The 72,089-nt window shown below is 39.0% G+C and overlaps 1 protein-coding gene across 2 annotated transcripts; it reads left to right on the top strand.

Moving 5' to 3' along the window:
* Positions 1–21,250: 21,250 nt before the first annotated feature.
* On the top strand, positions 21,251–70,057 carry THBS2 (thrombospondin 2). 2 transcript variants are annotated; one of them, XM_007432945.3, is made up of 22 exons: positions 21,251–21,621; positions 23,737–23,811; positions 25,606–26,162; positions 29,594–29,678; positions 35,473–35,669; positions 37,265–37,408; positions 39,732–39,828; positions 41,846–42,016; positions 42,489–42,665; positions 43,541–43,714; positions 44,803–44,930; positions 45,062–45,214; positions 46,550–46,768; positions 48,392–48,499; positions 49,252–49,411; positions 52,186–52,304; positions 55,409–55,643; positions 59,448–59,675; positions 60,946–61,217; positions 62,788–62,885; positions 64,810–64,949; positions 67,385–70,057. In XM_007432945.3, the coding sequence occupies exons 2-22, from the start codon at positions 23,739–23,741 to the stop codon at positions 67,390–67,392; spliced, it is 3,543 nt and encodes a 1,180-aa protein (XP_007433007.1). In that variant the 5' UTR covers positions 21,251–21,621; positions 23,737–23,738; the 3' UTR covers positions 67,393–70,057. The 2 variants fall into 2 exon arrangements, with proteins under 2 accessions (XP_007433007.1, XP_087999327.1); XM_088143201.1 differs by lacking the exon at positions 21,251–21,621 and adding an exon at positions 22,236–22,328.
* Positions 70,058–72,089: the final 2,032 nt, after the last annotated feature.

The following is a 72,089-nucleotide window of genomic DNA, read 5'->3' as shown; positions in this document are numbered from 1 at the left end:
AGACTTGGCTTTGCCTCCTCTCCCCATACAATTCTTCAAATATGACATCCATACTTACTGTCATTATGATAAACATCTGTCTGAGTTACACTCAGCACTGTATTATGCCTGGTGTAACTCAGTCTAGAGTACTGCTGGTTGAGGAATTCTGGGAGTTGAAGTCCATACATCTTAAAGTTGTTGAAGTTGAGAAATACTGGTCTAGAGACTCACTCTTCCACAATTAGAGAAACTGAACACTTGTTGTTGTTGTTTAGTCGTTAAGTCATGTCCGACTCTTCGTGACCCCATGAACCATACTGCGCCAGGCCTTCCTGTCCTTCACTGCCTCCCTGAGTTTGCTCAGTTTCATGCTCATTGCTTCAGTGATGCTATCTAACCATCTCATCCTCTGCCGTCCTCTTCTCCTTTTGCCTTCAATCTTTCCCAGCATCAGGGTCTTCTCCAAAGAGATCTCTCTTCGCATTAGGTGACCAAAGTATCTGAGCTTGAGCTTCATTATCGATCCTTCCAACGAGCAATCAGGGTTGATTTCCTTTAAGACTGACTGGTTTGACCTCCTAGCAGTCCAGGGGACTCTCAAGAGTCTTCTCCAGCACCACAGTTCAAAGGCATCAATTCTTCGGCGCTCAGCCTTCTTTATGGTCCAGCTCTCACAGCCATTCATTACTACTGGAAAAACCATAGCTTTGACTATGTGGATCTTTGTCGGCAAGGTGACATCTCTGCTTTTTCATATGCTATCTAGGCTTGCCATAGCTTTCCTCCCAAGGAGCAAGCGTCTTTTAATTTCATGGCTGCAGTCTCCATCTGCGGTGATCTTGGAGCCCAAATAAATGAAGTCTGTTACTGCTTCCATTTCTACCCCTTCTATTTGCCAGGAATTGATGGGTCCAGATGCCATGATCTTAGTTTTTTTAATGTTGAGTTTCAAGCCAGCTTTTGCACTCTTCTCCTTCACCCTCATCAAGAGGCTCTTTAGTTCTTCTTCACTTTCTGCCATGAGGGTGGTATCGTCCGCATATCTGAGGTTGTTGAAGATTCTCCCTGCAATCTTAATTCCGGCTTGTGATTCTTCCAGCCTGGCATTTCTCATGAAAACTGAACACTAGGACAATGGGAATCCCAACATACGTGCACTCCTACATATTGTAAAGCCCCTTCCAAAGGATTTGCACCACTACTGATTACACACCTTTTCTCAAGGTGCGTGTGAACATCCTCTCTCCCTTGAGAAGATCCCTTCTTTGAGGCTGGAGGTTTCATTTCAAGCCTGAGAGACTGTGGACTCATTCTCACTGTGCCACTAAATTCAAAGAGATTTATAAAAAGGCTGACATACTTATGTCAGTTTCCAGGATGTAGGAATTTTCCATCCTCTTTTTTAGAGACTAAGCCTTCCATTAAGGATATAAGTGCTCAAGGGCAAAGTTGGCAGCTTTCTCCTCTCCACAGCTGGTGCTAATGTTGGAAGAAGTCACAATTCTGTATACATTTTCCTACAATTTGGTTGAGAAGAGGAAGCCATTTCTCATGACATTTTATGTGTAAGATAATAATAGCAGTTTTCCTTCTCTCTTGCAAGTCTTAGAGAGATATTTTTACCTGCTTGAAGAGTTTCTCACTCCAAGAGTCCTTTCCAATCACAATATTGACAAAAAGGCAGACATTTTCTGAATTGGGGAGAAAATCCAGAGGGTTGACCTGGAGCCTAAATTGGCCAAAAGAGTATCAGGTGCTATAAACTAGAAGAGTGGAAAAGAAGGACTGGATGGAAATGATGATTTACACTTAGAGAGAGGCTGCACACTTTTTTCCAAATGTAGGAATGCAAAGCAATAAACGTCTGAGTGGGAAAGTGTGGGCTTTTTAGAACATTTTCTCTGAAATCCACTGTACTAAAGAAAATGAAAAACCAATTGTCTATTTTGGCACTTGATTTTTTTTCCCTTAGCAAGCTAAAAGTATTTGTGTCAGGATCACTCATTTCCACATTTTCATTTTACCAATTACCTTAAATGGTATTTCTGCTTGCTTGTTGAAGAGTTTTTGTTGTAACTGTTTTTCCACCCACAGGGAATGAACAGCTAAAATCAAACAGGCAGTAGCTAGCGAATATGGTACCCTATGCCATCCCATGATTATTTAGTTATGCTCCATAGAAAATTGTTTAAATCTTTCCTTCAAACACATTGGTTTAATCTGTCAAATAAAAATAATTATTAATTAAACAATTATTTAATAAATAGATAAGAAAGCACTTTTGAGTTCCTTGGCAGATTAGGAAAATTAGGAATTTCAGTGCTTTTGAGCTCCACAACCCAGACCGTCAGAATATAGAAGACTGTCCTGGTTCTTGCCATTTTTTTTCACTGACACAAAAAATTTATCTCATTGAGGATCAATGAGCTAAATTAAGCATGAAAGTATCTCACAGGAAAAGTGTCCTCAGGTTACTCCCCAAATTCTGAGAGGAAGTTTAGCATCCAACCAGAAGTTAATTAGCATCCCTCTTGCTTCTGCATAACATATTGATCATTTCAGCTCTGTCATCAGATGGACTCCACTTGGATGCCAGTACAGAGACTTTTGGAAAAGGTCAAACTATAGCCCCAGGACCACATACATGGACCATAGAATCATAGAATTGTGGAATCGTAGAATTGGAAGGATCATCTGGCCCAGGAAAACCAATCCAATGAGAGGTGGCTGTCCATCCCTTTCTTAAAATCCTCCCATGATGAACCCACAACCTCCAAAGGTAAACTGTTCCACTGTTGTACAGATCTAACTGTCAAGAAGGTTTTCCTTATATTTAAATGAAATCTAAATTGGTTCAATTTATATACATTATTTCTGGCCCTAGTCCTAGTTTCTATGGCTGTGGAAAATAGTCCTTGACCATCTTCCTTGTGGTTTCTCTAAAACCCTTCTCTGACCCCTGAAGCCTTCTTGAGTTGCCTTACAGAATTTTGGTTTTACCATTTTGAGGTAGGAAATATATGCCAACTATTGCTAGGGTTAACACAGTTCAATAAAAACAATGCCCTTCCTAAATTCTGTCTTTAGTTACATGTGCGACCTAGCCCTACCCACTTTGCATCATTCACCCCCAACTGACTGAGCTTTCAGCCTTCACCAAAGCAATGCAATCTGCCTACACATATTTTGGAAAATCTGAATGTAGCTTGCACATCATTTCACCTGGGAAACTACTGTATGCTTACCTTGACCATGAGTTACTAGGTTTGCTAAACAGAACTGAGGGGAAAAAGAAATGTGCCTCAAAAGTTTACTTCTTCTTCTAGAGTTCAGCTCTTATCAGCTAGTCAGATCCAAAAGGGCACAGGAGAAAAGCTGTATGTGGGGAAAAGAGGAGGAAGGATATTTAAGGAATGGTTCTCTATTTCTCTCTCAAAAGAAGCTTCTCTCCCTCTTCAAGGTGAGGTTTGTTAGGCCTGGTCACTTCTTTTAATCCTTTGCTCTCTACATATTGTCTCATTTTATGACACCATGAAAAGTTAGCTATAATATAGTTCCTACTATTTCTGGTAGCATAATGGCATGTGGGAATGACCTTGGGAGATAGGAGGAAGAGCCGCATACTGGACAACCATGATGTAAAAGGTATCTCAGTCCACAGAAGGAGAGGGGAGGTGTGGGAAGCATCTCAGAATAGACCCTCCCTAGTTTTCCGGAGAGTAAAAGGAGAAGAAGGGGAGAAATACTTCCAGTCTTGCAAGATTCTGTTAATGTAACCTAACAATAGACATAGAGTTAGTACTCATGATTGTGCTTCTTCTCTGGACTACCTCGAAGGACTAACATCAATCTTACAGGTCTGAAAGTATTTCTCCCCTCCTTTCCTCTTACTCTCTGAAGAACTAGGGAGGGTCCCTTCTGAGACGCTTCCCGCACCTCCCCTCTCCTTCTGTGGACTGAGATACCTTTAACATCATGGTTGTCCAGTATGCGGCTCTTCCTCCTATCTCCCAAGGTCATTCCCACATGCCATCACAGGATGCTTCAAGGTAGATGCCATGATCTGAAAAATCACCTTAAAAGGAAAGAGGAGGGCAGGCAAATCCATGATGGATGTGACTAGTCAATTAAGTTGCTTTATTTCTTCAGTCTTCTCTTAGTGCTAAAGGGAAGGGGCTGTAAGAGAAAACACAGGCTCAATAAACATGAGATTATATTTACAATCTCTGGAATTCCCAATTTAGAGGTCTTCAAATAAAGAACAGGAAGAAAAAATAGGAACATGCCCAGTAGTTGAAGTAGACAGAAATAGGCTAGAGTTCAGCTGCCAATCTCAGCATATAGTTCATTTATTAGAAAGGATGTAATGCTCTATCATTTTTCACACTGGTGTTTTCATTCTCCTTGTGTGTGAAATATGCTTCAACAGACATCTAGTAAGTGAGAACAAGTACTACAGCTAAACTCATTCTACTCTGGGGTGTGATAGGTAAAACCTCTGAGTAACAAGAAGAAAATACCTTCATCCAATTAGTATTCTTCCATACTAATATGGGAAAGAAACTCAGCAGTCACTTTCAGCGTCAATGGAAAGAACAATGTGCAACATTTCCAAGTCCGCACAAATGAAGCCTTTGAGCTTTGATATATTGCACCGGATATTACTCCAAAACTTTAAGAAATATTTGTTGGGATTATAGTACATACCAAATAGGATGAGGTGGACTATCAGAATCATCCAAAAAATTATATTGCTTTTTTCCATGAGCCAGAAAGTTATCTTCCATGGATAGTACATGACAGAAGCAAATGAAATAAAAAGAAATGAAAAATCAAATCAAATTTAATCAAATCTGGCAACAGTAATTTATTTCCTTGCAGCAAGCTGCTTATTTTTTAAATCTGTTTTCTTTCCTTCTCTTTCCTTTTACAATATTAATTTCAGAGCAGCAATGTCCTTTTGGAACTAATTGCCCAGTTCGCTGCTTTCTGAATAATCTGATGCTCCTGAAAGATTAGCTCTTTTAGAAGTGGGCATAGGATAGGGTAACATCTTCATACAGAGAACCTTCAAAAGAAAGAATTTAAAAGAATTAAGGTGAATACATATCATTCTTTTAAATGGGTGCACATATCAGCCATTCTATATTCTCTAGAACTGAGGATGATCTAGCTCATGCTTTCATGTAAACTAACCATATGTTCCTAGAAATTAGCATTATAACATGACTACAGACTTATGGCTAGTGAGATGTTGGTGATGTTGAGAATTAGAGTTGCCACCCTTTTTTCTTCTTTTTCTTAAATCAGGATGAGGCTTTTTTGGGGAGGAGGCAAGGACAGGTCAGTGACCAGAGGTCAGTGTGGGCAGGTCTAGAGCCTAATCTGGGCAAAAGCACACCTTTCAGTTTCAGTTTCAGTTTCAGTTTTATTGACCCCTAAAAGGCCCAAAAGACCTTTCTCTTTCTTGTAGCGGGAGAAAGACAGAGTGCTTGTGCCAAGGGGTTCTTCCCAACATTCCCAGCAATGTTCTTTCCTCCCATCCTTGAAGCAGGAGAAGAGTGTGTTGCTTGGAAAACTGATGCCTCCATGGTGTTCCTGTTGCCACATCTCAAAAACAAGGATAGCAGAGAGGCAGTGCTCCATTGCTGGTGCCAGAGAAGCAAGGAGCAGGGAACAGGAAGGGGACTTCCCTTCTCTGACCCCTTCCTCTCTTTCCTCATAGCCAAGCATGGACCCTCTGTCTTCACTGCTCCTCTCCTATTTTCTACCCCTTCTCTTTCCTCCATATTGCTAGAGAGTCCTATACCAGTCCCAGGCCAAGGGCAGAGCCTTTCAAGAGTGCTGGTAGCCATGGCTACTCCTGTTCTGGGTAGTGGCAGGGCTCTCAGTGTACAGGGAAGGGAGGAACAGCAAAGGGGAGAAGAGCAAGAATCCATACTTTGTGAGGGGGCAAGTGGGGAGGGGTTGGGGAGAGAAGCAAGTGGGTAGGCAAGGAAAGGAGGTTGGCAAAGGAGGTTACCAGTGAGAAGACTGCTATGATGGAGGCAGAAGTGATCGCTGTGGGGGTTATCATAGGGAAGGTATTCCACAAGGTCAGTACTTGTCAGCCTTGTGGGGTAGTCCCGACAAGAAGCGCACCCAGAAGCACTAGCTCTAACTTTATTGTAAGGTTACATTAACAGAATCTTGCAAGTCTACAAGTACATCTCTCCCCCCTCACCTTTAACAGTCCAAGAAGCTGAGGAGAGTCTCTTCTGAGATGTTTGCCACGTCCCCATTTCTTCTGCAGGATCAGCTGCCATTTGACTGTTGTCTAGTATCTCTTCCACCTGTTTCCCAAGATAATTCCCATATACCATTACAGTATTCCCCTGATCCTGGAGGGGGGAGGGGGACCACAACTTGGTAGCCAAAGTTGTTCTCTCTCTCTAGCATCCAAAGGAGAAATGGCCACGGAGACATAGCTGTGGCCGGAAGGGAGGAGTTGGTTCTGCAGAGGGCCAACTGAGCCCTGCAGGTCACTGGCTTTCCTCTGTCTCCTTCTCCATGCAATGTGGAACATTCTCATGGAGTAGGGTTTCTTGTGTTTTCCAGTGAAGAAGATGTGTTTCCTGCCACATTATTGTGACGCAGTTCAGCCTGCCTTAGCTGAAGACTGGCCTCAAGATGGAGGCTCCATGTGAAGAAATGTCCTTAAAATGATAAGGAGACCAACTGTGTGTCAAGGACAGTTTGCTTATGAGCCCCGGTTTGAAAAGAATGCTTGCAAAATGATTTTCAACTGAGTTACGATCCATAGGTTGTTCACCTAATAAAATACGATAGACTAGCCTACAATAACTGATGACTTAAGACGTGTGATACCTCTCATTTGTGGCACACCCTGTCAAGAACATGCTGTCATAGCCTATCCCATGTTCACTGTTTCTACTGCAGAGACTCCATAAAACAAAAGGAAACCAAAGCTCCATCAAGACATGTGGGCTATAATGATTCTGACTTCTAAATGGTTCTTGTCAAGAAGAACAATTATCCACCATTGTCACTGAAGAAACAAAGATAAGGTGGTTACTGCTGAAGACCAGACTGCTTCGTGCCTCCAGAGGACAGCAAGACATGAGCTGGCCTAAGATTTTTTTTGCTTTCTAAAGAAGCACACAGAGCAATCTAGTAAGTGCCAGACAAATTTTAAAAACAAAGCTCTGGCTACTTTTTGTGTTGTGGAAGCTCTGGAAAGCATTTTTGGCTCAACAGTACACTTACACAAGCTTCTGTAATGCGTGAGTTGGATGAGGCATTACAATAAAATTTCCAAGAAAAGAGGTCTTCTAAGCCATCCAAAGGTCTGAAACCCCCCTGTTTAATTCCACAAATCAAGTGAGACATCCTTCTTTTTTGTGACTATGATTTCATGACAATGATTTGTGCATACCAAATATCTGAATTATCAGTAAGCTACTGGCTTTCTTGAAAACAGCTACTGTGGATGATATTTTGGTCACCATAAATACAGATGAGATCTAGCTTTTACACGCAAAAGAGAAGGGGCGTTAATAACACACCATAGATCTGGCAGCCAATCTAACTCAGAGTGACTCAAAAAATACTTCTGACTTCTGTTTTACTACTGTGGATCTTTCCATAGTTCCCCCAGGTTGAACTGTGTTTATGCCCCAGTACCAATTGATTCAAAATGAGTGTATGGTATGGTAAATATCACTTGGGTATTGTTTCAGCTCCACAGAGTGCCTGTCTGTTCCTGACATCACTTGAGAGTGCATCCACACAGCCTCCCAGCATGAAGATACCCCACTGTGAGAGATTGTGGGAAAGCCTGGAGTGAGTCAGTTGAATGTTTATCTCAGAAAAGGCAACTCAGACCAGGTGGGGAGAAATCTAGGAAAAAATACTTCAAAGCAACTTCTCCTTAATTTCCTCACTATAATTAGGGCTGAGAAATTACTATTACAGTTTTCAAGATTCTGTATTTACTGTAGACTAGCATGAAAATTGGTGCTTTTCTTGTTTCCTTGGTCTTGCTAGCTTTGTGGGGCTTGACACCAAGTTACCATCTGCTGAGGACTTGTCCTCATGGCATCCCCTCTGTATCATTGCCAGCCTACTGCTAAGGCACCTTGAAGATGGATTTAGGTGTTTTGGTATAGAAATGGTATTTTCCATGTTATCCCAGCACCAGATGTTCCATGCAGTTGGAATAGAAGGGTTGAAATGACACAGTGGGGTTGGCAATCTTCTCAACTTCAATGGTCTGGCGGGTCTCCTATGGGATCACCCCCTTTCATCTGGTTACCAGGCTCTGTGTGTCTTCAGCAGTGCTATTTTAGCTACAAGGGAGACCAGAATCCCAACTTCTGCAGCCCTTTTTTGTTTCTCTCATAGGTAGGCCACCTGATTAACCAAAAACTGTTGCTTTGACAGACAGACTGTCCAATCCAAAGTAAAAACAGATGGACACTGCCAACCCACCACTTCTCTAAAATACCCATTTCAGCAGTGCTGTGTTGTTGAGTCTGAGGGGATTTCTGCATGTCTTGGGAGATGAGGTTGGACATTAGCTTCTGCATTTACCATTGTTCTGCATTCACTATTCTTAGGAAGACTGGAACACCATCTCTGCAGCCATTTTATTTCCTGAACTTTGAAGAGTAGGTTGATTCAGCAAAAATGCCTTCTCAACAACAGTTTTAATAAACTTATCTAGAAATCTTTATTGTCATTGTACAACTTGTACAACGAAATTAATGCCATCCCAGTGCAGCTTTAAAAATATAAAAACCATAAAACACATAAAACACATAACACACATAAAACACATATAACACAACCTTCACATTCCATATTGCACAACCCCTGATGCTGCATTAATACTGCACTATACGATAGAATTCAGTATAGTTGCAGCTCTAAGATAGAAGCTATTCTTCAGCCTATTGGTCCTTGTTTTCATTATCCTGTACCGTCTGCCAGATGGTAATAGTTCAAAAAATGAATGTCCCGGGTGGGATGGATCCTGAAGAATATTTTGAGCCTTCTTAAGGCAGCGGGAACTATAAAGTTCTTCCAAAGAGGGGAGAGGGCAACCAATGATCCTCTGGGCAGTGGTGGTAACCCTCTGGAGCACTTTCCTATCTGCCACTGTGCAGTTAGCAAACCATACACAGGTGCAGTAGGTTAAAATGCTCTCAAAGGTACAGCGGTAGAAGGTCACCAGCAGTTTTTCATTCAGCTGGGGTTTCCTGAGAAGTCTCAGGTAGTATAATCTCTGCTGGGCCCTCTTAACCAAGGCTGCAATATGAGTGCCCCAGGTCAAGTCCTCCTTTATAATAACACCCAGAAACTTAAAACTGGCCACCCGCTCCACTCGGTCTCCATTAATAACCAGGGGCTGGACATCTAATCTATTCCTCCTATAGTCCACTATAAGCTCCTTGGTCTTATTGATATTAAGAGCCAAATTATTGTCTCTGCACCACGAAAGCAGCCAGTCCACCTCATCCCGGTAGGCAGACTCATCTCCTTTGGAGATAAGCCCCACCACTGTTGTATCATCTGCGAATTTAATGATAATATTGCTGAAGTGAGTGGGGGTACCTAATCTAGCAGGTCCATTTAGTTGCATACATTCAAACAACCACTGGATGGCAGCCAAGAGATGCAAATCTTCTAACTCTTTGCAGCCACCTAGTGATCAACATGTTTTTAATTTTTTGTTTATTTATTTTTCCCAGTAATTGTTTTATTGCATTATAAGTTGTGAATAATACATTATAAAATACAGGTATTAGCTGGGCACAGTAGTATTTGTGTAACATGTTAATAATCATTTTGGAAAACATATGGGGATGTCCCTGAGCAGACCCCATAGTTTCTCATATTGTGAGAGATGCTGGGAAGTTTGGGAGAGTAATGGAAGGAATGTTAGACATTCTAAACCAAGAGATAGGTTTAGTACTTTATCTCATAAATGGCAACTAAGTCCAGGTGGCAAGAGATCTGGGAAAAAGCGATTCACAACGTTCTAAGACTCTCTGCCCTAATGAGCTCACTAATAAATGAAGGTTGGAAATTCCACATGCAGCTTCCAAGATGCTGTATTTACCCCTAATACTAGCATTAAAGACACCTTAGTGAAGCCCATGTGATGCTTGCTTCCTTGGTCTTGTCCAGCTTATGAGGCTTGACACAACTCTCTTACACACACCAAACCCTCAATACAGTGGTGATATCTAGATAGCGCAAATGAGGGTGGCCACTACATTGCAATCAAGGGAGATGAACTCCTTGCTGCCATCTACTGGTCACTAGTTTGATAGATTGATAGCTCTTTGGCCCTTAGGAAAACTTTTGATTGGATGAAGGGCCCAGACTGTACAAGCCCCATTCCAGCATGCGGTCTGTATGGTGATTATGGTAGTTTTTCCCCTGATTGGTGATGGCAGAAGTTCATCCTGGGGGAACTATCATCACAGCCCTTACTTTCTCACCAACAATATCTTCCTGTCCTTCAGCCTCGGAATCTGCAGTTCACAAACAGCACTTTCTTCCATTCATTGCAAAGCCCGAGTTAGCCAGCTGCTGAGTGCAGAGGATGCAAGCCAGCACTTCCAGTGTGAAATAGCAAGCAGCCCTTCCTAAAAAACAGAAAAGCAAACAAGGAGAATCATCTCCAGCATCTCCCTCCTCTCCCCAGCAGCCGTTTGTGTGCCTCTCCTGGTGTGCATTAGTGTGATGCTTTGTTAAACAATGGCAAGTGTTGTGCAGCCATTCACCACTATGGGATGCTTTCAAGGAAGAATCCATTGTGAAGCAATTAGCAAATCGGTTGAAAAGCCAACAAAGGTTCTTCTCAACCCAATGCCAGATTAACTTTGCTGGCAGGGTTTGTTTCCCATAAGCGAAAGCCCAGGGCCAGTCCCGTGTTAGCAAAGCAGCATTCCTGCTGTAGATGTTCAGAACAGAGCAAGGAGGTAGGGAACCCAACAGACACACCATCCAGTAAGAAAATACAGACGCAGCCCCAGAATAGGCCTGCTTGCATGTGATTTGCTTCCTTCAATGAGGTGACGGGGAACTGAAAGCGGTGGATTTTGCAAGGTCGAGAAACAAGTGTGTCACATCATCTGCCACCGGGGCCATATGATGGGTGGGGCGTCCTGTCACAGATATTGAATGCTGTGCATATACGATCAGATGTTTTCAGGCAGGGGAAAAAGATGCCTTTCATTTAGTTAGGTTGATTATTCAGTTTTTCCCCCTAAATCCTCTCTCTTTGTGTGATTGTTTCCTGTCCTGTTTTCTCACTTTCCCAATAAATTCCTATTCACATCTTGAGATTTTTGACATCATTGGTTGAAAAAGGCAATTTCTCATTAAAACCATCACTAGTTGCAAGACTGCATAATTGCATAGCTACCTCTCAGGCTATCAAGAAGTTAAGATTTTACATACAGACTGGCATATTTCTCTTTCTTCTGCAGCTAGAAGAAAACCCTGATCTAAGGGATAAAAACTCCAAAGCAGGATAGACTCGAGTGTGTCAGGATGTTCAGCCTGACTGAGGGTAGCCCACTGTAATTATCTTTCACTGGAAACCCTTGGAGGAAGGAATCCACCAATAAGATTTCAGTTATTGCCCTCCTAACTCATAAGAAGTGGATAGTGAGTTGGACTTAGTTCTGGACAGTGTATCAGAGCCCCAATAGAAGTGGCCTTGGATGGAACTTATGAAAGTCCCAGCTTCAGTTCTCCGCTCAACCTCATAGGTGGTTTTCAGACTGGAGAAAATGGAAGGCAGGAGCATTATGTATGCTGCCTGGAGATGTACAAAAATAAAGGTGGGATATAAATCAAGTATTAAACATAATAAGCAATAATTATGCTTCTTTATTCTTTTATTAAAATTATGAAACTTTTAGTCTAGGGGTTTTTAATCTGGGGTTGCTTTTTTAGGATGTGATACACTAATATAGATAGTGATATTTTTTGACATTAGCATACTTTTTTGGAGTTTACAGGCCATAAATTATTTTGTTGCCTACATTCATTATTGAATGAAAAGTCAAATTTCAGTTAGTGGAAAATAAAGTAGTAATTGTTTTCCCATACAAGTTCATGGACCCTCTGAAACATATTCCCCCCATGCTCCATCCCCATTAAGAATTTCTGTCTTGAACTAACTTGTTGTTGTTTCTCAACCTTAACTTATGTGGACTTCAACTCCCAGAATTCCCCAGCTAGCCAGAGTTGAAGTTCACACATCTTAAAGTTGCTAAATTTGGGAAACACTGCTATAAAGCATCACAAGCTTATTGACCTCCTTGTTGGAGTTTCCAGTCCTTGTCTAACAGTTCACCTGCTATGATTTAATTCCAGGAGAAAGGAATGAAAACATTTAGCCCCTATCCATAGGCCTGGTGTGGCTCTGATCCATTGGCAATGTCACCTCGCCCACTACAGTTCTTGACTCTCCTGAAAACAGCCTATGATCATTACATTTACCCATCCTTGCTATAGAAGTGAACTTGACCTGGCACCCCTCTCCCCTTCCCAGATTGTCATTTTTATAATGTGTCTTGGATCCATCATTCCAGTTAAAAGATTAACTTTTGTAAACATGACAGATAGGGCAGAATTTGTATCCCCTGAGCTTGGAAAATGATGTGGCTGTAGAAAAATTGAAGCTACTTTCTGCTAAATTATGGTGGAAGAAGGTATCAATTATTGTAATTGAATGCAGCCTGTTGTCAACTTAGCAAAGGAAAAATCACGTAACAAAGGCGTCATAAACATATGGCCCTGAATGATGAAAATCCTCCAGATGAAACTTAAAATATAGCTTGAAACCTTCAGTTACAATATAGATTCCATTCCAGCATTTTCCATGCTCAGATGCAGTGCAAGATTTCATAGCAGGGGAGCATTATTTATGATTTTCTAAATGTTTTGAAATACTTAGTTTTGATCAATTCAGTGGAACATACTTGGGAATTTGGGATGCTGACAGATCCCCAGATATGCTAAGCAGGTGCTCAAGAAAATGGGGTTTGATAATGGAAAACATCTTACTTTTTGAGGCCCAAGCCAAATTCAGTTATCTCACAACATTTCACTTGGAGTGTAAAATTAGGCTTTCTGGGAGGCGTGTGTTTGTGTGTGTGTGTGTGTGTGTGTCTGATAGAGTTACACTTGTTGAAATGCAACCTTTAAATTTTCCACACTATAATATTCAAGCAACATCACTGAACATCTTTATGCTTTAATCAATAATTTAGCTGTGCTATCTTCCATGACCGTTGCCATGGCAGTCTTCCTCATTGCCTTATCTCCAGGCTTTGACTGATCACAGATATGGAATGGAATGGTCTTCCTCCAGCTTCTTTCCACTAGGGCTGTGGTAGCCACTTTCAGATACTTCTGTCTCCTTCTCTCTCTCTCTTTCTGTCAGGTCCAATGATTCCTTGATATTTCAGTTGGGTTTAAAATCACATCCGGCAGCATTACAGATATTGATGCTATTCCAATGAGGAATACATACCATATATGGCCATTTCTATCCTCAAGCCTTGGTCAACAGATGCTAGGGATGTAGCAAAGGCAGGCTTATTCTAGATCTCTCTGGCTGTTTCCTCTGCTGAAATGCAGAATCATAGATGCCTCACAATCTGGTTAATATCCTTCTGGACCAGATCACAGAACATTCAGGGAGAAGAGACCTAGTAATAATGGGAAACTAACTCTCTGGACATCTGTTAGAAAAACAACTCAGCTAAGACTATGAAGTCCAAAAGATTTTTCACTGTCTTGCTGACTGTTTCATTTTCCAAAGGGGTGACAAAAAGACAAGGGAATTAGCTTTCCTAGAAGAAATAGATCTGATCCTAATTAATAGGGAAGAGCTGGTTGAAGAGGACAAAGCAGTGGGAACTTTGAGAGGAAGTGACCATATCATCTTGGGACTCAAGATATTGCAGAAGGAGAAAACTGGACCATAGTTTTTTATTATGCATTAGATGCATTAGATCTCAGAACAACCAATTTCAACAAATTTAGAAAAGTACTCAGATCCATGGACAGAAATCTTCATGTCAAATGGAGTGCAGGAGGATTGGGAACTTCTGAAAAATAAGATACTGGAAGTGTAATCATATACCATTCTGATAATTGGGGTCAGCTTAGGAAACCATTGTGCATGCATAGCTAGCTTTTGACTGTGCTAAAAGGTACCTGTATAAGAAATGATAGACAGGTGTAATCATCAAGAAGACATACCAGCAAGTAGCTGATATTTGTAGAAAGAGAATTAGAAAGGCTAAAGCACAAAAGACATTTAGGTTGCAAGGGGAGCTAAAATAAGGAAAAAGGTGAGAGAGAAGAACTTATCTTCTTTGCTTTGGTCTTGTGCCCAAAGGAGAACCATTCAAAAGAATTTTAACATAACAATCAACAAAGAAGGGAATAGCAGTTCAAGGTAAGTAAAGAGATAGGAAGCATCTGGCTGCCACAAATAAGCTTAAGTCTCCAGAACCAAGCCAGTCACACCTGAGAATCTTGATGAAGCTTGAGGATGTCATCTCAGAGCCCCTTTCTTTGAGTTTTGAAAAATCTTGAAGGATTAGTGCTAGAATTCTGAGGCAGAGCAAATGTTCCTATCTTTAAAAATGGGGAAAAAAGAGGGCCCTGTTAATTACAGAGCAGTCAGCTTGACATTGATACCAGGCAAAACTCTGGAACAGATTATCATGCAGTCAGTTTGTGAGCATACCGAAAAAAATGCATTGCTTGGCAGGAGTCAGCATGGATTTATCAAGCATAAATTATGCCAAACCAAAGTAATCTCCTTTTTTGATTGAGTGACCAGTTTAGTGACCACAGGAATGTGGCAGACATAGCGTACCTTGACTTCAGCAAAGCATTTTGGTAGAGAAGATGACAAAATGTGGCCTGGACTATGCTATCATTAGATAGATAGATAGATAGATAGATAGATAGATAGATAGATAGATAGATAGATAGATAGATGCTAGTTGAATAATTGCTGGTTGAATAATTGCATATTCTATAATAACTATAAAGCTACTTAAATAATTGCATCCAAGAAGTGTACATCAGTGGCTTCACATGAAACTGGAAAGAAGTGTTGAGTGGCATACTGCATGGTTCTACTCTACGCCCATCTTATAAATGAATTGGATGAAAGGTAAAACAATGTGGCTGTTAAAGACTGAGTGCATGTAAACACATTAGAGAACACTGCAGATGTTCAGGAAGAACTTAAGAAACTGGAACAACAGGAAAAAATGTAATGTCCAACAGTTGGATAGGAAAAAATCAGTCATGAATAAAAGGTTGGGGGACTATATTTGGAGCAGTACATACAAAAAGGATCTGGATGTCTTGGTGGATCATAAGCTGAACATGAGCCAACTGTATGACATAACTGGAAAAAAAAAGCAAATGCAATCCTAGGCTGCATCCAGAAGTAGAGTATCAATATAAAGAGAAGTAATCACTCTTCTCTATTCTGCATTGATCCGGCTGCACCTGGAATATTGTGTCCATCATTTTAGGATGGGCATTGACAGCATGTCCAGAGGAGTATGTTGACAGGAAAGCAACCAAGATGACTAACTGACCTGGAAAGAAAGTTTATGGGAAAAGATTGGAGATGTTGGGTATATTTAGCCTGGAGAAGGGAAGACTACAGGTAGGCCTGACAGATGTATTCAAGTATCCAAAGGGTTGTTTTGTAGAAGGTGGAGCAGAATTATTCAGAGTCGTTCCAGAAGACAGGGCAATAAACAATGGATTTAAATTACAAGAAAGTAGATTGTGGTTAGACATCAGGAACAATTTTCTAATGGTAGGAGCTGTTCAAAAGTGGAAAACCCTGCATCAGGAAGGAGTTCACCAGAGGTGCATAAACAGAGGCTGGGCATCAATCTGTCAGGGATGCTGTAGTAATGGATTCCTGTCTTGGACAGCAGTTCAACTAAATGATCTCCAGAGTCCCTTCCAACCCATATTTTCCATGATTCTAAGGGAAAAAATATCCAGAAGAGGAAAATGAAAAATTCTTGCCTCACCCTGCCCTCTTGGCATTTTGATTATGTCACTACAACCCTCCTGAAAATATTAAGTATGTCCCTTGGCCATTAAAAGTTTTCCCAATCTGTTACAGAAACTAACTTAATATGGTAAAGGTCATTTTTGCTAATATCTCTGGTTTCCAGAATTCCACTAGAGAGTCGTTCCTTCAATGCTTTATCAAGTGGAAATAGCAGAAGGTATTCATTTTTATGTTACTGATACTGGGTGATGAGGTAACTTTTTGTAAACTATGTTGAGATTCAGGAATCGGAGGCCTTGCAAGAATTCAGATTACTGTTTGTTTTTGTGACAAATTACATGAAACTCATGAGGATGTTAAAAATAGAATACTACATTCCCTGTGTCAGAAAAAGGAAAAAAATTATAAGCTTGTGATAGTTGCATTTTCCTTTTCTCTCCATCATAAGAGAAACTCATTGTTCATAGCATTGTAGCAAACCCACTTTCACACTTCTCCATGACCAAGTCAACATTTAATATATTTTGCTTATTTGAAATGTATCTATTCCAGGCCTTTCCACATATGTGTCTGAGGCTGCTCATATCATTTCTTGGGAAATAATGTGAAATAGTACCATCAAACAAAACTCAGAGAATCAAAGCATCATTGATAGGCAGCTGGAAAAGTTTTAAAAAGATCCAGCATGATACAGAAATGGACTGGAATAACAGCAGGACGTGCCTGAAGCACAGAATGCCATGGGACAGTACTGAACTACACTGTCTTCCCTATATCCTTTAAGTCAGCCTCTTGCTCTCATTTGTAGACAAAGTATAGTTGACTTTTTTGCCTACCCTTGGGCTGCAAGATCTTGACTGGCACCTATAAGAAAAAGCCATGTGGGAAAATGAACTCTGGCCTCTGAAAACAGGAGCCCTGAAAGATACAGTGAGAATAAGGTTAGCTTTAAAGATCAAAACTAGTCCTTTGAACTGGGCTCAGAAACCAATGTAAAGGATAATCAGTGTAGAACTATTATTACTGATTAGCTTGAGTGTTACATGCACTTATTTATTAAATTTGTTAATGTTCCATCAACTTCTCTGCCATATTCAATCCAATGGAAAACTTAGATTCCAATTCATCATCTCCATTCTAAACTAGCACAGCACAACAACATATTCTTTACAGAATTTCAAAATCACTTTTAGGTTCAAGAATTTTAAAAACTCACAGGAAATGAGATAGGTGGCTGTAAATTAGTACAAATATTCAAACACATAAAATACCTAGTTGAAGTCTGTCTAGTACTGAAAGCTTCCTTAGAGGGAAGGCAAATTTCTTGAGGGAGACACTTCAAAGCAGAATAGTATAACCCCCAAATGCCATTAATCTTGTTATCACTGTCTAAACTTCACAATTCTTCACTGAAAGAGGATTTGGGTTGACCTTTTAGACTCTGTCAAGCTCCTGATTACGTCACTGGAAATATGATATCATCCATACTTGCTAAACCCAATCTGAAATCCAGATGACAGTAATAATAATTCCCTCTTGGTTCCTAAGGTCCAGCTGAAATGATTTCTTGAATGTGCCATTTCAGATTGCAATGGTCTGTGCATTGATGTGTATAGGTGTTTGTGGAACTCCTAACAGGCCATTTCTCATCTACTGACCTATAGTGTCTTTGTAGTCACCCAAACGTTGTTGAAGCCTGGCCTCGTTGCTGTTATTTTGGCACAACCATGATTGGATAACTCTACAAAATCCTACAGGCTGCTAGTGGAGACATGAGCAGAGGCAGAATGAAGTGGCTGTGCTACATAGTGGAGAATAACAGTGAGTCATAGCAGTGGACATTTTGGGACAGAGAATGACAACAAAATGTTTAACAGATGACCTGTCTTGCACCCCTAAATTAATCTCCTCTTCTTAAGAGGGTAGAAAATGTGGTCCTAACACCAGTGCTGAAATAAGACTCTGCCGCTGGCTGGCAACTGCTGGTGGGAGGGAGACAGCATCGTTCTTCTCAAGCATCCTAATGCCTTGGTCCTGTTCCACTTCTCATCCGTTAGAAGACAAACAAGCAGCTCCCTGCACATTACAACGAAAAAGTGTTGCAGAGAATACTATTCTATAATCCTAAACCTCACCATTATATTTTAGTTTTATGTTCGGGGATAGTATGTTTTAAATAGAAAAGATTAGGCAACATCTTGATTCATCAACCACTGTTCGGGCTTCGCTCCACTTTGGCGGCCTCCTGCTGGGTGTCCTCCTGATCTTCAGGTTGGAGAAGGTTGCTGTACTTCATAAAAATTAATCTCTACCGCAAGATCTGGAGCCAAACAAGGTGAGGAATTCCATGTCTGGAGCTCCAAGGTTATCATGCTGGCACAAAGTTATGTGCAGAAGGGATTCTTTTTCTTGTACTTTTTGCTTGGCAGCTGGATCCCCCCTGAATGCTTAGCCAGACTTTCTCCTCCTGTTGCTGTGCAGGTTGTCCCAACCTTCTTGCATCTTCCAGTCCTTGACTTTCATGCTGTCTTCCAAAATTTGTTATTCTGTGCTCTCTGTTTCTTGTCCCCAAAAGGCAGCATCACCAGAAGGAAAATATGCAGCCCTCTTCTCCAATTCTTTTCCTGCACCTCCCATTTCTGATGCTGGAGCTGGAGAGGCAGAGACGGCGGCGGTTGCTGCTGCTGCTGCTGCTATCTGGCCTCAAGCCTTGAGCCGACCCACTAATGAGGGCCAGGTTTATTTCCAAGGCTACAGCAGTTGCCAAGAAGACATCCTTGCTACAAGACGGGAGAAGCAATCCACGTCAGGCACGACTTCCCACTGCCTTTTAAGTTCAGCAAATAGTGGTAGGGATGTTTGTGAATCACGTTCATTTGCATCTTCATCTGCTATCTTTTAAAAATAGATCTTCAAGATTGGTCATAATTTGCCGTGAAACCACGTTTTAGGCTTAATGACACTTGTCTGACTGTAGGGGCCATTCAAAAGTTTGCCAGTCTTAGTCAGTGTTAGAAAGGGGTAGGCTGTTTAGAAGACAGAATGTTGTGCTGGAGTCAATGAAGCAGCCCAAGGATTTCTCTCTTTCACATGAAATACTTGAATTTCCCCAGTTTAGGAAACGTTGAGGCATTGGGAGCACTTTTATGAAAATCCTTCCAAAAGGAATAACAACAGTAAGAAAGGGTCTTGGGCACTTTAAGAATAGATTTCTTACTGCATAAACTTTGGATGATGAAGACCAACATCTGGTAGAAAGACATTTAGAGAGAAGGAAACTGCTCAGCCTCGGTCGGAGATAACAGATGAGCCAATTATGTGACAGCAAGCCAATAGTGGGTTGTTGACAAGCTTTGGGATTTAGAAAACTTAGAGATCCTGGGTTTAAAGAATTGCAGTAGAGAATTCTCAAGTGGCCTTTGCAGCTCACCAATTCCCAGCTTACTTCCCTCATGGAGTTATTCTTCAAGGCTAAATGAGAATAATTCCACACACAATATGAACTCCATCAAACAAGGATGGGTTGCCATATGATTGATGGAAAGTTTAGATAATTGACCAGGTGATTTTGTTTCTATTTTCCTTAGCAAACTTCCAACTGCAGGTCCCTAAGTTCCTTTGGTTAAGAAGAAGCAGCTGCTTCAATTCAAACCCAAGAGATGCATCTGGAGGGAATTCAGGGGTAGAAGATTATGGGCCTTTCAACCTCTCATTTAAGCATTCCTTCTTTGAAATGAATATTGATCAGAGGTTTCATTTTCATTTATACTTCCTTGATCATGTTGTAGGGTTTCCTTGGTGGAAAGTTATGAATGCCTTGTGGCACCAAAATACCTGTGAGAGGAAAAAAAAAATCAGGTCAGGATTAGGGAGGCCCAGGTTCAAAACTTTGCTCAGTTTAATACTTCTTAGCCTAACTAATTTAACCTACCGGGTTGTTGGGAAGATTAATGGGCAAACAGAGCCATATTATTCAAGCAGAGTTCCTTCAAAGAAGACTAGTATATAAATATAAACCATGATGTGTACTGGGGCTTTTTCAAGGTGTACGAAGTCCTCAAGGAGTACAGCCAAAATGTCTACTTTGGGTTTCCTCCAGTACACATGGCATTACTTCTGAGGCAACATGAGATCTTTTCACTTTGAACGTGGGATGCCTCCCACATTAAAAGCATGTCTGTTTGCTAGGGTTTTCACTATGGTGTATGAGTATAGCTGTCAGTTGGTGTTGGCGCACTTTTCTCTTTTAGCTTTCTATGGGTAGTTTTTAATTGTTATTCAGAACTGAGATCTGTCTGTCTATCTATCCTGTGGACCACTTTGGATTTTTTTCTAGTAGAAAGCAGAAAATAAATAGTAGTGATGACAATAATGTCTCCTCTATCTTTCTCCCTTTCATTTGTAGAAGGGTTTGTGGAACTGCTGCACAAGCCAAGGACGTGGAGACCATGCTGAAGTTCACTGAGTTTTCCTGGGAACTTCTTTTACTAGGGATCAGAGTTCCTCAGCAAGTGATGGCACCTAGTTCAAAGCTAAGCAGAGGTAAACCTGGTCAGTACCTGGATAGCAGACATCAAGAAATCCAAGGGCTGAAGATTAAATGGGGAATTCAAATAAACATCTTGAAAAAAATGGCCATGGCAAAGGTCTTCCCTATTGTTGCCAAGAATCAAAATGGTCCCATCAGTGTGGTCATCAGAATGAGTCACAGCCTCTGGCAGACTTAGCAGCAGCCTCCTCTGATAAACTAAGCAGGGTCAATTCTAGTTCATACTTGGATGGGAGACCACCAGCAAATCCAAGGGCCATAGATTAAACTGGGAAGTTGAATGAACATCTGGAACCGCACTCTCACTGTGGCAAGAACACTAATGGACAGCCCCAGTTGGAACGGAGAGGTGCTTTATCCTTTAATGCAGGATTCAAATGCACACCATGCACCTCTCTACCCATTGCTGGGTGCAGCTTTGGGGCCCAAGGCCAGGCCAACCGCCCCTTTCTTTCCTTTCCACCCACATCGGGGTAGCTTCATTCCGATTCAGCGGACTCAACCTTTGGAAGCCAACCGGCTCCCTCGCTTCCCAGAATTAAGGAGCGGGAAGTCTAATGCAAGCCGCGTGCGGCGGGGGGAGCGGCTGGGAACGGGTCTCTCCTTTTCCCGCCTGGCTCCGCCCCTCTCCTGAACGAAGAGCTGCCAATGCGCGGGGAGGGGGCTCGGAGGAGGCGTGCTGCGGTTCGGCATGTGGCTGGGCTGGGGATCGCCTTCCAGGTAGACGGCAACAAATTGTCTGCTTGGAATTGGAGGTCACTGCCGCGTTTCCTCTGTTGGCTGATTGACAGCCCGCGCCCGGCTATATAAAGCGGGCGAGCGAAAGGCTGGGGAGCGACTTCAAAGGCATCCGAGCGCCCGCGTGTGCCTGCGCGCCCCGCCGAGGACAGCGCTTGGAAGGAGTGGGCTTCGCGCTCCCGGGCGACGGGCGGACCCTCTAGTCTTCTGGGCTTGGATTTGGCAGCTACAACCCGGAGTTTCGTGGGACCGCTCCAGGCAGGTAGGACTTTGAGACGATGCTTCTCCGAGAGGCGCCGAGGAGGGAGGAGAAAACCTTTAGTCAGTTTCCTCGTACGGAAGCCCCGACTCATGGCTTAGAGGAAACTCCGTGAGTGGAAGTGAGGTGCTGATGTGGGACAGAGTCCTCGATTCCGACGGGTACCCCGTGCATCACTGGGACCCGCTCCCAGCGATATTTGGCCAGAATTGAAATTTCAGTCTGCGTCCAGACCCCTCTCCCCAACGCCCATCCCAGCCCCAGCATGCCGACTTTCTAATTTTATTAGCCCATACACTTGGCTTGTTGGTAAGAATTCATTCTTTTCCTAATTCCCTCTTGTAAAAAAAAAAAGAGTGAGCTTTTCAATGGAGATCTAAAAAGAAAATCTTTCTTTAGGGGTCATAGAAAGCCCAACCCAGCGCTGGGGTGTTTTTCTTGCTGCAAGCCCCTTTAGGTGGGGGGAAATGGGAGCTATATGCAAGTGGCTGCCACCCAAATCTGAGGCTCTGAGTCTTTGGGATGAACTGCCCAATATCTAGAGTGGTCTGTGTAGAAGTATGCAAGGTTATACGTGTCTCCCGAGTCCCGAGAATGTTTATGAAGCTCGCAATGGAAGAAAGATGTGTCCTCCACCCAGCGCACAAGCCACAAGAGCATCTTTGGGTCAGAGCCTCTGAAAAAAATTCTTCACAAGTTCTGTAAAATGAGTAAGATCTGCATAAGAACTTCCATGTGTTTGATTGAGCTTAGTGCTGGGGCCCTTCGTTTCTATTGGGGGCCCTTGATAGCATTCAGATGCACCTTCAGTATCTTCCTTTTTACATACTGTTGGTTTCCTAAGGACAAACCCATGCTCCATAAAGTATAATCCAAGTAAAATGTAAAGTGTAGCTGTTGCAAAAAATAATGTATATGTATATTGCATATTCTAATAGAGGTAAAAAAATTCTTAAATCTCTCAGTGGGCTGAAATAGGGCTTAACTTTATCTTGCTTGGGGGTCATACTCATATTGTGTGTGTGTGTGTGTTAATATATAGTTGTGTAGCTTTCCATGTTTGTTAATGACTAGGTCCTATCAACATTTTTGACTAGTGGAAATTTTGACTGAGTATGAATTTTCCTGCTTTGATGTGGAATAAATGCACAGTTCTGAGATTCACAGTGCAATCTTAAATAGATGCAGCAAATTTATGTTCTACTTTTTCACTGCAAGCCATATTAAATTTTCAATATTATAATTAACATTTCAATAGTGAAACATTCAATTAACAATTAGTTATTCAATGAAACTTCCAAGAACTCCACACGGGACTGCAGTTGGAAACTTATATTTCTGGCTAAGATCATGAAATCTAAACTTTTTTATTAGTAAAGAAGGCTGTGAGCATAGAATTGATCAAAATGAAGAGTCATTTTATGCTGATACAACAGTAGATACAGAGAAATAGACTGCTATTTTTCCAATGGTCAGTGTATATGTTTATTTATTTTATTTATTTTATTCATCATGTATACACATATGCTGCCCATCTCATTGTATAAGTGATTCTAGGGTGACTCATATATGTGTGTATATGCATTGGGTGTATGTGAGAGAAATGGAGATTTGCTGCTGAAGCATTAGCACAAGTTATATATGTGAAACCCTGCTGGAAATACCATTATCTTCTAAGAATGTAGCTCTGTAGCTGGCCAAAAATGAATTTAAGAGATTCAATAGCTAATAGACTATCCAGCACTCAGACGTCTCACAGAAAGCTTTTGAAGAAATTCTGTCCATATCATATATCTATTTCCTTGAATGTATTAGGAAGGCTATTACAGACTGGGGTCCTTCCCTGCATTTCAAATGAACATTTTCACTAATGTCATCAGAATCAACCCCAGATCAAGCTACACAGAGAAGCAGAAGCATGGCCAAAGTAAAACATACTGATCCTGTGCAGTAGTAGAATATTATATATTCCCTGTATACAACAAATAATCAATTTTATATACTGCTATACAAAGCAATTTTCTTAGCTGGTTTCCTTTTATGCTTATTGGAGATGAGTTAAATGTTTAAAACAGGCAAAGGAGCCTCAATAATGGATACATCTTGGTTTGTTCCTAGGCATGATGTTACACAGGAGTTGGTTACTGGGGCTAATGATCTGTCTAGCTTTGTGGATTTCATCACAGGCTCAAGGTAGGTCTTTGAATTTCAGTATTGTCTGAGCAGTTTCAGGAAGGCAGAAACTTTAGTAACTGTGACATAATTGCTAACACAAGTGAGGCTGCAGTTGTATGCACATGAATTTGGCTCGCACTTAAGAATACTTGCTCAAGTATTTCTTTCCACTGCGTGCCTAAAATATGACATTGGAATAGACAATAGGCCTATCTCAAAAGCTGTGGAGGCAGGGAAGGGGCCCAAGAGATAGAGATACTGTATGCAGATAAAGAACCTTTCTCCACTCTTGCTGAGCCACAGCACAGATATTAAAAAAAAATCAGCCCTGTCCCCATGACATTGCCTTCGTCTCATCACTAGCCCATGAATGAGGCAGGGTAACAATAGTAATAATAATTCATTAAACTTGTATACTGCCTGCTGCCTTAGCTAAACTGGTGTTGAAGTTGTGTTTTCCCCCTTCTTCCAACCCCATCCATAGGCAGCCTCAAAGTCTATAAAATCTGCCCGGCTTCTCTTCCTAACTTTGCAGGGAGACCAGGTAACTGCAGTAGCTTGAAGGAGCCAATAGAGGCAGGATAGAGACTGATCGATGTCATGCCAATGGATGTAGTTTTCTGCCAGCTCAGGGACTGGTGGAGGGCACTTCCTACGGGCAAAGGTCCAGTATTTAAAATGGGCAGCAATGCAGGGTCAAACAGCTACCTCAATGTGAGGGTCTAGGCATCAAATTAATTTGTGATTTAAAGACCGCACCTCTTCCTCTTCCTCCTGAATTACTTGGCTAGTAAACATATTTTTAATCTGGTTGTCTCTGAGAAGGAGAACTTAGCTGATTGTTTAAAAAACAGCTTTAAATCCACTGAGGTTACTAGATTTTGCTTATGTGCTGCTTTTCTTTGAGAAAATTCCCAGTGGTATCCTTGGCTTCAGCAGATGCTGCAGTGTTGGATCTTTCCTGGAAAGCCAGTAGATTTGGCTTGAACTTTTATTCAGCTTCAGCAAGCACATCTCTTTCATATAGTTCAACAAGAGACAGTAGCAGCTAGACAAATTTGTTTCATGCCAGAGAGTAGCAATTATTCGTACTAAGTATGTAAGCATCCAATGCAATGATGTCATGCTTGTCTTGATGCTATCATGCAGATGGTGGAAATGATAGCATGATATGATATGACTGATGTATTTAAATCGTTCCATTCCCATGAGAACATCATGAAATATGTGTTGTCATTTCCATGGAAAAACCCTGGAGGTAAATCCCACTGAAACCATGCAAAGTTACTTTTTAACATGCTGGGTAGGTGCACGCAATGTTTTAAGCCATATGTTGATCTATCTAATTGTGGATTATTCGGTAGACGAACTATGGTTTAGCATGTGTTTTCATGTGTTTTGAGTTCAGAGCTTGAGGAATACCTGATTATGAGACTAACTTAAATGATATCCACTGATTAATTCCCTAATTATTTATCCAATGTGGATCATTGATAAGAGTAGTAGGTTTGGATCAGAAAGCCTTAATGAACATTTTTTGTTTAAGTGGCTGTGGTTGCAAACAAATAAAACTTTCAGCCTATATTTCCCAGTCTGAAAAGTTGAGATACATATGTCCTACTTTATAAGTTTGTTGTGAGGATGAATGAGAAAACAGCTGCAAATTGCAGTATAATTTTTAAGAGCAATAATAAATAGTCATGCTAAAACTGTGCCAGAGAGAGAGAGAGAGACTTATTGGACAAATGATGGTCAATCACACTGGACATTCCTTTGTTGTAACCATGTCACTGTTTGGCGATGGCTTTACAGATGGTGATAGAGATGATGGGACCACTTTTGACTTACTGAAAATCAGCAACATAAACAGAAAGACAATTGGAGCAAAACTATTTCGAGGCAACATTTCTAATGTCCCAGCATATCGCTTCGTCCGGTTTGATCGCATCCCACCAGTTAATTCAGAGAAATTAAGACAGATTATTAAACTGATGCAGCAAAATGAGGGCTTCATACTTACAGCCACCTTGAGGCAGGATAGGAGTTCCAAAGGGACCATCCTTGCACTGGAAGGTCCTGGCATCTTTCAACGACAGTTTGAAATTGTTTCCAATGGTCAAGACAATACACTTGAACTTTCCTATTGGGTTGATGGTGCCTGGAAGCAGCATTCTTTGGAAGACGTGGAATTAGCTGATGTACAATGGAAGAATATCACGGTACAAGTTACAGGAGAAAACTACAGTATCTATGTTGGTTGTGACCTTATTGACAGCTTGAGCCTGGAAGAACCTTTCTATGAATACCTGAAAGCAGAGAAAAGTAACATGTATGTGATCAAGGGAGCTACAAGAGAGAGTCATTTTCGGGTAGGTAACCTGCAAGACAGATGGTCTATGAAGTAAAGGACCTGCAGTGGAATGTTATTTATGTCTACTACTACTGAATTCAGTGAGTCTTTCTCCCAGGGGAGGTGGCATAGAATGTTTACTTGGAAACTGAAAGGTGTGGTAAGTATGCTGCAGGTTGTAATCATTTAGATCAGTTCGTGGCATGGTGGTCACTGAAAATTGCAACCTGATGTCTAGTTCTCCTTTTTCTCCTCCTCCTCCTCCTCACAAAATGGCTCAGAGCCACAGCACTTGATCTGTATGCAAGCTAGAAGCCCCTGACTGTTCCAAGATTACTAGTGAGTTAGCACTTTGGGGAGGAAAGGCTAGAGGAGGAGGAGGAGAGTCGTCTCCATAGTTCAGTGCTTTAATTCAACCTTCTCCAGCCTAGTGTCCTCCAAATATGTTGGGACTAAACTTCCAGAATTCACAGCTTGCATGGCTGGAGAAGACAATTCAAAGTACTGTGTTACACTTTCTGAAGTAATGTATAAGACAGGAAATGACATATCTAGCATTTCTAAACTATACATTATGGGGTGAGGGAGGAAAATAAGGTATCAGTAGCCAGTTTGGCCAACAGTTTCCTGGTTTGTATGACATCTTGTTCCAGTCCTCCATGTCTAACCTATTGAAGCATGATCAGCTATAAGTTAACCATTTATAGGTAGCCCTCGCTTACCAACCACAATTGGGACTGGCAATTCTGTTGCTAAGTGCCACAGTCACTAAGTGAAAAATCACATGACCACGCTGGACTTACGATGTCATTTACATTTCCGTGGTTAAGCAAATCCCCGTAGTCATTAAACAAGACATCACATGACCGTGGCTTGCAATTTCTCTGTGTTCTCCATTAATTCTACTTGTCTGAAGCTGGTTGTGAAGCTTGCAAATGGTGATCACATGGCCATGGGATGCTGCGATGGACTATGCAAGGATTTGTTGCAAAGCTGGTTTTTTTTTCAACCATCATAACTTCAGATAGTCACTAAACAAGTCAGCTGGTAAGCAAGGACTACTTCTGGTACGTTTAGAAAGCACTAGAGCTGTCTTTCCTTCTCTGTGCTAAGATCAGATAAGTAATGTCCCTCCAAATATAATTAGACTTCCATTCTCATCTTCTCATGCTTACTCATGCTAAGGGGAGTTGATGTAGCAACATCTCAAGGGTCTTAAATTCCTTAAGTAGCCCTAGGTTAGACATTACCCAGCATGGAGAACTTAATAATGAGTTCCATTTCCTGAAAGCTTATGTTTTAACTGCATAATACTCTTGAAATACTCCTCATGGAATTAATAAAAATGTCACCCAGGTGAATTTTTGAAAGTCCATTGGGGTGTGTAGAATGTGATTAGTGAACATAAAATAGCTATTCAAAAGTCATTGAGGGCTGCTAATCACATGTTGCATGACATCAGGAAGGGAAAAAGAGGCAGTTTTGGAATGTGGGTGCTTTATTAGGATCCATTCAAACAATATCTTGCAAGGATTGCTTTGATTCTTTGGATTATGGTCTTGTCTTAAGGAAGGACTGCTCAACTAAGAGTGCTCTTTTGCAAAACTGAAATACATGAGACAAGTACATCCAGCTGTTATTTATTTATTTCTGACTTATTATCTTTGCTTATCAAGAACTCAGGGCAGTATAAACAAAGAAATCAAGCAATACACACAAGGATTTAGCAGCACAGATCCACATCCAAGACACTATTGTACAAAAATTAAGATGAAACTCTTTTTGTTACCTGCCTCAGAAAGAGCAGTTAAGTGACTGAGTAGGCATTTCTGATGGGGCAGACGCTGTTCCAGACTGTGGTATTTCTTTGGCCTAGCTTTTATTGTCAATAATTGAGCACACTAGTTTGATTTTAAATAAAAAATAGTTACATATTACAGAATGGACAAAAGTAGGCTTGTTTATTTATTTAGTAAATTTATAGGCCACTCATCTCATATACATGACTCTGGGCAGCTATTTACATTCCAGTGGCTCATGCTTTTCAGAAGTAAGTCCCAGCGAGTTCAACAGAACTTCTCAGAAAAGTTTACATAAAGGATTGTAACCTTCGTCATTCATAGCATTTCTAGACTGGGGAACGTGTCTATACAGGTATCTTTCCCTGGGGTGTGCTAATTGATGGATTACATGCTAACAGCTGTATTTGTTCCCAACTACATCTATCCAATCTTTTGAAAAGTGCTGAAGTACATATTGTACATATTAAGTGCATATTAAATTGGTTTAATAAAATGGATTAATAAATATTCATGTCATGCTAGTCACAGTGAGGAGGACTCAAGTATATCTTTTTTTCTTCAATCTGCACCTGAAAGGGGAAAAAGTAAAATTAGAAATTGCTTTCTTATGTATTTGAGCAATATTTTTATCATAGTAAAGGTTGCATTTTTTAATTTATGCATAGTTAAATTCATCACTCTCTAGAACAGGAGTGATGAATGTGTAGCCTTCCAAATGTCCTTGGATTTAAACCTTTATCACTCAGACAACTGGTTGGGCTCTAGATACCTTACTCTGCTAATGACACGATGGTGGTGGAAATTGGAGTGAGTTTTCCATTTCTAATTTCTGCTCTTTTCTCAGCTCTACAACTGATTATGATGGAAAAGTGGTTAACTTTCTTTTCAGCCCCTAGATCTCAACTGTTCACCAGGAATAAAATGTAATTGGTACATTACTAATTTACAACATAGACTATAAATCTATCTGGGAGAAAACATGACTAAACTCATCAGAGATTATTTCTTACTAACCTCTTCCCAAGGAATGTTGGAAACTATAATTTCATGAGATTGGTAAAGACTGTTATCAGACTGTTATCAGGAAATATTCAGCTTCACTCCAGGATTTGGGTGATAAAAGCCAATATGAGCTAACTCCTATGCTATGAATTATGTTGTTGTTGTTGTTATATTACTCTACAGTATAGAGTTATTGCACTTTTTTACACCCTTCCTCCATGGGATTCACAATAGTATGCATTATTTCCCCCCTTATTATGATTTTTTTGTGATCCAGTGATATAGATTAGGCTGAGAAATTATCAGTTGACTAAGATCATCTGATGAAGTCCATATTAAGAAGAGCTTTAAATTATGGTCTTCTAATTCTTTGTTATTACTCCTTTATTGTTGTGTTTGTGTACCACTGCATCGAATATTAGAACTTTCAAAAATGTGTTATCAAGACATCTGGTGGAATATTAACTCCCATGCCAAAGAAATGCTTCTATATGCATGAACCAATGTATTTGAGCAATATTTTTATCATAGTAAAGGTTGCATTTTTTTATGTATGCATAGTTAAATTCAGTTTAAAAAAACAGGCAAAAATCAGACCAACAGCATATCCCTAAAATGTATGAGAAATACTTCTGTCTGTTTTCAGGGTCTCCTACAAAATCTTTATCTGGTTTTTGGAACTTCAATAGAGGATATTTTGCATGAAAAAGGATGCCAGAGAAGTCAATCAGGTAAGAAGATGTAGCATTGTTAATTCTGGACTTATGTACACCATTTTCCTTCTCTGATAGGCTAAGTCTAAGGGGGGTGGGGTGGGGAAGAAGAGAATGGAAACTGTGAATGAATTGAATGAAAGTTTAGTATAGTTGGTAATTAATAAAATTGGGCGTGAGCTGTTTTGCTTGCTGTACTTCTGACTCTCTGTTGGGCACCTTCCTGAAGCACTGAACAACTCCTAGACAACATGGACCTTTGCATATGCTGCCTGGGAATCCCTAGACTTTCCCCAGGAAAATGCCCTCCTGGGGAAGGCTGCTATTCAGAGTTGAATAGGCATACAGCAGTGACAAATAATTTCCATTCCTTGCAGGGATGAAATTCTAGCAAAATTATTTATTTGGAGACCTTTCCTTTCCTTTCCTTTCCTTTCCTTTCCTTTCCTTTCCTTTCCTTTCCTTTCCTTTCCTTTCCTTTCCTTTCCTTTCCTTTCCTTTCCTTTCCTTTCCTTTCCTTTCCTTTCCTTTCCTTTCCTTCCCTTCCCTTCCCTTCCCTTCCCTTCCCTTCCCTTCCCTTCCCTTCCCTTCCCTGCTTTTGACTAAGTATAAAATACCTATTAGCTCAAATATTGCTGACCTTTTCTTCTTATTTTAGAAGTGTTCTTGACATTATGCATCTTAGGGTGTCTTGGAGAGATATTAAGAGGAAAGCTACTGTAATCAGAAGTTTAAAATGAGACATGCTCCAGTCTACCTTCATTCCTATTACCCTCTTTTCCTATATAGAAACACATTTATTATGTGCACAGGGTCAGAGGATGTTGAAAACAGAGGCCTGAGTCCCACATTAGGCTAAGCCAAAACATATTTTGATTATTTTTAGTTTCATGTATAATGCATAGTTAGCTAACTGTGGTTTATTCAACATGCCATGATTAAACAAATCATGAGCCCAGTCATAGACTACAAGGCCCACACAATGTCTTCATCAGGTGTGGGGGGGAGCAGTTTCTGAGCTAGATAAACCTTTCTGGAAAGAACATTTGGGTGCAATAATAACAACAATAACGTTGGCCCATCAGAGCTCATTGTTCATGTAGGCAGCAGGGAAACTTAAAGAAGGCTTTTGAAAAACCAATTTGCAATTGGGTTGGTTTCTAGAGACAAAGGCAGTCCAAACAATGTAGGAATAGCTTTAACAGCTTTTCAGTGCTTTTATGAAAAAGGAGAACTGTTCCCTGTATTCTGTGCTATAACCATTTAATTAACTATGTAAGTAGTGAAGTGGAGACCCAGTGTGGTATTGTGGTTAAGGTGCTAGGCTAGAAATCAGGAGACTGTGAGTTCTAGTCCTACCTTAGGCACAAAACCAGGTGGGTGACTTTGGGCCAGTCACTCTCTCTCAGCCCTAGGAAGAAGACAAGGGCAAACCACTTCCAAAAAACCTTGCCAAGAAAACTGTAGGGATTAGTCCAGGCAGTTGCCAGCAGTCAACACTGACTCAAAGACACACATACATAAAAGAGTAAACAATGCTTTTGATAATCATTCCATTAAAAAGCACATACTGTGGTACAGTTGCTTTTCCCCACCACTGCTTCTAGGAAGAAACAGTACAGGTGTGTGCATAATAGGCACGGTCTGAAATTTAAAATGGGAATGTGAAAATAAAGGAAGAAGAATAAAAAAGTTCTTACATTTATCATGCAAAGGAACAGGAGGAGGAGGAAGAAAAGGAGGGAGATCCAGATGAAATAAGAGAACAACAAATGTTGATTGCTCATTGCCACCAAATTTCCTTTTGAGTGATGGTTGATCACACACAACCTGAGCTCTACTGAGGTTTTTGCCACTACTCTTCCTCAAGTTAGGTTTGACTGCTGGTGACTTCATGGACCTATCTATATAATTTTCTTGACAAAAATACTGGTTTGCCATTGCAGTCCAAGAGGATGAAAAATCTGAGGCTGAAGGCAGAAGGCCTCTATGGGGCTAGCCATCCAAAAATAAAAATATATTTTTCCATAGTACTAAGTGGGATTGGGTAATCTCTGCCTTTCTAGATGTTGCTGGATTCCAATTGCTATCCACCAAAGCTAGTGTGTCAAGAAATCAGGGGCAAAAGCACTTGGAAAATCATAAACTATCATCCCATGTATGATAGAACTGACAAGTCAATTAAAGTTATTTTAAGATCAGTGTACATCTACTCAAAATGCAGTTAGTTGGCATGTAATCTAGGATCAAGCTGACATCTTTAAAAGTTTAGATTTTGTATTCAGTACCATTAAAACAAAATTGAATAAATATATGACATCCCATGAAGACATCTTTGGGATATATTTTTGCACTAGGAGCCAGAACGAAGAAGGATGGGATAACCTTATCTAGATACATATAAAACTCTTATTAGCAGTAACGTACCATTTAGAATTATCTTAAGCAAATGATCAGAAGGAGAGGGGAGGATCTGACTTGTCAGCAAAGACCAACCCAGATATTGTTTTTTGTTGGATGTCAACTGCCAACAGGATTTTTTTTTTTTCTGTTACTGTTTGGGCTGTCTGTAGATCCATTATGATGACTGCAACCTTAATATGCTTGGTCAAGATCCAGTTGAGGTTGGTTTCAAAGTCTCAAATTAATTACCCCCAAAATGTTGCATGTGGGTAGCCCATAAAACTTTTGGGTTTACATAGTAGGAAGACATCATTTTATTCCATCGAGCTGACACTTAAGCATATTCCACTTCATGCTAAATTTGTCCATTGTGCGGTGTTGCATTTTTAGGGTTTTCGGTCTGGAAACCGCCAAGTGATTTAAACTTCTCAGTACTGGAAGCAATTTATTATAGACTTTGGAAAAGCATTTTCTTAGCTGTTGTCACCATGATTAAATTGATTAGTTTCACTAGCAGTAATTTTTCCACTTCCAAACAGTTTTTCTTGACTGAAAGTTGTATTTCTGATTATTTACAGATCAATTATCTACTTTTTCTCCCATTTAGCTATGTTTACATAGTGCTATTATTTTATTTCCATTCTGGTATTCCTACTGATTTCCACTACTATAACTAAGCATAAAATGGTGATGTCAGTCTGTTGCCCTTTCTCTAGAGCAGTGTTTCTCAACCTTGGCAACTTTAAGATGTGTAGACTTCAACTCCCAGAATTCCCCATCCAGCCATGCTGGCTGGGGAATTCTGGGAACTGAAGTCCAGCATCTTAAAGTTGCCAAGATTGAGAAACACCACTCTAGAGTCACTGGTAATGCAATGAAGAAATATCAGTGGATTTCTGAACACTTTAAATAGCAACTTCTAGAGGCAGTACCCTTTCTCATTGCCTTGGTTCTTATAACTGCACTTTGCTTAAGGAAGATACTGTAAGAAGTCTGGATATGGGACATGGCTTAAAAGTTTATGAAATAAAAATAATTTAAAAATTCTGAAATAAGGATTCTAGGAATGCCGTTTTTATGTCTCTTTATGGGTGTGTAATGCTGAAATGTACTGGAATGTATGTGCTCCATCAGTGCTAAATATTGCCAGACTTTATTGTAGAATTTGACCACTCCAAAAAGTCAGTTTATACAGCAAGACACACTGAGCTTCCAAACGTGTTTCACAGGAAGTGATGATGCAGAGTACAGAAATAAAATTTTAGAAGGAGATGCAAGGGCAAGGAAACAGATTTCAACTAAATGCTTGAAGAAAAATTCTGGGGGGAGAGAGGATCTGGGAAAAATTCTGGGATGGATTGCACAGTGGATTGTTCTTCATGGAAGTCATGGGGATCACTGTCTCTTAGCCTTGATGGAAATGTGGCTACTTCTGAAGGCCATCTGCTGGGAGACTAGTGGACTTCCTTGTGCAATTGGTTGGCCACTGTGAGAACAGGCTGCTCAACCAGATGGGCCAGGGCACTGCTTATGCTCTTATGCTAGGGATATACCTGGTATGGGCCATGCTAACGATAGGAATACTATTGTTGCAAAAATTTGCATAGAGCAGAAGATTGGCTAGGTGACCACGAAGGCTGCTCCCAACTCTAAAATTTTGTGAGTCATTTAGAGAGCAAGCCTCTTCACTTGTAGTTCTCAAACTTATGCCAAGAATCTGGAGTTTAGGATATGTGCCTCTGAATTGATCTTTTTTTTTTTTTTTTTAAAGAACTGCATTTGTTCTTTCAGCAAAAGTGCTGCCAACAAGCATTGTGCCAGCATTAGGCATGCTCTGACAGAAATATGTTGTTTTTTGCCAACTCAGTTTAAAAAGAGAGTTGCCTATCCAAAGGGAGTGAAACTTACATTGAAATAATAGTAATGCTTAGGGAATCTTCGTTTCTTCAATTTTGGGGGAGGGGGGCGAAAATAGAGTTTAGAGGGTATTTCCTGGAAAATCCGTACAGTGCAATCCTAGTCTCTTTCTCTCAAGGTTAACCCCCTTTTTGTTCGTTGGGGATTTCAGTAAGTTTAACACTCCCACCCTCCAATCTTTTTTTTTTTGCCTCAAATGATCCAAAGAAGGCAGAGATCACTTAAGGCAAAATGTAGAAACAGATTTCTGTTCTCACAGTGGAACATCCTCATTTCAGCACCTCAAAATATGTTCCAGAGGGTTCTTCATCCCCTCTTCCCATCCATTTGATTTTCAGAGTGCCTAGGAAGCTGCAGGAAGAGAGGGAACAGTCCCCTTCTCCATCCCATTTACCTTCCATTCTCAGCCAAACCAGCTAGTCATGGTGTATGTGATGCCATCACAGTACTATCCCAGAGGAAAAGCAATGCCAAGGGTGAATGAAGGTCCTGATTTCCACATAACACTGCCCTCATTCTGAACTGGCAAAATAGGGCTGTGCAGTGCTTTGGATCTGATTCCAGAATGGACCTTTGGACTATGGAGAGGTCCATAACTTCTGGATAGAACATGAAAAGATTTTGGAATCAAATCCAGATCATTGTACTGCCATGGTAATTATGCCAAGTGCAAAAGAGGGACTGACTTTCCATATCACATAACTCTCATTGATGGTCTCATATTTGTGGTCTTTCTCTCTCTCTTTCTCTCTCTCTTCCAAGGGTGTCTGCAGGGTATAGTCAAAAAAGTCAAGATGGTGGCTGTGACCACACCCTGTGGACACCCCCTCCCTTCTTTTCACTATGAAAGGGGGTGCATTTGGTCAATGTGGAATTGTTTTCCTAAAGCCGCATGCCAATTACTACTCACCTTTGTTCAGCCATCTTCAGTGATGGTAAGAAGTGTCTCCAATAATTGACAACATTCTAAGTTTGTTCAAGCAATTTGTTTGGACCTTTAAAAGTCCTTGAAAAGGATGATTACAGTGCCTTTAATGACTATGCCTTAACATTCCTATTATATAGTCATTTCTCAAGGGAGGTGATCAAGACCCAAACATTTCTTTTAGCTACATTACTTTTTTGGCTTCATTTTTAACATAAATGTCAGGAACCAGAATGTTGAAAAGACTTCAGGAGTTATTTCAGAAGGGCAGTGTTGTATATGATACATGTTATGACTGTAAATGAATTGCCCAAGTTTCACTTCTGAGATTGGAGAGGATACTTTTTTAGATTTAGGATCTAAACTGTGAAAAGGAATAACTATAATTGAAAAGAGCTGGTATTCAACCTTTTTTCTCCTGGGATATAATTTGGATTGAACCTGTTCCAGAAGAGATCCTCTTGCAGTCCACCTAGTGCACCGATGTATAATTTGAGCCAAAGGTTATAATCAGTGGAAAACGGTTGCATATACATAGTGAGTCTCACTTTGTTTCTATCCTTGCAGCTGAGGTGAACACTATCAGCGAGAACACAGAGATCCTCCGCCTCAGTCCTTCAGTTGTGACAGAGTATGTGGGAGAAAACACAGAGAAGAAAGCAGAATTCTGTGACCGCTCTTGTGAAGAGCTTGGGTCTATGTTTACCGAACTCACCGGACTACGAGTTGTTATCAACAGCTTGACTGAAAAATTAAAAAGTGTGGTAGGTATCTCCAGTCATTCCTGTTCTAAGGGGTTTCCAGCCTTGGGTTCCCAGGATATAGTTGGATTACATTGGCTATCATTTCCAGCAATGGATGATGGAAATTCTAGCCTAACTTCTGGGTTCACATGACTAAAAACCTTTCAGCTGTTATGAAGGTGCCCTCTCTCTCTCTCTCTCTCTCTCTCTCACACACACACACACACACACTCACTCACACACATTTATTTATTTGTTTGTTTGCTTGCTTATTTATTTATTTAAGGGAAAAAACATTGATTACTATCACTGGGACTATCCTCAGCCTTTTGCTTGAGGTTCTACTAGGCATTCATAATTAGTTTCCCAAAGCACAATTTTTTTCATATCCTTAACCCAGAATACATAAAGCCTAAAAAGTCCCTCCTTGCTGATTCTAAGGCATGGGCTATGTAACATCATGTAAAATGAATGCACTATGCTTTTCAAAGTAGGTTGGTTCCAAGCTTAGTGATACTTGAATTCAATTCACTGAAATCAATAGAATAACTTAGTCCACAATTTTCTATGAGTTTAGTAAGGTCTAAATTAAGTAGCCAAAATACCCATACTGAACTGAGCTAACATTAGGGTGGCTGAATTGGGTGTTTGTGTGTGTGTGTGAGTGTGTGTGTGTAGTGAGGGGTGGGGGGCAGGGTAGAAGGATAATTAGAAGGGGGTTCTCACTGGATTTAGAATATTGGAAATGACTTTGAACTTTTTTCTCACTTTTGCCTGGCCCTGCTGGATTTTGGTGAGATGCAGCTCAGTTTCTCTGTGCCTTGATCTTTATCAGCTCCTTTTTTGACTCTTGGCCTATTTCTCTGCGTCTTTTGGCATATATATTGGAATCAGGTTGTAGAAAGATATTTCAACTGGCAAACTTATGCCAGTTCCAAAATGCTTCAATTTTTTTAGTTACGATTGTAACCAGCTCTCTTCTAGTAATCAAGTTCACATGTTTTTATTTGGTTGCTTGGTTGCTTGTTAGATTTATTTCTGCTTGTCCTCCAGCATCAGAAGCTGGCTTGTGTGGGGCTCTCCCTTAATTTTATTTCTATAGTAGCAACCCTTTGAGGTAGGTTGGGTTGAGAGACAATGACTGGCCTCAGGTCACCCAGTGTGTTTCTGTGGCTGAGGGTGGACTCCCATTGGGACCTCCCTCGTCCTGTTCCAGGAGCTGAACTGCCACACCTTGCTGGCTCTCAGCACACATTTGAAATAGATCTGAAGTGGTCTAATATGTGCTACAAGAGTGGAATCCAGTTTTGAAAAAGTTCTACTGGAGGAATAGTCTTTCCACAGAATGTATTGCAATCTGCATATGCTTGACAAGCATGAATTGTAACATTAGTTGAAATTTGTGCCCAAAGAAAGAACATGGCAATTGAATTGTTTGCTTCTTTTTTGGCTGATGCATTAGCTGGGTAAAAATAAGTACCCCTTATTTTTAATACTCCTTATTTTTAATACTCCTTTCAAAGTATTCTGAGTTTCTAAACTAACAGCAGGTAGAGTTTCACATTTGCTTGTTCATGGTATATTAACCTGTAATGATTCATCTGTTTTTTGTACAGTCAGAGGTGAATGACATAATTGTATCAGAGTTGCTTGGCCCCAACAAAGCACTCAAGAACCAGTCAGCTTGCTGGCAAGATGGCCGTGAATTTGCAAATAACTCACACTGGGTTGTGGACAGCTGTACAAAATGTAACTGCCAGGTAAGCCTTTTAAGACTATCTTTTCATGCTGTACATCAGTGTTTCTCAACCTTGGCAATTTTAAGACGTGTGGACTTAAACTCCCAGAATTCCCCAGCCAGCATGACAAGGGGAATCTTAAAGTTGACAAGGTTGAGAAACACTGCTATACGCTGTTCCCTTATCCCAATGATGTTGTGATGTTTTTATTATTATTTATTATTTTATTATTTATTTATTGGATTTCTCTCCCGCCCATCTCCCCTGCAATAGGGGACTCTATTTTAAAGTCTGCATCAATATCCAGGATGAATGGAAAAATGCCAATGGACTGTCTTAATAAGCTTCCATTTCTGTTGCTTATAAAGATTGGATTTTGGTCTGGACTGTTATTTCCATGCACAAGCAAAGGAATGTAAAAGGAATGACAAAGAATTGGATTGATGCATTTAAAAAAAAATAAGACAAATCATTCCAATGCACTGTGTAGGATCTTGAAGGATAAGTGCTGATTTTAAATATAGTCAGGAATTCTAAGTATGCTAACTGTGTCTAAATCCTATTGCGAAGATTGTGGCAGGTTCGAAATTCGATGTTTAGCTGACATGGTGATAGGTTGTTATTTCAAACCTTAATCAGATGCTAAGCTACCACAAGCAGGAATTTATTTGTGGGACTATCTCTCTCCGATTCTTCCTGCCCATCCCATTAGATCCAGCAGAAGGTGCATGCTGTGGGTCTCATAGAGAGCCTTTTCTGTTGTTGCACCTGCCCTGTGGAACATCATCCACCTGGAGGTCAGATTGGCCCCAACCAATGGCTGTGTTCCTGGGCTTGGGGTTGGGTTATTGCCCATGAGATGGTTATGCTAATCAAAGTTTGATTTTTTTTTTAATTGGCTGCTGGTTATGTATTTTATTTTCATTGTTGGTTGTGCTTTTAATTGGTTAGCCACCCAGAGTCACCATGGTGAGATGAGTGGTCATGAAAATTGAATTAAACAAACAAACAAGTAGGCATTTATGACAGGGAATAAAATGTCCAATTATAAAATGGCAATCAGTTGATGTGCAAGTCTTTGGAGGAATAAATCCAATAGTTACCAGTCTTGTGCCACTGGAATTGCATAGCATCTTAAGTTTGGTATGTTGAGATAAGCCAGGCAGGGTTCTTCCCTGTTAGACTGTTTTCCTTTACATGGAAATCATTTAGGATGGGAACTTTCATGGTGAAGGCCATCTTCTAATTCTGCTTATACTCTTCACCTTTCAATAGCCAGGCTCATCCATCTTTCTGCAGCATCCTCATGCTACAGAAGTGATGTAATCTGGTATCATCAACTTAAATGCCTCTTTATATCTGGGCCAAGCACTGTCATTGATGAAACACTCCAGAAGTTAGTTTTACCTGTGGCACCAAACTAGTGGACATAAAACTAGACTCCATTGCCCTGAAGGCTCCAAAGTGATGATGAAGGCGCAGCCTTTTGCCTCTTTCTATATGAACTTCTTGTGGTGGGCAAGCTGTGAGATGAAGCTCCAGTTTTGTTTGCCATCTTCAGTGACCTAATGTGCAACAGGGTCTTCACTTGTAGAACATCCACTATGGAAAATGATACTTTGGGAGCTGTTGGGAAAATGAGTGTGTACATTTGGAGCAAAAGGCATGGAAACCTGAGAGTTTGCAGCTGGGTCCTGCATCTCTTCTTCCAGAGATATTGACAATAGTAAAAAGTCTCCCTAACATGCTGGAGAACCATTGTAAAAAAGAAAAAAGGTGAAATCATTGTTCTCTTTTACTGTCAGGAAAGGGACAGTTGTTGACATGAGTGTCTCTAGTGGGGAGGTGTCAGAAAAAGCAAGATGGTAGATGGAATGGAAGCACTACCCCTTTTATATGTCTGTTGATAGGTCACACATGTACAAAAGGGGTAGGGTTTGCATCATGATGGCTGTATCTTGCTATCTTGACATTTTTACCCCTACTCTCACCCCTCATGGATGTTGCCGGAGCAACTAAGCAACCAAGATTGTGACTGAGAGAATAGGTATAACAGAAGGACTGGGATTATCCAGAACTCATCTTGACCAAGGTGATTCATCTCTTAGAGCTCCATGAGTTCTTCTGAATGACATTGCCTCATTGGAGATTTGTGTGCTGCTGCTTGAAAATAGCAAATGCTATTTGTATATCATTTGGTATACCTTTATTATCAAAAAGAAAATCAGCTTACCCAATTCAGTTCCAATGATTTGTATGTTTCTAGTTTTTTTTTTTTAAAGAAAATCATTTAGTTGACTTCATTTCTGCATCATAGCTTGATTTTGTTTTTCTTTGCATGTAGAACTCTAAAACAGTGTGCAATAAAATCACATGCCCACCTGTGCATTGTGTCAGTCCAACTTTTATTGATGGCGACTGCTGCCCTGTCTGCTCTCGTAGTAAGTATGCTATATTTTTTGAAATCGTATGCTGGGCCTCTCACCAGTGTATTCAAATAAGCCAAAAACACCAGTTCAGTAACCAAATAATAAATGTGGTCACACAAGGAAATGAGTGCAGAATGATATAAAATGCAAATCCCCAAATGAAGAACAAGGATCCTTGCTGATACTCTTGCTGGCTTACTTCCCCCCAAGAAATCACAGTAGCCTCAAATTTCTGAGAGTTTACAGCTGGCTCCCATGTCTCTTCTTCCAAAGAGATTGACAGCAGTAGAAAGAAAAACTCTTCCCAAATTTATAGGCACTGGCTGCTTGTGTTGATCTCCCTGCACCATGGATTATATTGTTTACTAGGTAGAATTTAATGGTAAATGAGTAATTAAGAATGTCAGTTTGGTGGATAAGCAAACTTCATTTAACAGAATGCACAAGAAGTACTTTCTGTTCTCATGAAATTATTAACCAGTATGTATAAATCATATATAATTTAAGACTAGAAATGATGAACCCTGTGCTTTATTAGAATACTTTATTTTAATAACCAGTTGTTCAGCTAAATAGGTAATGCGCTTTGCTCACGTCTTCCTTGATTTCATCTGGGTGAACTTAACCAGTTAGAGTTCTGCTGATCCTTCACCAGTATGGACTCCTATATCCTGAGCTTATAGGATGCCACCAATAGGAGCACAATTGAGTGTTTAGTGCATTGCAGATTTTTGATAGATTTTACAGACTTGGTATACATCTGTTTTTAAGATTACAAGGAATTCAGACTCTGCAGCCTTTGATCTGGGCCAGTACTGCTTTGCTTGTGCTCTAAAGTTGTCATCTTTGCTGTCACACAGCAAATTCAAAGAAGGCTGCAGGGTGGTTAAGCTTGTATATTAGGTATCTCATTTACTATTTTTTCCTTGTCCTCAAAGGTGTTGATTGTTTATCCCCATTCTGGTTCACCTGCAGCAAATCCTGGTCAGAAACAAATCAGTCAGTACTGTAAAGTTCAAAAGCCAGTGGACACAGCCTTGCTTGTCTCCTAACAGTTGAGGTTCTTACAGCTTTGTTTCTTTGCACATTAGCTTGTGCAGAAGAGAAATGTCACTTTCTATGCCTCTTTTACAGCCTAAAAGAGGTTGGGCTGCTGGTGGTGCTAACTGTGCTTCCTGAATCAGCACTACATATTTTGTCAGCAATACATGAGTTATTACTACTTTCCCCTCTTTGACCTCTTCATATCCCCAGCGTATTTTCCTTTCGCTGTGAAAAGGCTCTTAAGAAGCAGGACAGAGTCAGGAATATGACATCAAAAGGAAACGCAACAAGGCTGCTCACTTCGAGGAGGATGACCATCACAGGTGTCCGCAAGGGCGTGCAAGGATCAAAATGTGTCATGACATCACAGTGCAAACTCCACCCCTTGCATACGTGTATGCAGCACTATGGTGCACATACATAAGGCAGAGGTTGTGGCATGACATCGCAACGCGTATTTTGTCATGTTGGCATCATTGTGGTTAGGAATGGATGTCTGTGGCTATTTTTGCTGTTGGTTCAATTAAACCCTGCAATTTGAAATGGTATAGTCTTCATACAGGAACTTCATATTGGGACTTAGTAGGGGAGTTGTTTATTTGAAAATTCCTCCATGTGAAATGCATATTCTAATTCAAAATCAAAACAAAGGGATGTTTTGGAAACTATCCTCTTAGATAGGGGATACTTTTTGCTTTCTCAGAACAGATCTTTACAAAGGCCACTTAAAAAAACAATAACAATCTCTATCTACCTAGAACTACATAGAGATGGACTAAAATACCCCAATTGATATACAATAATAACCATGTGTGATTGGGCTTTGGGTTGCATACCATCTTGGAAATTTAACACTTTATAGAACTTTGGATCTCTTATCCTTCTGACTGTTTGGATCCCATCTGTAAATTTTGGCAGGCTGATATTTGTACATACTTAACCAGACAGAGTATTTAAGTCTATCTATGGTTCTCCTGATTTGCAGCTGATGATCAGGAAGAAGGCTGGTCTCCATGGTCGGAGTGGACAGAATGCTCAGTCACATGTGGATCTGGAACCCAGCAGCGAGGAAGGTCATGTGATGTCACCAGCAACACTTGTCGAGGCCCATCCATTCAGACCAGGACCTGCTCCCTTGGCAAATGTGACAATCGCAGTGAGTGTTATAACACATTATTTTACTTTGCATCCAATACAAGGACAATAAATCTGGAATTAATCTTAAAGGGAAAAAAATGTACTCAGGTTAAAGATGAGGTGGTATCATGAGTTTCATCGCTTGTTAAGATATGGTCAGTTCTAAATAGCTTTATAGTTATCATATTTTTCCCCAAGAGGCCAGTGGCAATTGTATGGTGAAGATATAGTTCTGTCTGGCCCACACGAAGTGTTTATAGTGCAAATCTTGCCCTGCTGAGTTTTGTTCATTGAAGCAGCACATTTTGATTGTGTGCCATTCATTGATACGGTTAGAGGTCTGAATAAGAGGTAATTGGAACAGTCAGAAATATTTGAATTATAAATCAAGTGAGATCTACATACTCAGGGGTAAATGGAAATTTCCATTTGATCCTCTGAGGTTGCAGATGCAAGCTCTTCATTTTTTTTTTTTCCTTTCTCTTGACCAGTACGTCAAGATGGTGGTTGGAGTCACTGGTCTCCTTGGTCTTCCTGTTCTGTGACTTGTGGAGTAGGCAATATCACTCGCATACGACTCTGCAATTCCCCCATCCCACAGCTGGGTGGGAAAGGCTGCAAAGGAGGTGGACGTGAAACTAAAGAATGTGAAAGAGACCCATGTCCAAGTGAGTTTGTTGATTTGAATCTGTCTTGTGATAGGGCTGTAACCTAGATATGCATGAAAAGCATGGACTACAAAAAAACCTTCCTTGAGTATTATGAAAGAGTTCAAATTCTACATGCTCTACAGTGGAAAGCATCTTCTATGATAGAAAGTCTTCATGTGATTTAGAATCTGGATTTACCGGAGTCCCCAATTGCATAGAAGGCTTCCACAGATAAAACAGGCTTTTTTCCTGAAGTATCATTTCCAGGGTATCAGAGCTAGCAAATTCATTCTTGTGTATCATCCTTGCCTTTTTTAGGTTCATGTGGAAGTCTGAAAAAGAAAGAGCTGCTTTAATGAATAGCAGAGAGGTACTGGGCTAATGTGAGGTCCAGCACATGTTTTCTGTACCACTTTTGAAGAGGGTATAGTTCTAGCATCCAGTGTTATAGAAACTTATTGCAGTAATAATAACATAAACAAACAATAATCAGAGATAAATTTTGAAAACATCTCAGTGCCCTCTAGCATGACTCATTTAAGTTGCTTTAATAGAAAATGTGCATTTTTTTCTCGATTGCGTTTTTCTTCTGGAATACCATTAAAGCTGTAGGCGTTTTAAGTAGTTACATTGTCTGCAGAGACCTGCACCAGATGCAATCCATAATCACTTTCTCCATTGTGAGTAAGTGAATTATGGTGCAATGTTAGTGAATTCTTTTGAGTGTGCAAATTTATTTTTGGAATATTGACAAGGCAAAAAAGAAGCTTGGTGTTAATCATACTAATGAAATGACCGGTTAAAATATATGTGGTTACTGCAATCCCTTTTTGATTGAGTTTTATTTTGTTTTGTTGCTTGTGCTAAAATCTTGCTTTAAAATCTTCTTCCAGTCAATGGTCGATGGGGTCTTTGGTCTCCGTGGTCTGCATGCACAGTTTCCTGTGGTGGAGGCATTCGTGAGAGATCTCGTCTCTGCAATAGTCCAGCACCTCAGTATGGTGGAATGGCGTGTGCAGGAGATGTCATTCAACGTGATATGTGCAACAAACAGGATTGTCCAATAGGTGAATATGGAATACACTGGAAGGTCACATATATCTAAGTGAGATATTTGGAGGAATCATCGTCTTTGGTACAGGAGCTGATTTACATATAGAAGGCACCAGATTCTAAATGATTCCCCTCATGTTGTATATGCAGTGTCTAACATTGCTGCCCTAGGCCTTCGTGGAACAAGAAAATCTGAATAATCGGTGAACTGTTCATACAGCTTTATTGAACTAACTAGGAAACATCTTCTCTGAAAGTGAGACTACATCAGTAGAAAACTATAAAAAATGAGAGTAAAACCATTTAAATTAAAAATTTCAGTATATTTAATTAGATTTTGTCAGATTGGCTGAGGCTGGCATATTTGTAGACCAAATCAAGTACATAATACCAAATTTTAAATTATTAATTGACAGGTGTTTTTTTAAATAAGCAATAACATCTTGAGATTTATAATGTCATTGGCTCATTTGAACTAAAGGGGCACTTTGATCCCCTTTTAATGCAGCCTACTATTTGCAATTATTTATAAATCCTAAAGGGAAATAAAAGAAGAGGCCAAATTGTTATTTTATTCCATTTTTCTTCTGCCTCATCCAGGCAAGAAGACCAGCTTAGGATGGAATCTAATCTAATTGAATTTCCAGATTCAAAATAGTTGAGCTTGGTACAGCTGTTCTGACTTTAGTGAAAGTATTCCACAACTATCCTGACCACCCCAGAAATGTTCTGAGCTTGAATCAGCCCCCTTTCCAGCTTAAAACATCTGTTTTGACTTCTAGAATGTTTGGAACAGTATCCACACACTTCCTGCAAGGTCAGGACAACCTTTTATTGAACTCAAAATATTTCAAATTTAAAACATTTTTCACACCTCTCATAGAATCGATACTGTGGATAATATATAATGCAAGAGGATTTTCTTATTCATCTGCCCAAAGGGATTTTCTTTATTCATCTGTTTCAACAGATTAGAGGATATTCTGTAAGAGGCTTTGAAGATACATAAGGTATTGCAGAGAGGATGGGAAGCTGCTTCTTCAGAAGGATGCCTTTTGGATTAGTCCTGTCATAGCAATGCTCTTTTATTATATTTTGACAGATGGCTGTTTATCAAATCCTTGCTTTCCTGGAGCAGAATGCAACAGCTATCCTGATGGCTCATGGTCCTGTGGAGCATGTCCTGCTGGTTATCTTGGAAATGGAACATTCTGTGAGGACCTTGATGAGGTAGATGAGTTTCAGTGTGCGTGAGTTACTTCGATTCCACCTAGAGAAAACAGGTTTTCATTATTGTTATTTGAAGTATCTGATAAAAAAACTCACTACTTTTTTTTGCACTTTTTTTCCCCCTGGGGCAGTGTGCTGTAGTGCCAGATGTTTGCTTTAAGTTAAATCAGAACCATCGATGTGTAAACACCAACCCAGGATTCCACTGCTTACCATGCCCTCCACGCTACAAAGGAACGCAACCATATGGGGTGGGCCTAGAGGCTGCCAGGACAGAAAAACAAGTAAGTGCCAGAAGAGAGGGGAGATGTATTCATTGTAGAAGTCTTGTTGTTTTAGAAAAGAATTAGAAGAATAGATTTGAAAAAGGGAACATTCAAAACCAACCCAGATGTTGACAAGTTAGCCACAAAATCATGTCTTCATATAGAAAGGATGTATTTAAACATTCAGACATATAAGTAGATTAAAGCAATGTTTCTCAACCTCAGCAACTTTTAAGATGTGTGGACATCAAGAATTCTGATATATAAATTTGCTAAGGCTGAGAAATGCTGGATTAAAGGAAAATGTTTCCCTTGGGTCAAGCTTGGTTTCTGGTACCTGCATGAACCTATCCATGACAACATCAAAAGGGAGAGGAGAAATAGCAGTGTCTAATTGACTAAGTGAAAATTTAGAGCCTCTGTTTCTCACAATTAGAGTATACATAATGCATTTTTGTCAAGAACTGCCCCCTCCCCCAAAATACCAAGGTCCATTTCATGAAGCTGCTCGACATGGCTAGATACTTTTCTGAAAGATCTCAGTTTGGAAAAAATCTTGATATAACAAATGTGAGAAGAAGGCAAGGTGAGAACTTACATTTTCTAAAGAGCCATATTTTTTCAGATTTTTGTTACCTTGGATTTTATTCAGTCATCCATTTCCAACTGATATGGTTTATGGATTCTAAATGTAAGACTAATATTAAAAGTATTACATTGAAGTTATAATGTAAGCCAATAGCAAAACAAAAACAGCAGCTGTGACTTATTAGAAGGAAATTGCAGTTCCTTAGCTATTTCTATAGGTTTTTTTAAAAAAGGAATTTATTTATTGGTTGCCTGCTAAAAAAGTGGTCTTTGTCACCATCAGTTCTGGTGACTTCATGGACATGCCTAGGCAATATTCTTGGCCACAGCATGGAAGTAGCTTGCTGTTGCCTCCTTCCAGAATTCCTTTGTTTTTTTCTTCATCTTCCTGAAATTACAAAGGAAATGGATGGGGCTGAATGTTCTTGCCTCACAGTAAATTTTATTTTGTTTAATTACATCCAGAAGCCTGCAGATGTGAGAGATAAATTTGTGAAGGAATATGTCATTCGACTTAAGGCTATGCTTTAGTTAAAGAGAGGCTTATTCATAATTGCTACATTGACAGCAGTGCTTAACTTACTAGCTCAGCAAACAAATGTTGCTTGGGTCTTTGGCCAAGTTTTTAATGAAAGGTTGTTACATCTGGATCCAGCTACGGAACATGTGCTCAAGGCTCAACAATTAATGGGAAATTAAAATGTCTTGTTTCTTTGTTGTTCTGATGTTTTGGGTGCCTTATTTGCATAATGATCTGCTTTTCAGGTATGTGAACCTTCCAACCCTTGCAAAGATAAAACTCACAGTTGCCACAGTTCAGCTGAGTGCATCTATCTCGGGCATTTCACCGACCCTGTGTACAAGTGTGAATGTAGGACAGGCTATGCTGGTGACGGATTCATCTGTGGGGAAGATTCAGACCTGGATGGATGGCCCAATAGTAACCTGGTCTGTGCTGCCAATGCTACTTATCACTGCACAAAGGTAAAGTATATGAAGGAGAAAGGTCCTAAACATCTAAACTGAAAATAGGGTGGGTTTTTTTAATAGTCTTCCACAAGGCTGGCTTTATCATGGTGACTACCTATATAGTGATACGATGAGCAGCAAAAGGTTAGGAGTCAGAGCTGAATATATTACACAGATGATGAAGGTAGTTTGTTCTTCTGAGATGTGATGAAAGTCACATCTGTCACACTGACAGCACCGAAGTTATCATTTCAGTCCAATTTCAATTATCATTTCAGTCCAATTCTGAATCTGGAATAATAGCAGGCATGACAATGTGGAAATTATTCCTCTTTTATAATTTGTTAGGCCACTGTAGTTAGAAAGAACATAAATGATATATTTCTCTAATCTACCTATCATTTTAACATATAAGTCTTCCATGTTTTTTCTTTTCCTGTCTTGTGGCCTGTACTAATTATATTCCTGTGATGATTCACCTCAAAAGAGATGAACAGATAGATGGGAGAGAATAGCTAAGACCAAATTTATTAGAAATCCTAGACTTCTGGGGATGAAAGTTGAGTGAATGCAAATGTAAGTTTATTGCAAAGTACAATGGTGGTGTTTTTCCAACAAGGCATATTAATTTCATCCCAAAATAGGTCACTGTCAATTAATTTTCTTAACAAGTCAGCCAAATATATACCACACAGAAAAAATATGTAGTAAGTATAACTTTTACTAAAGCAAAATAGTCAAATGCAATAGAATGGCAAGGTATAGTATAACCCAATATCAAGTGAATTGAAATTACATTCTCTAAAAACATAGGAGTACTCTATAACCTTGAAACAATATTAGTGAGTTTTTTTTAAATTGAGAATTCAAATTTAGTTTCATTTGCAATTTCTTCTGTTATTAAGACTTTAGAAATCTATTTCCCAAATATACAAATTTACAAGCAATATTTGAACCAACACAACATTTGGAGAACTGCACAGCCCAAAATGTAATTGTGCTGCAGGCTGAATATTAATTTGGAAGGGAGAAAAAAATCAGTGAATAAAAACATAATTGTCTATTTTCCTTAACTGAAATATACTCAGGTCCTTATTGTTCTACTTGCTGTACCTTACTTAAAGTTGATTGGCTAATGGAATGTTTGTAATCTGAAAATTGAATGTGACTGTTTAAGATTGTGGAATGAATGTATTTCTATCCTTTAAGGACAAAGAAGCAATATTCGATTTTCACTTGACTTCACAGTTCAGTTATCGTATCCATCTGTACTTACAGTTCATTTTTCAGGGGGAGGGAGAGTTCTTTTCATTAGCACATACTCATTATATATTTTAAAATATTTAAATAAATAAAATTGCCTAACTGACCTACCACAGTCTACCAGAAATATCAGGTGGTAGACCTCATTTGAAATCATTACAATATAGCAATATTATTTAATATAACTAAAGGCTGCTTTTTCTTAACACCTGAAAGTTTATGAAAAGAAACACATATATCTATATGTATATAACTTGTAGAAACAAATTCAGAATATAGGTTGAACATCCAAGTCTTTTGTTGACCAAATCTTGGGATTATTATCCATCTCTGAAATAAAACTGTACAGTAATCCAAGACTCTTTGTTTATATAGGATAACTGTCCTTTCCTGCCAAATTCTGGACAAGAAGATTTTGATAAGGATGGAAAAGGTGATGCTTGTGATGAAGATGATGACAATGATGGTGTAGAGGATGATAAAGTAAGCTCATATTTCCTACATTAAGCCATACTTTCCTTTCAGAAGAAATAAATGTGGAAACCATCAAGAAATTTTCAGTTTCTTTGAGATGTCTCGATTTTCTATGACAGACTTTTTTTATTGATATCAATGGATTTACATGCTCCATATGTAACACAGTTGTCCTAATTCTCCATGAACTTGTGCAATTTTTCAGTTATTTCATGTATACTACATCATTCATCTGGGAATATTGAAAAAGTTGGGCAATGATACCTAGGATAATCTATTATATTTATTTATATAGGATGTGTAATAGCTGCATTTGTTGTCATAACTCATAGCATCATAACAAATTCTAATGGAACAAAGTTTTTAATTAATCATTCATTCATTAATTTTATATATCACCAAAGTGGTGTGAGCCTAGGAGTGCTTTCTAATCGTTATAAATGTAAAAACCTTAAAAGCTAGGACCAAAAGTTAGATTACATGTCTGCTAACAGGTATATGTAACAAAATTGTCAGATCTTTCAAGGAAGGGTATTTCATGAATGGAGGAGGGGCAGTGGTAGGAGAAATCCTTTTCCCCAGTAGCCATTTGTTATTCCATGGAGGATGGTGGCCTATAGGAAAGAGTTTTCAAAGTTTTTCTTTACCATTGGAGTGGAAAATGTGGGAACATATTATTTGGTTCAGAGAAAAAGGAAGTCTTCCTTCCAAACCTGATCTGTGCTTCCACACTTACTCTGTAATCTTGTTTCTTCCTTTAGGACAATTGTCCACTTCTTTTTAATCCCCGGCAATTTGATTATGATAAGGATGAAGTTGGCGATCGTTGTGACAATTGCCCATATGTACACAATCCTGCTCAGATTGACACCGATCATAATGGCGAGGGTGATGCGTGTGCAGTAGATATTGATGGAGATGGTATGTTCTTACTTATTCTCTTCCGTTTTGTTTCTAGGAAGTAGTCTAGAATGATTCTTATCAAGATCTCTTCCTGGCAACATCTCTAGTTCAAGTAGTATGACATTTACTCACACCCATCCATTTATGATTCTGAAGACAAGATACAATGTATTGGTGCAATCCAGAAATCAGTTATATTCACATTTATATTCTTCATGTGTTCATATACTAACATACTTACATCTTCAGTTTATGCCTGCCCTTTTCTAACTGAATGGGCAAATATTGCCAGTAACAAGCAAACGCTTTGGCTGGAACTGACCAAAAGACATGATACATCCAATCATATTGGGTTTTATCCATGGGAGGAACGAGGAGATACATTTGTGGAAGGCCATGTTTTTAATCAGAGTTTTCCATAAATTGAAGACGTGATATCATTTTTGACAATTTCCCCAGAAACTATGGGCTATGGTGATGTTTGTTGGGCAAATAATTCTATAGTGCATATTTTCTAAGCTATTCTGAAATAAAATAGGCTAAACAGGTCAGTTAAGCAACTCTTTATGGACAAAGGCTATATTGGGAGAAACACTTTGTAATACTATCACATTCACTTGATATCTAAATTTAATAATGAAGGAAAGTATCATTATGGTCTAGCAATATCATAGTCTTTGGTACATATTTTAGTTATTTCGTATGTTTATGTAGGCCACCTAATAATATTCTGTGGCAGTTCACATGAAATAAAAGAAGAAATTAAAATAAAATATTTATATAGAATATGCTTACATGAAGAACCATATCTGATGTGCCAGTCAAATCAAATGTCTTCACCCAAAGTGCTTGCCAAAATGCCTTGAGAAAAGAAAGGAAATTATTTTGGATGTTAGAATAATAAGAATCGCAAATTACATGTTTGGCTCTGAAAGGGGGAGAAAAATCAATGGTGATATTTAACATTATTAAACTGGCAAATATAACCTGAACAGTAGCCCAGTTCTGAAAAATCTACCAACCCAAAGAGCTTTGATATTTTTTCAATGCCTTTGGGTTTATGCATTTTGGCATGACTTAAAGCCTGAAACATTAATGTCCTAAGGAAGTTGTTGCCGCATTTCTTGGCAGCTGAATCTCAGTTTTCAGTACTGGCAGACTAGGGGAAGAAGAGATACCCTATTAAGCCTTGGATTCAGTTCAGTGAATGCGTAGCATATTGGATATGTATATCAGCAGAAATGTGAAAGCTTCCCATAATTTAATGTTTATATTAAGGATCAAAGTTATTTCTTGGTTGATGTTATTCTGGCAAAGTTGCAAGGAAAAACAAACACCAGAAATTAAAGTATAACTGAAATATACAGGAAAACCTTATCAATTTCCATTATTTTCAGGAAGTATATCTCATAATACATTTTCAAGGAATGCTTTAATATTCAAGAATGGATAAGTAGTGGTACATCTCTAAGTAATGTGTAGTAAATCAGGAAGGAATTCAGACTCAATAGTTTTACAATGAGCCTTGTCTAAATTATCTGCTGAAATCAAAAATGTGTTTGGTAAAAATAGGGCCATGTGTGTAAAAGGATTTATCTGCAGGTTCACATTCTGGTTCAAATTCCTGGGTTGACAGGCATGGGTTTTCACAAAAAACTAATGTAGATCATGCAAGTCTGTTTTACATCTACTGTAGTTTTCATCAAGAACTTGCAGGATAGGGATTTGGGAAGACACCTAGATGATTAGCTGCCACTGATCTGAGCAGTCACCTAAGATTTGCTGTTCTCAAGACATTGAGAGTCTTTTCAAAACTAGTACCTTGAGCTGATCAATGCCTTTGGCACAAAATTATATGGCCGTATTCTTAAGTGGTATAGCAAGCAGAGATTTTGTATAGGAGATACAGGCCATTATAGGACTAACCTAAGAGATGATTCAGGGATGTGATGCCTTAAAGATATTTGATTAGCTGGGAATCAGAAAGCACAATCCTATAGATGGTATCTGTAATTTTGTAATTTTTTTGGATGGGGGCTTCAGTTTAGGGAAAGCACGACAAAGCAAACACACCTTCTTTATCAGGCGTAGGGGATTGCAGTAGATATTTAACTGCTTCACTCAGGACCTGAATTGATGTGTGGATTTTATTACTACAAGACAGGTTGATGGCCACTGCCTTGGATGACTCTAAAACTGGATAGATTCGTGAAGGAAGAGGGAGCTACTACTGACTGAAATGATAAAATATAACCTGACCTTTCATTCTTGTATCTCAATGTCTCAGTGCATACTTCATCACTTGCCCCATAGTCACATGCACAGAGGACAGGTCTCTCAGCCTGGAGGATTCACTGTTACCTCTGGGCTAGGCACAGCATGCCTTCAAATACCAGTTGTAGTAGAACACCAGTTGGAGAGGGGTAGATCTCCATCTTTGGCTTGCAGGCACCCAACAGGCATCTTGTTGGCTACTATGAGAAACAAAATGCTGGTCTAAGAGAGGACTTGGCCTGATCCATTTGGTCTATTCTTATGTTCTTATGCAGCATCATGTTCTATTCAATATATCCTGCATGCCTTGAGTCCCGAGTGGCCCATGGGCTATGAAACCTATGGGATAATCCCAGGCTACTCACTCTGCTCTGATCTAACTTCACTCAGGCTTCTGGGAAAGATAAACTGGGGGAAAAAAAATCTCCACTCCTGTTTGTACTAATTCTTGAAAATTGCTGTTTGTGAGTGGAATCTAAACATCTGGCTTCATCTGTATTGCTTTCTCATCCTGGCAGATATTTTCAATGATCGTGATAACTGCCCATATGTCTATAACACAGACCAGAGAGATACAGATGGAGATGGAGTTGGTGATCATTGTGATAACTGTCCCCTGGTACACAATCCTGATCAGGTAAATGATTTACTCCTTCAATATAGAAAGGGAAGACGTGGCAGTGATTTTAGGAGTTTGAAGTATGTTTTTTTCATTGTTTCAGCACTGAATATAGCTCTTTTTCTAAACCCAAATTCACAAGTTGCTGACAAAAGAATAATAACTTTGCTGGGTGCTATAGAGATGCTTATATTCCCCCAGTTGCCCCTTTTCTGCATACTGGAGAAAATTTCTTCAAGAGGTGGGAAAAGAAGAATTGATGTAAGAAATTGAGGGGAATTGATAATCTCTTCTGAAAATAACTTTCATCCACCCAACCCCCTTCATACTAGGGACTAACTTCCATGGCAATAAAGATCTGATCATAAACTCAGTTTTTATCTATCTATCTGTCTTTCTGTCTGTCTGTCTACACATACATACACACACACACACACACACACACACACCTTCTTTCTGCTATTATGAACCCCAAATGACATTATCCTACCCAAATGCTAAAGAGATCCTGGCCTGTTTATGTACCCTTAGAAGTTTTCCTTTCATATGCTGTTTTTCACTCACTCCAGAATCTGCTGAGGCACAGCTCATGATACCATCTGACTAACTTGCATGATGGCAGCTGTTCCTCTCAGGGGCAGAAGAGAAGCTTGCTTGCAAGGAATGTGAAATGTCTGTGGCAAACGAAATGGCATACAGGCAATTTGATCAAGCATTTTTCTGCCCGGTGTTCTTTTGAGCAATTTCTTGCCAAATGTGGGTTAATGCAAAGAAGATTGGGGAGCACATGACATTTCTGTGCATAGGAGTGAAATGAACTATATGTTGAGTGGAGAACTTCTTTGTGTGTATGTGCTTTTTAAAAAATTGGCTCACCAGGCATTTTAAAATTGATAACACAAGTCCCAGATCACAATGGTCTTTATTGCCTTGCATCACACCAGTGCTATGTTCTACTTAATCATGATTCCATTTGGAAAGGAAAATATGTTTATTTTATAAGATGATTCTTTTCAATAACAGGCCACATGCTTATATTAAAAGCAAATATAATCAACAATCTGTATGTCTGGAGATGAGCTAAATGTTTGGGTTATTAAAGAGCAGCTTTCAAGTTTTCAAAGATCTAACTCAAAATATTTACCTTTGATTTCAGTGTATGATCTGGAATTTCTAATTGTATAAAGTTATTGCTGCAGGCTTCCTGTATTTTTTCTTTAAAGGGAACATTATTGAGAGCAATATCAGTCTTTCTTATCTTAAGAATGTTGCCCAGACAGGAGAGGTTTTTCACAACAGCATGCATGCAGCACAGTTTCTCTCATCTTTAAGATCTCACAAAGGGAACGAAGGCTAGAACAAGAACAGTTGAGGTCAAAGTCTTTCTCAGTTTCATTGACATTATTATGAGCTTGACTCCTAATGATCCATGTTATTTTCTCAGCAACAACGCAGAAGTTGTTTTCCATTGCCTTTCTCTGGAATAATTATTTGATTCCCCAGTCTAGTCTACAGCTCTGGAATTTCCAAGTTGTCTCCGATCCAAGTACTAACCACATTGGACTCTGCTTAGCTTTTTTGAGATAGTCAAGGTCAACCAGAATCCGCCATCTGCTGTGATAGTCATAATTATGTTCAGCATTTGGGAATTAAGTGGATGAATGAAGTATGTTTATTTACACCTTTCAATGTGCATTCCAAAGTCCTGCTTCTCCCTTAGTTTGCTTCAGGAGATTAGCCAGTATTTGCTGTATGCAGGAGGTGGATTAAAATTCTCCCCAAACAAATTCATTTTTATTAGTTCTTAGGACTTCCATATTAAGTATCACTCTGTGATGAGAAGAATGTAGCTATGCTCATTAGTCTCTCCCTTCTCTGTCACATCCTTATTGTTTTGCATACATTTTGGGAGGATCTAAATCCATGGTACTTGGCATTTGTAAATCATGTCAGGAATCTATATGGATAAAACATATTTCCCACTTTTGATGGGCGATATGCACAAGGTTAAGGAATGCAGCATGGAGAATAAATGAATAGTGGTTCCCAAACTTCCATTAACATTGGAGATCTACTTTATGTTTTTAGATTTAGCTACCTGAAAGAGTCCCATCCCTCACTGTATGCCTGCTGGAGGATATTGATCTCTAGGAATCTGAATTAAGATCTATGATGTATGATCCAATGCATAAGCTTGAGACAATCATAGTATTTACAGTAAATAATTGTCCCAGTTTGTGGGCCAGATCCACAGCTCTAGAAATAGTCCAATCCAGATCAGGTCACTTGATAGGTGATGCAGTTCAACTCAATGTATAGATCTTGAGTGAAATTCAGAGAAACAAATCCATTCTCTTATAGATATAAATAACCATAGCTTATTTTTCAGCACAAAGGGATAAAGTTTCAAAGCAAGATAGACTGTTATGAAGTTATAAACTATATATTATTGCAAGGTTTTATAATGTTTTAACCCGATTATAATTTTTTAACCTGATTCTTTAAATTGATTTTTGGCAGCTTGATTAGTTTGAGCAGAATATTCTCATTTGCAGTGATAGTAGAGTGTATCATTGTAAAGGGAATGGCTGTTCATGGTAAATTTAAGAAACTCTTAATGTCCTCTGTACTCTCTGAAAGGACTGGTGTGGCCTCTTTGCAAGGATCACATTTATTTGAAGGTGGATCTATTAGCTATCAATTCAAATATTTCCTCTTTCCTCCTCTCCCAAAGGAATTTTTAAATTAATAAGTTTTATGATGCCACAACATCCTTCATACCATGTTGGAGATCCATAATGGGAACAAAACGTTTCAGAGGCCCAGAATTTGAATGAGGAAAGTTCATACCAGTCCATTCCACAATGGGTAAATGAAAAGCTGTTTCAAATTGTTCCACTTTGCCTCATGATCTGGTGGTATCTTAGGCACCTCATTAGAATGCATCCCTGATTGTGTGTGTGTGTGTGTGTGTGTGTGTGTGTAAAATCTATTTATGACAAGGAATATATATTTCCTTGTCATAAATAGATTTTAAGGAGGCTATTAAATGTCATGGATTTTGTTTTGTTTTTCTTATTATTTCAAATGTTTTCAATCTTTTTATTCCTTTTCCTCCTTAGACTGATGTGGACAATGATCTGGTTGGTGACCAATGTGACAACAATGAGGACGTTGATGAAGATGGCCACCAGAATAACAAAGACAACTGCCCTTACATTTCCAATGCCAACCAGGCTGATCATGACAAGGATGGCATAGGGGATGCCTGTGATTCCGATGATGACAACGATGGTATCCCAGATGAGAGAGACAATTGCCGCCTTACATTCAACCCTGATCAGAAGGATTCAGATGGTAAGGCTATTCCCCTGAAAGAGAGTTTGTTTAAAAACAAACCACAAACCAATGTGCAGCTACAGAGCACCTCTTGTATCTTTCACATGGAGTCCCTGTTTCTACTGGCACATGAATAAGACTTGACACCAGCTTCTTCTAATCTAGTGACTTCCAAATGGCTTGTGCTACAATTGCCAGATTCCCCTAACTAATCAGGGGAACTCTGTGCTTCAGAATGCCAAAACCAAATGTTGAGCTTGTTATATTATATCTGAAATGAATCTGTTTAATGTTTTTGCCATTGACCTGACTTTAGTGCTGCTTGGAGAGTTGACATGGGGTCTCTTCTAAAAGTGTCCTGAAACTTAAACACTAACAATGCCACATCTCCTGAGTGGCAATAAAAAAACAATGTTGCAGTTGATCAAACAAGAGAACCATTATTGCTTTATTAGAATTAGATGATTGTTTGTGCGTGGGGTTGTGGGTGTAGGGAATCTTATATGTTGCTTATCCTAAGAAAAGAAGAAAAGGAAATCAGAATTAACCATCTGGAAAGAGCAGAATCTTGAGACTAGGTCTGCACTGAAGAAAAGGGACTAAGAGTCGTGTTTCACTTTGGAAGGATAAATTCTGATTGTGGCTATCTTTGTAAAAAGCTTTGAATTCATATGAAGCCAGTCCCCAAACTGGGCTAAGCCAGAATAAGACAATACATTTTTATGTTTATTTTTACTCTGCCAGCTCAAATTTACCAGCCATAACTACTGAAGCTGACTGTGAAATTTGAACTCTTTAATACTGGTCTGATGCCCTAATCACTACACAACACTGGCTTTCAGTATAGTACCCAGGAATCCAGGTGTTTAGCTATCCTTTTTTTGTGATTCCAGTCACACAAACTGGTAGGTGATTAACTGTTCTATGACTGAAAACCTCCTGCAGAGTAAGCTGTATCATTCATATTTGATTGTCAAGGCTCATTCTGTTAGGATTCTATCAAGAAATTAAACAGAATGCTATGTTCGTTCTGTAACCCGAGGAACGGTTTTTCCACTAGCAGGCCTCAAAAACTTTGGTGGGCGAGATGCATTTCCAAATTTCTTGAAGGATTAGTAGTCTTGTCAGCAGCAATCAGTGCCGCAAAGAATTTAGGCAACATATGAACCAAATAATTAAAACCTCACTTGGACAAAGAAGTCACTTCTTTGATGTTACCAAAGAGAATAAAACTAGAGACACACTCTTACCCCCTTAAGTGTTAAGATAAACACGTATACAGCTGGTCAGTATTTTGAGTTCAGCTTGGCTGCCAGCCAGCCAGTGGAATGTGGAGCCATTTTCTCATAAAGAAGAACTATGAAAAGCTTGATTCTTGCTATCTGTATTTTTAAAAATCCCTTTTTTGATGTTCCATGGACAATTTTACCCTTGAAGGTTAGAATGGGAGACATTTTTCTAAGAGGACATGTCTCTGAAATATGCAATATGGGTTCCTACTAATAAATATTAATGAAGGTTCCTAAAAATATAGAATGTGAAAATTTGTGAGAACTGGCTAGGAACTCTTTCCAGGACAGACGGATGGGCAGAAGGAAGGGGAAAGCGGCTAGCCTTCCTGATTGCAAAAACATTTTTTAATGTGTTGGAGGTACTTGGTAAAACATCAGAAGTCAGATAGTTAAGGAATCCCTATATAAATCTGACGTAGCTAGCAAAGCTTTCGAAGAAACTTCAGACTGCTTATAGGTGTACATTAAAAGTAATAAATTTGTGGAATGGATTAGTGTTTTATAAGTTGTTATTTAGCCCAGGAACTCAGAAGACTTTTTGACATTTTAGTTCTGAGCTTTGGCATCTACTTTAATGCCTACTGTTTTTTAAACCTCAATAACTCATTAACTCAGGCCACTATAAGTATTACATTATGAGACCCAACTCTTCAACCATTTACCATATTGCCATCAATCAGACTTTCTCTATAAGAGATTTGGTGGTTGTAGACTCTATTCACTTGAATGGTTCAGTCTTAAATGCCACATAAATCAACCACAATTTCAATATAGCCACATTCCAAAGTTTCAAAGAATGCCTATTTCACTTTTAGCTTATCACTGCTATTTTTATGAAGTAAACAGTTTCCCACATAAAGAAAGACAGAGTAGCCAAGAGCTATTTTTACATGATTTACTGTAATGCCTTCTTCACTCATCTAATACAGATGGGACAAAAATGCATGGCCACAGTCATAAGTACTCATGGCAAAACATTGCTGAAGGCATTTGATGACACAGAGATAAAATGAAATTTAAAATCCCAAAGCACATTTTAAAATATCAAGTTCTGTTATACTCAGGACTTCTTACAGTATAAAGGATTGATTTTTCCCCTAAACAGCTCATATTCTATTTGGCATGTAGTTATGATATTGCAATTATTCTCAGATTTTCAGCATCACAATAATCTTACTTAGAGTTGACACTAGACCAGTTAACCTCTAATAATTTCACTGGGCTATTTTGGGAAAAGAAGCCTACTAATGATTTTTTTTCCTTCTTTACAATTCATAAATGTACAAGAACACTTGAAGTGTAAATCTGGCAATTCAACATTAACCTGTATGAGTAGGTATGTGGCATATAGCAATCACAACATAGCAAAAAGTATGTTAATAAACAGCCAACATTTAGTAATCAAACTAAGAAGAATGAGTTGGTTCTAAAGAAGGCTTACTCATTAGATTCATTCTATAGATGGTTTTATGAGTGCTAGAAGAAGGGTTTGAGATTCTACTTTGTGTAACAAGAGTATCTAGAAGTGCTTCATGGTACAGAAAGGAGTTGTGCATCTCTGTCCATAGGGTACAAGAGTATCCATTAGAAAGGAAAAGATCACACAGAGAGGGCATGCTTCGGACCCCCTCAGTGAAAGAACTTTGATTAGCGGGCTCCAAAAGGTGGGCCTTCTCTGTGGTAGCCCCTGCTCTTTGGAACATTCTGCGCCCGGAGAACGTTCTGCCACTTGGCCTGGGGTGGGGAGGGAATACCTCAAGCATGGGGATGGCTAGCCCCATAGAGGCCTTCTGCCTTCAGCCTCAGATTTTTCATCTTCTTAGACTCTCCTTCCCCTTGTTAGTAATGTTTTTAACTGATGTTTTATGTATTTATATATATTTATGTTTTTAATGTTTGTTGTGAATCGCCCAGAGTTTCCCCATTGGGGGGAGATGGGTGGTTGAAAAATTTAATAAATAAATAAATAAAAAATAAATAGCAGAAGAAGTTTCCACTGAAAATCATGTAAAGTATGCTTCCTCTTGGTAATTGTTTTCCAGCTGGTGGGTGGTTGTAGTCTGTCCTTCAATAAAAGTACTTAAGCAGCTTCTGAATGGTTATCTGTTAAGCATGCAGTACTTTTGTATTGTAAATCCTGCATTACAGACTGTGCACTAGATTATTTCCAACATCTGTCCTAATTATATGATTTTCTGAATATGGATTTTATTTAAATCCTAAGATATTATAAGTCACCCTTGGGGGGAAATGGGCGGCATATAAATTTAATAAATAAATAAATTATAGCACCTTCCACATTACTGAGTAAAAATGATTCTGATATTACTTTAATGCAGTAAATTACAACATTCACTGGTAAAATTTGATTTTTATTTTTAGGAGGTCGCATAGCTGTTGAATTGTGGCACTGTATTATTCAGTACTGAGTAGCTTTTAATGTACATTGTAAATGTTCACAACTCCTCATGCAGAAAAAAGAGTTGTAAGTGTAAGGTTAAGGAATTATGTATTATGTGTGCTTTTTCAGGTGATGGCCGAGGTGACATCTGCAAAGATGATTTTGACAATGATAGTATTCCGGATATTTTTGATGTGTGTCCTGAAAATGATGCCATTAGTGTAACAGATTTCAGAAAGTTTCAAATGGTACCCCTGGACCCTAAAGGAACAACTCAGATTGATCCAAATTGGGTAATTCGTCATCAGGGCAAAGAATTGGTACAGACTGCTAATTCAGATCCTGGAATCGCTGTTGGTGAGTATTAAAATCTCTTTTGAGTGTACTATATTCAGAATAACAACAATTGACCACAATTAAAGGCCAGCTTTATCTATTCATTAGGGTCTCTAAGTATCCTGTGGCTGTTTTAGACTTTGTTTCCTTTGAATACCAGGTCCTGCTGCTATATCAAGAAGTGCTTTTGAGGCTCACCCAGATTATTTCATCAGTATCGGAACTATTAATTAAGCAATCAAAATTCAGAGCCCCATTAGGTCAACATAATTAATGACATATTTCTCTGAATTATGTCATTTAATATTATAGCAAACGTACATTGCAAACTCTGCTAACTAGGAAAGAAAATTTTACAATCAGTTTAATAATGTGTTTGAAACTTAATATTTCTCAGTCATGGAAATCCTGTATCTCTTTGGAAAATAATCTGTTAATAATTAAAGATAGTAATGAAAAGTTACCTAGTACAGATTACAAGAAACTTGAGTTTTATACAATTATTATTGATAAAATAGCTGAACCTTTTCTTCTAAAAGTAATGAGACCGTGCGTTGATATTCTGTGTCACTATAAAGGAGATAAAAATTACTCCATCCCAGATTATATCTCACTTTTTAATCAGGACTGGAATGGTAAACAGTTTGAGGCTAATATCATATAGCTATTTACCTGGGATTGATAATTGCTATAGTAATCCCCTATGGACATATATAAGATTGTAGAACGAACTGTGCAATTCCTAATAACCATAGTGTGGGTTGATGGAACAACAAATAGATTCTGCCCAAATGATCTTAATTCATGGGCTGGATAGCATTCGTGGAGGCAATACTTTAAATATTGAATCATTTAGGCCTTTATGGATTAATATCAATGTCAGTTGGGCCTGGTAACTTGCAGACAGCCAGAGTTTAAGGAGCAATGCTCCACCCAGTGCCACCATGAACCACTCTGTTTCCTTCAGCAGTAGCTTCAGCTTCTAGACCATGTCTGAGGACAGTTGCACATAGCATATATCAGTAGATCAAAATATAAAGGTTGTTGCCTTCTCTAAACTATAGATATACAGTTAGATAAATCTGTTTCACACTAAAGCAAATATAATAATTAAATCAAGGGAAAGGATAAGTAATGAGGAAAGCCAAGAACCAACATACATGGAAGACTAATATTGACCTGAATCCTGAAAAATAATGAATGTATCAAATCAAATAATATTGACAATAGATGTGTGAAATCAAAAGCAATACCTGTGATTACTGAGTATCTCTTTTCCATCCTGCTTCAGGCTATGATGAATTCAGTTCTGTTGACTTCAGTGGTACATTCTATGTCAACACAGACCGAGATGATGATTATGCTGGATTTGTCTTTGGTTACCAGTCCAGTAGTCGCTTCTATGTCCTGATGTGGAAGCAGGTGACTCAGACATACTGGGAAGATAAGCCAACCAGAGCTTATGGATACTCTGGAGTGTCCCTTAAGGTGGTGAACTCCACAACTGGTAGTGGTGAACATTTGAGAAATGCTCTTTGGCACACAGGAAATACACCTGGACAGGTAACTAGTTGAAAAGTCCCCTTGCCAATGTGTTGTCAGGGTAGTCAGCCCAAAGTTTCCTGGAATTATGACATCTTGTACTTCTCCTGCCCCCATTTAATTGCAAGATAGCCATCCCATGTTCAAATCATGTGATTAGTGCATAAATGTTAAGAATGGGTCACAGGTTTTGGTTTGTACTGAACTTTTTCTTCCCTTATACAGCAGCTGTTGCTGACCTTATTATTATAACCTACTTTATGATCATTTTAACCTGCCTTGTGTTTAGTTTTAATGATAAGCTGCCTCAGGGTTTAAAAACATACATCAAAAAGTCAAGGTAGCATACATATCAAGACTGACTCTTCATGTCAGGTTTAAGCAGGAAAACACTTAAAGTACTGTGAATAGGGTTCAGGCTGATAATTTACTGCACAAGTTTCATTATTAAGGGCCCCAGATGTTAGATCTGGGCATATTGGAGGGGTACCATCTTAGGAAGGGGAGTTGCTCCTCTTCAACAAAGCATTGAGGTGAACTCTATTTGCTTTAAGCAGCTGTTTTGCTAACAGCATCTACCTATGCACAGAAGCCCTTGCTATCAATCCAATAGTATGGCCTCTCTGCTGAACAGAAGTGGAGTGTTGCTTCTCCATGTCACTTTCGGGGCAGGGCGGGGAAGATGCTTCACGAAGCTCTGACAAAGCAGTATCAAGATATGCATAGCCCAACCAACTTATATTTTATGATGTAGAGCAACAAAGGTTTGCTAAACCCACCTACCTAAGAAGTGTAGACTACCAGGGCCAGGTTTAACTTTTATCCCAATTACACTCAGTTACTCAGCACTCAATCCTGCATACACGTAGTTACTCCCCTCATATCAGTGAATCACAGCCAATTGTTCTGCACAGAACAAAGCACTTTGGAATATACTTGCTATGCTAGTCTCCTCTCTCTTGCAGCCCCTCCTATCAGATCCTTCTCTCATGCCCTTCTCTACCATAGCAACATCTGCCTGCTAAATCCTAGCATCAGAAGGGTGAAAATCTCCAAGAAACATAGAATAGATCTATAGAATTACAGAGCTGGAAAGGGCCCAACTTCCAACTGAGGTCAGGAATTCAAATTAAAGCATCCCTAGCTGATGGCCGTCTACTTTCCACTTGAACACATACAAAGCAGGGAAGCTCACCGCCTTTCTGCAGGACTAGTTCTACTACCAAACTATCTTACTGTGAAGGTGGTTTTTTATTTTCTAACATTCAATTGGAATCTGTTTTCCTGTAACTTAAATCCATCATTTTATATCCTGAACTCTGGAATAAGAGAGGAGAGGACTTGACCTTCTACACAATACCCTTTCATGCATTTAAGGGTGTGGTTACGGGTTGTAATGTAGAGCGTAATGAGTGGATAGAAGCAGCCAACTTTATGTGTATGTGGGCAGCTCTTTATTCCTGATGTAACCTACCTTTCTTTCTTAATCTAAGCTTAGATACCATAGGAAGTTGGTCAATTAGCCAAGGCTTGTTATATATGAGGGTTTTTTTCCCCCAGTGTGTGCCTATGTGTTTTACTTTTTTGACAGGTGCGCACCTTGTGGCATGATCCCAAAAATATTGGCTGGAAAGATTACACTGCCTACAGGTGGCATTTGATCCACAGACCTAAGACAGGATTAATAAAGTATGTCATTTTCTTTTGATGTATGCTATTGCTTTTCCATGTGATCATAAATGCATCTTTTTTAATGCTCTGTAAGCAAATGCCAGGATTATCACTTCATTTATGGCAGCCTGTTTCTTTTTATGGTTGAAACCTTTGGGAGGATTCTGAACAGTTCTCGTTTTCTCATTTTTCCATCGAATCAGATGTGTTCCATTTATTTTGAATGGTACATATAAACAAAATCATTATTAGGTGTTTTTTTTTAAAAAAAAACCTCCAGCTCTTGGAAAGTGATGGTTTCTATGAAATAATCTGGTTCTGGGTAGGAGGCAGAGAGAAAATAAAATAAAAGAAAGGTAAAAAGGCGATTGAAAGAAACGATTGCTTTGTTTTCTTAAAATTAAAATGATTATAATGAAAATGGCCTTAAATATTTTTCCCCCAATCAAGTCATCTGGAGATGTATTTTAACAAAAACACCAATCTTTCACACAATTATTCACAAAAATGTTTTAATAAAATATAAATTTTAAAAAGTCCTATTTATGCCACATATGTTCCCTTGGGAATCTTTGCTGCATTTCACCACCTAGTTCACCTATGTCCCCCATTACCCATTCAGTTTCTCACACAAATATGCCACATGAATTATCCTCCCATGTATTTGTTTAAGATATGTGGGAATTCCTTTGGCCTAGAGATATGTGAAGAATTCAGTCTTTGCAAATCATGACATAAATCTACCTCCTGGATTGTTGTATAGATTGGATTCTCCCTATGCCTTCTGGGTTTTGTATTTTTTTTTTTCAAATTTTGCAAATCTAGTTCCTGCTGAAAAAAAAAAGTCATCTGTTAAAAATGTGTATTATCTATTGGGCTACTACTCCTGTTTATCCTGTCCTGACCAGCCCCCATACATAGATGGACACTGACCTTCCTATCAGTTCACGGCACAGCTTAAGAAAGTTTCAGACCTGATGCTGCTCTTGAACTTTTAAACTTGTTGTGCTTGGTAATTCATATTGTTTTAAGTTTTATTTGGACATTTTGCAAAAGCTGCATACACACTGTATACAGTCTGATATGCAATTATGTACTACTGTACGTTCATTACATCTGCCAGAAAGAAACAAAAAAGACATTGATCATCCTTGCATTTTGTTGAAATTAATTAATTGGAGTTAACTTTTAACATAATTCAATGTGGCGAATGCATGCCACAAGTTTCTTCCGTATAAAAGAGTGCTGATCATGTATTTATGTAATTTAATTGACATTGCAATCAAAGCCAGGAAGTTCTTTCTTCATACTTTTTCTGCACATCTCTATAAATTCCACGTGGGCTAAAAATGGATAAGTTGGAACTTAAATACTTATCTGTATTTCAATTCTCACATGTAATATCTGATTGGCTGTAAATGAGTCATGTGTATTAGTATTAAGTATTTCTTTTCAAGATGTGTTCACATTGTCAACCTTAATGTGGCTGGTGAACACCACTGTGGATGTGTTCCATAAAAGTGTGTGGTTGCTGAATAAGTTGGTGCATGTTAGAAAGAGATTTAGAACAGACTAGTGTTAAAAATCACATGTAGGAAGTTCTCGCATGTTTACTTTCCTAAAAAGAAATGAGTATGTATAAGCAAACAAACAAGCAAATAAATACAATTGCTAGATATCAATGGCATGCAAAGCATTTTGATTTCAAAATGTTTCTTGCTCAAATTGCTGTCTTCTAAGTTCAAAACATTTTTCTGAGAAAGTCAGGTTGCCCCAACTTTATTTGAAAGGGTTCTGGTCATAACTAAAAGTATTCCGAGTTTGAAATGGCCTTGTTTTGACTGGGATGTTTCAAATTCAAAACATTTTGCACAACCTTTCTAGAAAGATGAACGATCGTTTCAAAGATTGCATTTAACCTAGACCATGTTTTCTCTTACAGGGTTTTAGTTTATGAAGGAAAACAGATCATGGCAGATTCTGGACCAATCTATGATAAAACCTATGCTGGTGGACGGTTAGGTCTTTTTGTCTTTTCTCAAGAGATGGTATACTTCTCTGACCTCAAATATGAATGTAGAGGTAAATTGAAATTTAAGATGATTAGTGTCATTGTAATTATGTGTTTCCAAACATTTCAGTTTCCTTAGACACTGTAAGGGATTCCTGGACATATGGCATACAGCCTGAAGAGGGGATTTCAAAGGAGAACTCCAAATTGTGCTGTTTCTTATATGCATGTTCGTTATTTGGTTACTACATATATATTTTGAGAACTTCCACAGTGTTTAACAAGACAGTTGACATGAATTCCTTAGTGTTAGATCTCACATGACTCCTTTGCACTGACAGGTTTGCCAGATTTGTGGTCAACAATGACTGTGCATTTCTGAGTCAACTTTCCAACTGAACATAAACTTGATTTTGCATAAAATTCCTATTAACTGCTAATAATGCCGGAGAGGATGCTTTTTGCTATTCAAAATCTTTTAAAAGTTCATAGGCTGCATTGACTAAAATCAGTGGAATATACTTGTGAATAAACATACTTAGAAGTGGTTTATGTAGGTATTTATTAATTAATTACTTGGTATTATATACCATTCCAATCAAACTACTTTAGTGGCTTACAGTTCTCTAGTACAGTAATCAGGTTGAAATCATACAAAATAATTATAAAAAACTATAATTGGCACACACACACCCCCAATGGGATAACTTCTTTAGCACTGTCCACCAACCACCCCATTTCCAAAGTGCTTCCAGTAGATCAGGTCTTAATAGCCTTCTGGAAAACTAGTAGAGATGGAGAGCCAGCCTTATATCTGAGAGCAGGCTGCTTCAGAGGATGGGACCACCACAAAGAAGTCTTGTTCCAGGATCCCTGAACTTGGGACTCCATAGGAGTTGGAAGCCACAACAAGCCCTTTCTTCTAGATCTCACTGTATGGACAGAACCCACTAAGAGAAGGTGGTCTCAGAATTACCTAGATCCTATGCAAAAAAGACTTTAAAGTCCATCACCTTGAATTATACCTGGAAGCCCATTGGCAACCAATGATTCTCCCATTGAAGAGGTATAATATGGGCAAACTGCACTGAGCCTGTTATTACTTGGGCTGCTGCATTCTGGACTATCTGCAGTTTCAAAATGGACTTTAAAGTCAGCCTAAAGTAGAACAAATTGGAGTAATCCAAACAAGAGGTGACAAGATCATCAACATCTATGGATCCAGAATTGGCTGTAACTGGCATACAAGATAAAACTGCACAAAGGCTGTCCTGTCCATGCTTCCTTTTAGCAGGAGGACCATGAGTCCAAAATTATCTCCCAATTGTGGACCTATTGAGTAACACAACCCCATCCAGGTCAAAAGATGAAATTCTACTAGAATCTATCAGCTTCCACATCGGCAACTCTGCTTTGCTTGGATTGAGTTTAAGCTTGTCTTTCCCCATCCAAACTCTTACAGTATCTGGGTGCAGAGTCAGAACTTCAACTCTGTCTTAGGGTGGAAATACATAATTGGATGATATCTTACCCTAGGAAGGATCAATTTAGAGAGGGAAGAAAAGAGAGTTTGTGTATAGTATGAGGCCCAGAAAAGACCTACTCTCATGGTTGGATAACATAAATATATACAGTACATTTAGAGCCAGATTTCATGTAATAAGTGACAGACATAATTACATATTATAACATGCATTCCCATATGCTAAACGCTATGAGGTCAGACATATGCATGTGTATAGGGATGGATGGGGAAAAATTATCCCGAGTGCAAACAGCTTTTGGCTATTTTTCAGAGGGATCAGTATGTGTGCTGCATTATTGTGCAGATGTTGATTAAGGCTAAATGTGTTCCTAAATCGTTTGCAGCAATGTGTTTCAAAAAATATATACAACAAGAGTTGATGTGATAGTATTGAGGGGCAGGCTGCCTAAAAATAAAGGAAGTTGTAACCCAACAAATCTGGAAAATATTAGGTCAGAAAGGCTGACATAGAGTGTTAGATTTGGGAAACCTAATTTAAATCTCTCCAAAGCCATAAAATTTAAGGGCCTTGAACAAGATTGGCTAAATCTACATTACAAGATTGTTGAAAGGAAAAACTTGTGTCAGGTGTCCTGGACTCTTTGACAGAAAGTCAGGATGCAGATGTAGTAAATATTAATCTATTGAAACACTTGAAATGTAATCTGATTTTTACTCTGCATATTTATTGTATTTTGATTATTGTTCTCTGAGTCTCCTTTGGAAGACGGTGAGGCAAAAATAATTTGGAAAGAAGTTTAATATTTCTGAACTACAGTGTTTAATTTTCTGTGATCCAAATGTTGTCCTCTTTAGGGTAGCCTCAATGAAATCAATGACACCTCAGTTATCTATGTATAACTTTAGGCCCATTGAAATCAATGAGATTCATATAAATTAATTTAGCTCTGACCAGTAGTTTACATGTATTATAGTCCAAACGTGGCAGCCATGCTAACCAATTGCTTCTTTCCGTTGCAGATGCATGAATTATTGCAACTGTATAACAAGCAATGTACTGTAGATGCCGTTCAACCTAGACACCTCTGTACATCCTAGTACTCCAAGTCCCTTATTTTTTTTCTACCTTTCCTTGACCTTATACAACCCTGTTGCCAGGAGGGATCCCTCCAACTCTACACCTAAGTGCCTCCAAGGAGTTTGGATTAAATGTGACCATTGAACTCACTGCTGATGCAGAAACAGATTGACATGTGGATTGAAAACATGGCATAAATATTTGTTAATTTGTCCTAGATTCTTAAAAGTGACGTTTACGTATAAAGTGTAAAAGTGTAATTACGTTATGTATTATACAGATATAAATATGGCAGAAAGTGAGGTTTGAGGGGACAGAAAACAGCAAGCAGAAGGAAATGGTTAGAGATAAGATCACCTCTTAAATCCATATTACTTACTCAGAGGAGAGGTGGGCCTTGCTATCCCAATGTCCAGAAGATATACTGTAGCAGAAGGACAACCTTTACAACCTTTGCTCACAGAGAAGCCATGGGAAATTAGAGTAGAGAAAAGAAGGTGGTACAGTGACGTTCAAGTGCTGATAATTTCCTATCATCTTTTTTGATCAGTGATCTGCTTGGAGTTTTGAATTAAAACAAGTCCTCTCTTATCATTAGTATTTAACATTTCAGCTGGGTTCCAGGAAAGCAATTACAGTTCAGATCATCCACTGGTTTTTCTGGAACCAAAGCAAATTTATAAGAACGTTGGTTACTTCAGGGTTTTTCAGACAGTTCTCATGAACTGGAGTTGAGACAGTCCAATATTTTGGGAGGAGAACAGAGTTATATTAATATTCCAATTGAATTTTAAATGCTAAGTATGCCTTTACAAGAATTGCATGCAACAACATCACACAGACATTGCCATCACATACCTGCAATTATGTGAAAGAAAGCCATTTTTGAAGGCTGACTGCTTGTGTGCATGAAGCTCCTATGAAAGTAGTTTGTGACCATATTTCATGAACCACTTTCCTGCCTCTTCTACAAACAAGCACTTTGATTTCAAAATGCTTCATTTGGATTCGGATAAGATAGAAATGCAACCATTACCAAGGTCTAGTTCCAGTTATGAGGATATTGTTGTTATTTATTATTGTGATGTGCAGCTGCATTCTCCAGTAACTTCCAAACTCACTAGAAAGTCCAATGAACAATGCAAGATCTCCAAGAAGAGGGCTACAGAATGCCTTTAATGAGATCATGAGCAAATACGGATGTATTTGCTCTTATACCCCATTGAATTTCTAACTGCTCCGAACTGTCAAATAATTAAGTAACCATCGAGACCTTATAAATGGAACCTTGATATTTACCATTGCCCTCAGTGCTTGTAATTGTTATTGTATGTGTGCTGTATATAGGACCTTTCGAGAAAACTACTAAAGGTACATCTGCCCTTTAGTCTAACCAGATACAAATTATTCAGTTATAGACTAGTATACTCATATTTAACACTTTTTGTTACTTTAAATTGAACAAGCTTTGTAAGATACACTTATTGGTATAATTTGATTCATGGATGAGGTTTACATACAGAAAAACACAAGCACCTCTATCTCAATCCAAAATGCCATTTTGTTACCCAAATGGGTGTTGGTAGAAGTGTAAATGCTTGGAGCTTAAAAGGACTGTGTGCATGTATAGTTGGCCAATACCATCCCCAGGAACAAACTTCTGCTGAGAATTCAAGTGTTTAATGTTCTTATTCAGCTCTGCACACCGAACCCTATTAGATCAGGGTTAACCAACCCTGCTAGATCAGGCTTGGGAATTACACAGAGAATTTCCTATCCAGACAAGGGCATTCACAGGGAAGTCCCTCAAACAATGGAACAGTAAAATTCAGCTCATCCACTGCTTTGCTGGCAGTCATGAATGGTCACAGCAGTTTTGTGGATGCAAATCTGACATTTCTCCTCCAAAATTTGTCAGGAAGCCACTGGGGGGGGGGGGGGGGGCTCTCTGTTGCTGCCCCATCCCCATGGTTGTACAAGGATCCTTTCTTGAATTCCTTGAGGATGTGATAGAGTAAGCCACATTTCAGTTCCTCTGCTTTGAATACATTTTTAAATGGATCTCAATGTTATATGCCTTGTCAAGTATCTGGTGTTTCTAGCTTTATTGCACATTCTTCGTTTTGTCATATTAACAGACTTTTAAAGGATTTTTTAATGAGGTTTGTTGAGGGTGTTTTTTGCAAATCATATTTTTAATGTATTGAAAGTATAGCTGTAAGTCCCAGAGAAGAATTATTGAGGGAAACTTCATTAATGTAATAACATTTTTGTATCTTTTAAATAAAAAAAACATCAGTGCTGGGACTAAGATGTTAATATTTTGACTGTATCATAATTGCCTATGCTATGTAAATTATTTATGATGGTTTCCCTTTTCCTTTGTGTGTGGCATGCTTGTATGTGAGAGAAGAAGGGATTGTGTGTGTGCGTGTGTGTGTGCGTCTATGTGCATGAGGGGATCAATAAGACTTACATTTTATTTTGCTGAAGACTGTAAATAACTATTTATTGTTTGCACGGACAGAATTTCACCATTTAATGTCCCTCATTTATTCATTTTTTTTCCTTTTTTATACATTTAACAGTAGACAATAAACTATACAAAGGCTTCATTGAAAGTGTTCTCTTTACTTTTGCATAACTTAATTTGAAGTCATAAAAATGACAAAAGCCCCAAATGCCCATGTTCTGGAATTCATCTTTTACTGAACCTGAATGTTTTATATGATCTTATTGATAGGAATGGAAGGGAACATTGCATCTTTTATGTAAGCCAAAAGAGTGGCTGATACAACAAGGTCATCTCTTGTAATTTCTACTCATTTTGATGGCACTTGGGGTAGAGATTATCATAGTGGACTGCCTCTGCTTTTTATGTTCCTTTAAACAAGAGGTTGACTTGTTTCTTGTCAAGACCAATGCAAGTATATGGATTTCTTTACCGATGTTAGGGCAACATTCATGAATAGTTGTGTAGACCGCATCCTCCCTTATCACACAACCAGTAGTCAACATGTAGATAAGGGAGAACCAACGCAATAGCCAGGAACAATCTTAGGGGAAACAAACAGCCAACCAAGCCAGGTAGGCCAGTCAGAAACAGGCACCCAAACTACAACAACCCTGACCAAGATAGATAAGCTGCCGCACATAACAAGCCAGCAAACCCCTCTCCTTAGTACCAATGCACTGACAGTATCATCTACTTTGATAGGTAATTTGCAAGAAGAAAACCAAGTTCAGCATACACCAAGAACCCAAGATTGATTTTTACCTGTTTGAAGTCTATGTATGTTCAATGTATAATATTCACCCTACAAGAGCTATTAGAATCTATTTTGTTAAATTTCACAATCTACCTTCCAATGAGCGCATGATTAGAATATTATCTCAATAGAAAAGAGCTTGACTCTCATTTTCCTTTCCTTGGACATGCCAATTATCCACATTTATCACCCTGATTTTGCACAGATATCCCAAATCCCAAATATAGATGAAACAATTTCACTGTACTCATATACTGAGAGGATAGAGCTAGCTATGAATAACCCTTGCTCCACTAAGCTAATTGGAACCAGAGCGGAGATTAATACTGCATCAACTTTTTCAACTTGATGGCCCAGCTGTTTTTGCCAGTGGATAGGGAAGATATGGGAAGCAGACTGGTTAACTAACATTACACAGAGTGATTTCCTTGCTCTGAACAATGAGCTATTTTCTATTGAAGGAACCATTTGTTGTAGTTCTGCAGCAGACCTAACACCATCATTGACCTGATCCTAACAACATTCAGTGGCATCCAATAGAACTGGTTTAGGCTGTACTATCCCAATAATACTCTACTGCACCTATATCCCATTTACTTGCCATTTCTGGCATTCAGTTTAGGGATATATCTGCTTTGATATATGCACATTATAAAATATCCATATTGCAATAAATGTGGGTACACTATATGTGATGTGTAATGAAACATGTAGTTGTGGGTGAAGATGGATGACATTATTCCTGTTACCTACACTTTATTATCTTTAGACTGATCACCTGAAAAAAGTAGCAGGGATCATATAACCAGCTTTTTGCATCCTTAATTTATGAGTGTTCGACTACAGTATACTATAAGAAATCTTTTCTAACCATTGTATCATGATGTAGTTCCATCAGGCTTTGGAAACAGATGTTATAAGGGTGTTCCTTCTAGCAGAGGGGTGTGTGTTTTAATCCCTAGTGTGTAAATGAGAATTATTTGGTCCTGATTTGTATTCTATAGCTTTATTTTTTTTATGGATGACAGGTGTGTAAGCTGCTCAGAGTTCATATTGATAGAAGCCCAGTAAAAGAAATATCTGCTAGGTATGACATGCAGTCATTTGCATATTCAACAACTGAAGTAACACTAATACCTAAAGTTGAAATAAATGGCAATCAAAATTTTCTTACAAAATTATATTTCTTACATTAAAGAAGCAGAAAATGTTGTACTTTGAACAAAATTAGATCTATGTACTGATATGTTCTTAGTAGAAGTCATTTGCCCCTGTTTCTCCTCTGCATTTTTTAAATGTTCCTGTTGAAAAATAGCTATATACTTGGACTACTTCAAAGCTAAGTTTAATAGAAATGCATAATGCAAGCACTTCAGAG

This window comes from Python bivittatus, unplaced genomic scaffold (genome assembly GCF_059951505.1).
Source record: "Python bivittatus isolate LINGU-HERP-01145 unplaced genomic scaffold, Pbiv_v1 ctg000020_np1212, whole genome shotgun sequence".
NCBI lineage: Eukaryota > Metazoa > Chordata > Lepidosauria > Squamata > Pythonidae > Python > Python bivittatus.
This window is presented reverse-complemented; position numbering and strand designations above follow the sequence as displayed.

Excerpts from the sequence above, each read along its gene's own strand:
- THBS2 (XM_088143201.1), top strand. Across the intron at positions 43,715-44,802 it reads CAAACAGGATTGTCCAATAG|ATGGCTGTTTATCAAATCCT; the intron begins GTGAATATGGAA and ends ATATTTTGACAG. Across the intron at positions 55,644-59,447 it reads TGATCAGAAGGATTCAGATG|GTGATGGCCGAGGTGACATC; the intron begins GTAAGGCTATTC and ends GTGCTTTTTCAG.